General features: G+C 34.0%; 5 protein-coding genes and 1 pseudogene across 5 annotated transcripts; all 6 read left to right on the top strand.

The window, feature by feature from the left end:
- Positions 1-19828: 19828 nt before the first annotated feature.
- LOC100242961 (small ribosomal subunit protein uS15) lies at positions 19829-23439 on the top strand. Its single transcript, XM_002266073.4, has 5 exons — positions 19829-20085; positions 20190-20262; positions 20530-20668; positions 21209-21395; positions 23189-23439. The coding sequence occupies exons 1-5, from the start codon at positions 20063-20065 to the stop codon at positions 23220-23222; spliced, it is 456 nt and encodes a 151-aa protein (XP_002266109.1). The 5' UTR covers positions 19829-20062; the 3' UTR covers positions 23223-23439.
- Positions 23440-28004: 4565 nt separating this feature from the next.
- LOC100266985 (3-ketoacyl-CoA synthase 6) lies at positions 28005-29641 on the top strand. The gene has a single exon (XM_002267439.4). The coding sequence runs from the start codon at positions 28010-28012 to the stop codon at positions 29489-29491; it is 1482 nt and encodes a 493-aa protein (XP_002267475.1). The 5' UTR covers positions 28005-28009; the 3' UTR covers positions 29492-29641.
- A 278-nt stretch (positions 29642-29919) lies between these two features.
- Positions 29920-31603, top strand: LOC109124180 (photosystem II protein D1-like; annotated as a pseudogene).
- Positions 31604-39660: 8057 nt separating this feature from the next.
- Positions 39661-41440, top strand: LOC100244664 (3-ketoacyl-CoA synthase 5). Its single transcript, XM_002267388.5, has one exon. It carries the CDS (start codon positions 39742-39744, stop codon positions 41224-41226), a length of 1485 nt encoding a protein of 494 aa, XP_002267424.1. The 5' UTR covers positions 39661-39741; the 3' UTR covers positions 41227-41440.
- Positions 41441-43904: 2464 nt separating this feature from the next.
- LOC100248089 (chloride conductance regulatory protein ICln) lies at positions 43905-48853 on the top strand. Its single transcript, XM_002265883.5, has 7 exons — positions 43905-44222; positions 44749-44872; positions 45080-45194; positions 45288-45347; positions 45466-45525; positions 45649-45743; positions 48457-48853. Exons 1-7 carry the CDS (start codon positions 44056-44058, stop codon positions 48526-48528), a joined length of 693 nt encoding a protein of 230 aa, XP_002265919.1. The 5' UTR covers positions 43905-44055; the 3' UTR covers positions 48529-48853.
- A 20793-nt stretch (positions 48854-69646) lies between these two features.
- Positions 69647-71819, top strand: LOC100242954 (flavonoid 3'-monooxygenase CYP75B137). Its single transcript, XM_059743378.1, has 2 exons — positions 69647-70636; positions 71205-71819. Exons 1-2 carry the CDS (start codon positions 69647-69649, stop codon positions 71817-71819), a joined length of 1605 nt encoding a protein of 534 aa, XP_059599361.1.
- Positions 71820-72089: the final 270 nt, after the last annotated feature.

Raw genomic sequence — 72089 nt, 5'->3', positions numbered from 1 at the left:
TAATCGGTGCTGTATAAAAGCATCCCTTAATTGGATTTCAGCTTTAATTCCCTCTCACTGATGCAACTTGCAATGGTTCATGCCTCTCACGAACACTTACCATTCAAGATGATCTTTAACCTTGGACTTCCCTTCAAAAGCTTGCAAGAGATAACTAATGGATGTCTCCTTGGAGTCCAAAAGCTTACCAAGTGTTGGCAATTCTAGAAAATCCTATCTTCAAGTCACCTCCCAGAGGCTCGCAAAGGGTAAACTAGTGCATCTCCTTGGACGGAGATCACTTGCCTTACCAAGTGTTGGCCCAGGTGACTTCAAGGCGTTTTAAGTTAACTAAAAACATAAATAAATCACAAAAGGGTCACACTTACTCTTCATTCATGGCTGAAACCACAAAGCTACTAATTCATGCACTTGGAACCTTTCCCGACAACCTTAGCTCCAAGGAATTAAAGGTTTAGTTACTCATTCCCTGGGGAAACTTCCTCAGAGAGTGCATAACTAAGAAAATGAAAAATACAATCAAAGTGAGAAGGTAAGGCAAAGCAAAGCTCTGTATTTTACTTCCTCACCAACTTTTACAAAAAGGGTCGTCCCTTGTTACAGGCTCTCAAGAGCTATTTATATGAAAAATTACAATACTAATTATTACATGGATATTTAGTCTTTTTCCTAACTTAAAAGCTAAGGAAACTTATAATTGGTGGCTTACAAGGAGAATTTTGGGATTTAGACAACAAAAATTTGATGAAAAATATCTCCAAGTGTCGGTCATAAATATTGGGAAGCACTAGGGACCATTTCGCAGGTGCAAACGAGGTCTGCAAGATTTCGCAGATGCACAAAAAGGACTGCGAAATCACTTCGCAGCAAACGGCTGATTTCGCAACGTTGCGAAGTGATCTTTCAACTTGTGGTATTCGGCTTCCATCGTGACGGGAAACTTCAGGGGGGAATCCACAGCATTGTACAAAAAGGCTGCGAAATCATCTTGCAACAAAAGGGTGATTTCGCAGCGTTGTGCAAAATTCTTCCTTCAGCTTGGAGTGATCGGCTTACAATGGCTGTAACTCTTCATTTCAACTCCAAATTGCACACTGTTTGAAGCATTGGATTGTTGACTTCCTGAGCTTCGAAACGACATATAGCATGCATAAATTGGACTTCAGGAAGTACTCCAAAAGTGGCTGACATGACTGTCATCAAGAATGCTTCATGGCATATTTCTCTTTGCTTCTTCTCCTTGCATTCCAGATTTGCTTATGACAAAGGACTTCAAAGCTTTGGTTCTTCATGTTTCTGAACTTTCCATTGCTTTGCCATAGATTCCAAATAACTCTCCTCAATCTCGGATTGCTTTGGTGATCAATAAGCTATCAAAACACCAAAACTTAACACAATTTGATTAGAATTGATTGCAAGGGTCCTTAACATGTTAATTGGGTTAAAAGGCAATAACTACTACTCAAAAGTGTTTAAAAGAGTTAATTACAAGCTATGAAATAACACTTTTTGAGTAGTAATCACTAGGTAGAGGAAAATGAGCAGAGGAGAAGGATAGCTGCAAGAGAAGAGAAGTAGAAGGGAGCTTTCCAAATATGGATATTTTGAATTCCCTATTTATCTTTATTTATTATACTGTTTTTCACTTTTGTTTTATTGTCATTTTATTAGATGTTGCCTTATGATTTATGTATGGATATACAATTTCATCTATTATTTATATGATTTTTTGTGTGAATATGCATATATTTAGGCTCATCTATTTACTTTCTTGCCTTTGTTATAACCACATTCTTGTCTTCTCATTTGTGATTTGGACACTATTTGAGTGCTCTTCTCCACGAGCTAAAGAATTCTGGAGTAACTGTGGATGCTTTAAGAAAACAAGCCAATGAGTCCAAGGAGCAAGTTGCAAAGCAACAAGAAGCTATTATGAAACAATTCAATACGACCGGTAGCAAGGTTATGTTCATACTATTGTCTTCATGGGTTTCTCATGGATTAACTTCTATGATTCATGACAAAAGATCTTTTATCAGTAATGAGCTGCAAAAAGGGCTATGGAGGATTCAACACTGGTGACGTCTAGCCCAAGTGGGTTTTATAATGGGTTTTAGGGTTTTGCCACTATTGTTTCTCAAAGGCTAGAGTTGCAAAACTATTAACTCACTTAGAGACGATAGTATCTTCTATGACTCAACATGCACTTGTGTCTACAAGTTACAAAGGATATGTTGATATGGCTGATACTTCAATCAAAATCAAATATAGTGTTAGTTCACATGGAAAAACTATTTAACTGGACATTCCCTATACAAAAAACCTTGAGACACAGAAATGGGATCCTATCAAACTCCATTTCGGAACATGCTCTTCTGTGACCATCTTGGAACGAAGAAAGACAATGGCTACTAGAGAGTTGGTTAAAAATCGCAGTTAGGTTATGCATGGATGATTAGTGGAGATGTTACTAAGAAGGTTGACCATGCCTATTGCTCATTTGAGAAGCAATTACCAATTGATGGTTGCTATGTTAGAACTTGGACACAAGGCTTGAAATATGGACCGGAGATGCTTATGCTTACCTGCCTATTATTTTTGCACTAGAACACTATAGTCCAACAATCTTATGTGCAAAGGATCCTATTCACAAGGTAGGCTTGTAGGCTTTGACAAATCCCTTCATGAAACTTCATAAAGTCAAAATGTCTTAACTCGGATGTTTCTAAAGCTCTTCCTATAAAGTCCTTAGAGAATGAGAAAAAATTAGACTCCAAAGGTATTATATGATCAAGACAAACAATAATGAGGACTTAAAAAGTGTAATTTCTAATTCATTACAGAGTTGGGATGCAGTCCAAACTATAATAGAAAAGACAAAAGTGAATTATGAAGTTTTGGCTTATGAGGGGAAGTATATCTACTGCAAGTCAAATAATTGGGAAGCTGCATGATAAATTTGGCTATTTATTGGAGACTAAAGTTGTTTATATGACAAGTAAGCAAGAGAATAATGGTTAAGAGCAAGAAAGTACCATCTAGAAGCAAACATGTAAAATCCATGGCTTTGATGTCATAGCTAGTCAGAATCTAAAATTAATTGAGCAATTGGGTTGTTTTGTCTAAAACCTGAAGAAAACTAGTTCATCAACAACTCATGTTTATGTTGCCTGATTGCTGGAAAAAAGTTCTGCGTGCTTAGAAGTTTGTGAAGATTATGCATCTCCTTCACCTTCTGCTTTAAAGTCGTTGAAGAAATCCTTATTGTGAGCAACCATGAGACGATTACAATATTTCTTGCTTACTTGTAGGTCCTATTCGATGTGTAATTTATGTACATTGGTATACTACCTTAGAGACCCACTTTGATAATCAAGATAAATCATCCCACCTACAAGGGAGGTAACACATCACAATATTATTGAACTATTCAACTTCATAGACTATTGTGAACCGTAATATCGGTTTACAAGGAACCCACATTTGTGTCCTTTATGTATCCACTTACATTCAAATTGTATACAATGTGAATTGATTGAGCTAAGTATCCATTAAAGTAATAGAGAAAAAGAAACTATCAATGCATACGATACCAATGACCAAAAAAGAATCATATATCACATTAAAAATGTTGCAACATATCTCAATATACATAACTTAAAACCCAATGGTTATGACACTGCCAAAGGGCACATGTTATTGTTATTGTCATGATGTAGTGGCATGTAATCCTTACTTATTCAAGGAGGATGAATGTCCTGGTGGTTTTCATATAGTACACAATAAAAGCAAAAACCGAAGCTCCTTTCATACCAGTATAGACTTGCAAGCACAATAACTGAATGAAGGTTATCCCAAACTAGTATTGTAATTCAAGAGCTTCTTAGATCTTATTATCTCACCTTCCCAATTTGAACTTCATCTCAAATGTGCTTGTTTTGAAGCTCACGATGAAAATGGTCTTATCGCTATGTCAATTCAAGGGCCATTTTTCCAAGTTGTTAAGGTCTTTGGTTGGATACACTTTGTGTTTTTTGTTTTCAAAAAAAAGAAATTATAATAATTTTTATATAAAATATAAGAACTCTAAAATATTTATATTGAAAATGTAATGGTTTTAAAATTATTTTTAAAAAGTTCAAATAAAAAAAATTGTACTATCTCAAATTTTAAAATTTTTGAAAATGATTTTTAAAAATGTAAGATAAATATAATATATATACAAAAAGTTTCTAATTTGTAACAACTTGAGTTTTTAGTAAAAAAAAAAAAAAGGTAGCTTAGTATGATGCAAAAGTTACAGTTAAGAGATTCCAAATAGGGGTCTCTCCTACTACCATTTCCTCGATTATTTATCTATAATTTCTATTGATTTTTCTTTCTATATCTAAGCTTTTAGCAAAGTTGGTATTACAATAGTAATGAATCTCATATTTGTTTGTTGAACGATACTTAAGTAATGAAAACCCTTAATAATTTTCTACATGACATGAACTAATCATAGAGAATTTTTACACAAATGAGAAATCCCCATTTAAGAGAACCCAACTATTTCTATTAAAAAAAACTCCTCAGAGAAGAGGGAGAAGAAAATCTCAAAGCCTAAGGTCCTGAGCAGACAATGGAAAAACTGATAAGATACATGAATTCCACCAACACATAAACTGAGTCCAAATAGCAAACATTTTTAAGTGTGAGATTCATGTTTGTCTACAAATCCTAGGGTAAGGGCCTGTTTGTTTAGTGTTTTCAAGAACTGTTTTCTGTTCTTGAAAACAAAAAACACCAAAAACTTGTTTGGTTGAGAGAGTCATTTTTGTTTTTGTTGTTCCTCGTGTTATCAAAATGACACTGTTTAGAGAACAACAAAATATTGTTTTCCCCGTTCTTTTACTGTTTATAGAACAAAATTAAACAACAAAAAAACCATATGTTCTCCGTGTTTTTTTTTTCTTCCCGTTCTCATCTCTTCTCCAGCACAGTCGCGTCGCCTCTTCTCCAGCACAGTCGTGACATCTCCAGTAGCAAGAAACGAAGGTAATTTCCGCATATGTTGAAGTTATTTTTTATAGATCTAGTAAAATAGGCTTTTTTTGGCAATATTTGTTGAGGAAAATGTTAGATCTGGGTAAAGAGATATCAGTTATGTTATTCGAATGAGATTTGAGCCTTTTTTTTTTATCACCTGCTATTAGTTTCTTTTTTCCCGTTTATATTTTCCTGTTTGGATGCTGAGAAAAGTGGGGAACAAGAATGAAAATAGAATGAGATCTGAGTTTTTTTTTTTATCACCTGTTGTTAGTTTTTTTTTTTTTTCGTTTATATTTTCCTGTTTGGATGCTGAGAAAAGTGGGGAACGAGAATGAAAATAGAAAAAAAAATTCCTGATTTTTTCCTGTTTTGATTTTTCTTGAGTTGTTCTGTTAAAAAAAAAAACAAAAACCTTACTTAAAGACATGGAAATCAAACGGGAAAATCCAAGCTTGACAGGTAAAATACCTCAAGGAAAATGGAAAAAATGAAGAGAATCAGAAGAAGATGAGGTGTTGAATCACCAAGAACTCTTTCTCTCTCTAGATATGCTTTTCCTTTCTCTCATCCAGACTCCAAAGCCCGGTTAAATCCAGTTGATGACCATTGACCTCTACTATTTGCTTCTTCCCTTCTTCCCACCTTCCGATTTCATGAAAGCAAAAATAATTAAAAAATTATAATAAAGTACAAAATAAAAATAAAAAATAAAATCAAAATTATTAAATTATTTTCTATATACTACTTCAAACTTATTTTAATTTTTTCATATGATTATATAATTTAAAATATATAAATTTTAATTAATTTTAATGGTATATTTTTGTAATAAATCAAACATTAAAAAATTAATTTTTTAACATTATTGAAATCAAACGGTCAAAGGGGAATATCCATCAGCATATTCTGAGGGTTAAGTCAGTCTTGAACTCGGACTCTGCACTGATTAGCTCTTGGATGTTACTCATTTATTTTCTTGGGGTGGTGGAGAATAAGTGGAAAGAGATGTGACCATCTCCTTACTTGCATTTATTTTGATGTCTTATTTATTTTATTTAGATTAGTTATAAATATTAAATTAATTCTTTTTAAAAAAATTTATCTCATCTTAATAGAATATACTATAATTTTTAATAAAATTAAATATTAAATCAATAAAAATAATAATAAAAATGATTTTATCATGTTCGATTTATTTTAAAAAAATATAAAAAAAATATTTTAATTTTAAAATTAATCAAATATAAAATTAATCAAACTTACTTTTCTTTCATTTTTTCCCCAATTTTTGTTTCAAATTTTATAAAAACTAAAAAAAAAAAAAGTCTTTAAAATTTAATTAATATCAAATCTATTTTTATTTTTATTTATTTTTCTTTCATATTTTTATACACTACACTATACGTCAACAATCTTAATTCTCATTTAAACATAGCCTTAATTTCTATTGGTGGTTTTAAAAGTTGTCTCCTCATAGAGTTCTTATTTGTGATGGGATTGTACAGATGACAACTAAGATAACAGATGTTGAGGATGCAGGAACATGGAGAGGTAATATAGAGAAAATCTTTATTGACATCATGGTAAATGAAGTTAATAAAGGTAACATGGATAGTGGTACATTTAGTACCAACACATGGAGAAGGATCTTACTTGAGGTCAATAGTCAAGGGAAAAGAAATTTCAACTTGAAGCAGCTTAAACAAAAGTTTAATAGACTACGTGCAATGCACCGTGAGTTCTCTGATCTTTTAAAGCATACTGGATTTGGTTGGGATGCTGAAACTAACACAGTGCATGCTCTAGAGGAAACCTGACAAAATTACATTCGGGTAAAAATAACTTTTAAACTAATTACTTTTTAATTTAAATATTTGGTAAACACTAAGAGTGAATTTTTTTTTTCTTCTATTAGGCACACCCAAATGCAAAAAGATTCTGCTCAAAGGGATGCCCAAACTACAACTTGCTGGGATTGATCTTTAATCCATCAACAACAACCGATGCCCTCCACTACTCTTCCACCCAAGATCCACCAAACATTGATGATGAAGATGAGATGGATGACAATTTGGAACATGGTGGAGTGCATGTGGATGTAGATACTGAGATCCCTGATGATCCTCCACAACCAGAAATGGTAGGAGGAGTGACCACCCGTTCTGGAAAGCGTGTAACTGATTCTTTATTAGAGCATAGAGGTAAGAAAGAATCCAGATTAAGTCAAATGGGAGATGCTTTGAAAGCTTGGGTTGAGACATCAAAGGCTAGAACAGAAACATCTCGAGCTAGAATTGAGGCATTATTGGCTAGAGTGGACAGATATAAGAGTGGAACTAGTAGTGAAGCTACTAGTAGAGGTACCATTGATTTTAGCATAACAAGGTGCATGGCAGCCTTACAAACCATTGAATTGTTGGATAATGACAAATATTTAAAAGCTGTTGAGAAATTCACAATGCCGGAGTGGAGAGAGATATTTATGAATATGCCTGATGAGAGGAAAATGACATGGCTTGATAGACTTTAAATGTGAATGTTTGGATGCATAACTATTATGATGACATTGTAATATGTACTATTTATCTTTTGGTTAGAATCTTTTACCATGCTCTTTAGTTTGTCATTGTATGGATGTTATTTATGGTTATGAAACTTATATTATAACTACTTTAATATTCATTTCGTACTATTTTATATTGTGAGTTCATTTGTTTTATGTAGTAACCAATGGATGATAATAGCATAAGTAGTGGTTCACTATACGAGTCAACTTCATCTTCTGAAGAGGGTAATGATTTAGATGAAATTTTTATTGCTCACATTATGAATGAGTATGAGGAAATATTTTTATGCAAGACACCTCAAAGGACATCAATGTTAAGTGGTGCACAATTTGTAAGAGATATGATAGAAGGTCATCCTCAGACATGCTATGAACTATTTCGGATGGATAAAGAAACATTTATGAACCTTTGTGATCATCTTAAGAGACATGAAAACTTACAGGATACACGATTTGTCACAATTGAAGAGGCAGTGGCTATGTTCTTACTAATCGTTGGACATAATGTAAGAATGAGGGTTGTAGCAGACCGTTTTCAACACTCCATAGAGACTGTCGCTCGACACTTAAAGAAGTTAGACGTGCATTATGTCGACTTGGCAAAATTCTCATATGTCATAACAATATGACCAATGAGGTGTCTTCATATATTGCTAGTAATCCTAAATATTTTCCATGGTTTAAGGTAAGAGTTTATAAAAAAATATTTATAAATGTGAATTTCATGACGATTATTTAATTTATTTCCTTAATAATAATAAATGTTTGTTGTTGTAGGACTGTATTGGTGCAATTGATGGCACTCATATTAGTGCATGGGTCCCAGCTGATAGACAAACCAGTTTTAGAGGTAGAAAAACAGTTATAACACAAAATGTTATGTGTGCATGTAATCTTGACATGATGTTTACATTTGTTTATGCTGGTTGGGAAGGAACAACAAACGATGCACGTGTCTTTTTAGATGCATTGACTAGACTAGAAGTCAATTTTCCTTGGCCAAGTGAAGGAAAATATTATGTAGTTGATTCTGGTTATCCTTGTATATCTGGATTTTTACCACCATATCGAGGTGAGCGATATCATTTACAAGAATATCGGGGTAGATGTAATCAACCTATCAGGTATAAAGAGCTTTTTAATTATAGACATTCATCTCTTCGGAATATTATTGAAAGATGTTTTGGTGTTTTGAAGACCCGATTTCCAATATTAAGGATGATGCCTTGTTATAAGCCAAGTAGGCAACCATCAATTGTTGTTGCATATTGTACCCTTCATAATTGGATTCGTCTATCAACTCGGAATGATCAGTTGTTTAGAGAATATGAGGTAGAAGACCTTTCAATCGAAGGTGAAGAAGAGAGCACAAGTAGCAGAAACCATTCAATTGATTTATTAGATGAGAGTGCAGCAACTATGGCAGCTTGTAGAGATCAAATTGCTGAAGTGATGTGAGCAAATTATATTAATGTCAATCCATGACTTATCTTATTTTTAATTTTAAATATTTGTCAACACTTTAGTGTTTTGTTAGAATTTATATATATTTGTTAACTTAACTAGTTCTCATTAGTGTTATGTGATGTTTGTTTTAATTTCTAATGATTAAATATTGCTTATAAATTTAATTTATAATTGTAAAAGTAGGATGGACAAAAGACCCATGTGAAATACATACATCATATTTTATTTTATTTTTAATAATTTATCAACTTATATAAAAAATTTAAAATTAAATAATTTTTAAAATTTAAATGAAATGTGTATTTAAAAATATTTATAAATTTATAATATAAAGTTACTTGAAGAAAATATTTTATTAATTGGAAAAGAAAAAAAAAACATCTTTCAAACATGTTTTTTTTATTAACTAAGCCAAACATGTTTTTTTTTTGTTTTTGAGAACAAAAACTGTTTTTCAAAATTCAGTTCCCAAACACAATTTTTTTTCTAAAAACACTAAAAACTATTCTTAAAATCTATTCTCAAAAACTGTTATCCAGAACAGTTTTCAAAAATAGCAACCAAACAGGGCCTAAAAGGCTGAATTGAGTTAGAATACTGTAGCATGGCTAACTAGGCCTTATTTTATAATTTGACAAAGAGATTGTGGTTAAGGCTCGTCTTGTAAGAATGTAAATTTGGCCTGTTGGTCGAAAGCCCAACCCGTTCAAATTTCGGGCCAAAGCCTGGTCAGTCCGAGACCGCCCAAAACATTTGGGTTAAAGTTAGGTCGGGCCCGCATCGAAGCCCGGTCTGAGTCTTGGCAGGTCCTTCTACGGTTGGGCTTGGGTTAATGTTTTAAGCCTAAGCCAAGCCTGGCTACAGCATTAGAATAAATGTCTAAAAAGTACATTAATATTATGCATTGGATGAGAAAAAAAAAAAATCATAGTACATGGATGAGATTTCAGCCCTTATAGGTGGAAAATTAACATACCAAAGTCAATTTTTTTATTTAAAAAAATAAAAAATAGGGAACGAGACTTTAGAGTGTGTTTGATAATGATCCTACAAAGTATTTCTAACATTTTCCATGTTTGAAAGATAAAAATTTGTAAGTGTTAAAATGAGTAAAAATATTTCCTAAAATCATTGTAAAACGCATTTTTAAAGCTCATTTGATAGTGATTTTAGAAAACATTTTTAACCTAAAACATATTTTTGAAAAAATTAGGTGTGTGATAAATTTTAGGAAACACTTATAAGAATTTGAAAAATATCATGTAATGTTAAAAAGTCATTCATAGTGTTTTGTGAAAAAATACTTGATATGTAATTTTTTTTTAAACGCTTTAAGAGGAAACACTGTTATTAAAAACTCTTTAAATAAAAACACTATCAAACACATTATTACATTTTACTCTTTTTTATAAAATAAAAAAAATAAAAAAGAAAAAAGAAAAAAAGATGAGGATAATGTTTTGGTTGATCATGAGATTAAAAATCAGTTTCCTTTTTTTTTTTTAATAAAAAATTATTAAAAAAAAAATAGTTATGTTTTAATATTATTCTTTAAAGACGATTAATAGAAATAAAGTGATGTAATTACTATGTTTAGGTGTTCTCTAAACAATACCATTCACTATAAAAAATAAATAAAATTTGATACAATATATTTCTTCTTTTATTACCTTTCCACTACCCATTGCAAATAGATTTCAAATTTAGTAACATACAAGATTTACTAATTTTTAAAAATAATTTGAAATTGAAAAACCGATCTAACTAATATAAGGTGTCACAATCGAAAATTCATTCTAAATATTTTCCTAATTGCTTCTTTACATGTAATCATAATTTTACAAATTTTATCATTAGGCAAACAATCTCAAATAAAGCAATACTTAATGCATCGAATTTATTAAAGAATTTAGAAATTTTAAAAAATAAATTGAGACTTAAATAATGACTCAATTAGTACAAAAAAAAGGAAAATTATGGATAAAAATTGATTTAAAATGCTTATTATTCCTTTTCTACACTGAATCATATTGTGACAAATTTTCTTATTAGACAAATAAATTTCAAATAAAAAAATTAATACGTTATATTTGTTAATAGGTTTATTAATTTTTAAAAATAATTTAAAAGTAAAAAAATATGACACTATTAATGACTTTATTACTTCTTTTGTACATATTACTATATTTTTATAAAGTTTTTCAATACATGAATGAATTTCAACTCAGGTGAGACTTAGAGTATATTTGACAATGATTCTAAAAAGTTTTTTATTTTTATTTTTTGTCTTTTTAACACTTAAATTTTTTTATCTTTAAAGTATTAAAAGGATTAAAAACACTTTTAAAATCACCGCCAAACGTATTTTTTTTAAGTGTGTTTGACAATGATTTTAGGAAATATTTTTAACATTTTTTAACACTTGAATGATAAAAAATTTCATGTATTAGAAATGTTAGAAATGCTTTCTACCAAATGAATTCTTCGAGTCTATCTGATAATGTTTTTTTAAAAGCACTTCAAGTATAAAAAAACATTTTTGAAGAAGAAAAATGAAGTGTTTGGCAAAACTTAGGTGGTGATTTTTTTTTTCCTTAATTTTAAATATAACTTACAACTAAATAGTGTTAAGTATTAGATTATTTGTTTTTGAAATATTTAATTTTTATTAAGCACTAAAAGGTAAAGAAAAATCAATATGTTACTTTTTCTATTTATTTAAAAATTTATAATAAGCCATAAATATATAGAAAAACAAACAACCTAAAGTCTAAAAGTAAATTATTTTTAGAAAAAAGTTAAAAAAAAAAAAAAAAAAAAAAACGGACACCCTCTTAGAAAACATTTTAAAAAAACTGAAAAATCACTCATTGGACTTAATGGAGAAATATTCAATAGGCGATTCTAAAAAAAAATATTTTAATTAAAAACATTTCCAATAAAAACATTACCAATTAGATACTTGGACTCTGTTTGACAATGCTTTTTTAAAAATACTTTTAGTATAAGATGACATTTTAAAGAAAAATTAGATATTTAATAAAATTTAAAATATTAAAAAATTTACTTGTAGCAGTTTTTGGAGAAATACTTGTGATTTTATTAAAAAAATGTGTTGAATTCGTTAATAAGTATAATAATTTCTAAAATAATATGAAACTCAAAAATAGATCCGATTAGTATAAGAAAACTATAAGACCTCAGGCGTTACCAACTCTCCTAAAAGCAATTGCTGTTAGGAAAAATGCATACCCTAGCTTTATAGTGCATTCACCCAAGCGCCCATGACGAACATAAGGGGAGTTGATGGACACGGCCAACCCTCCGATCTGCCAATAATCTCCCCCCCAGCGACACCCCTGGGGTTCGAACCCGTGACCTCGGCTTTGATACCACTTGAGAAAACAAAGGCTATGCTTAGTTAAGAAAAACATCCAAAGGGTGGGGGGAGGGGTGAATTGGGTTTTAAAAATCTTTTCTATCACAACAAATTCAAACACAATATAAGCAAAGTAAAGAGATAGAGTTTAGAGAATTCAAACTCGGGTTTATAGTGGTTCGGCACTTCCTTACCTATGTCCACTCTCCTCAACCTCTTAACCGAGTGAGGGTTCCACTAACTTAAAGCTTCAACCAAACTTTCAATCTTCTTACACTTGGATTCTGACTCCAATGGACTCTTACACAATCTCTTCAAGATTAAAACCTCTTGAAGACTTTGACACTCATATTTTTACAAGAAATGATCCCTCAACCTAGCTTAAGGATAGCTCGAATACAAGACAAAACTAGGATGACACACAAAAGTGCACTAAAGGATATGCAAGTGGTGATTTAATGCACTATGAAAGAAATGAGAGCTTTTTGACCAAGAACAGGTAAGTAGGCTATTGAATGCAAGTGTTCTCTTATCAATAAATGAAGTGGAGCTCTCAATTTATAGGTTTCTAAGCTCAGGAGTCAAAAATAGCAAAAGGTAACCTCGTCCGGTCGAGCTAGGGGTCAACCGGTTCACTAGCCGTTAGAGCATTTAATGCATGACAAGTTACCGTTGCCTCAATCGGACCTCGACCGGTCCTCGACCGGGAAGAGAAGGCTACTGGGAGAGAAAGAAAATTTTTGGCCTCCCTTGACCAGTCCTCTACCGAACGAGCACAACCGGTCGACTGATTCCTCAACCGATTGAGCCGATTGGCCATAACCTCGATCGGTTGGGCCTTTTTTGCCCTGAAAACCTATTTTTTTAATTCTTTTCTTTTCTAACACTTAGGCAAGGTTTTTAGGTGAATTATTAAGCTAATTATAAAATATTTTGCCTAAGGTACATTAGTTAAAAACTCGGATTTTAATGAAATCAAAGTTTTAAAGAATAAACCGAGTTTTCTAAGTTGCATGAAACGTATAAAAATCCTAAGTGCACTCATGCATTCATCTTACATTAGTTTCCTATGATCACAAGTCTTCCAAGCGTCTCGATCTTGTATCCATTTGGTCATTTGATGAATTTTCGAGTTTACGCCTGAGATTCTTAACCATGGTTTGTTATCATCAAAACCCGATTAGGAGAACCCTTGGGCTAACAATATCCTCCATTTCTCTTTGTAAGGAAGGCAAACTTGAATTCATTCCCGGTCATGTGTCTTGAGCATCCATTATCTAAGAACCACTTATCCTTCTTTGATCCCTACAAAATAAAATTTAAGTTGATTTAGGTACCTATATCTTTTTGGGTCCTTAAGGGTTAGTGACCTTGGATTTCTCAACCCAAACCTTTTTAGCTTTAGCATTTGAATTCTTTTGAGAACCATTTCTTAAGCGACATGTACTACTAATGTGTCCTCCTCTTCCACAAAAGTTGCAAGTGGTGGAAGGACTTGCACTTGCGGATTCTTTTACAAAGTAGTTTTTAAAATACTTTTGATTTTTTGAAGATTTGAATCCTAGCCCTTGTTTGTCAAAGACACATTTTTGGCTAGCTAAGATCATTTCAAAATATTTTTGTCCACAAGAGAAAATTGAAAGAGAGGACGTTAACCATTCATTTTTCTTTTTCAAAATCTCATTTTCACTCCTCAAAATCTCATTTTCTTTTTCAAGATGAGTTTTAGATATTTCAATAATTGAAAATTTTTCTTTCACTTCTTCAAGTTCCATTTCAAGTTCTTTAATTTTCTTTTTAAGAGAATTATTTTTCAAACTAAGATTTTCAAAATCCTCATATAATTCTTCAAAAACATCATGCATATCTTCATCACTAAAGTTAGAGTTTACCTCATCAAGATCTTCTATTGCCATGAAGCACATGTTTGCCACTTCCTTCTCATTTTCTTCTTCGGAGGATTCTTCACTTTCACTCCAAGTGGCCATCATTGCCTTTTTCATTCTTCTCTTGGCTTCACTCTTGTAGAGAGGACAATCATATTTAATGTGTCTCGGTTTTTGCACTTGAAGCATATCAAATCTCTTTTCTCTTCCCATTTCTCTTTGTCACCATGGGATGAAGATTCCTTTTTAGAAGGATCCCTTCTAAAGGTGAATTTCCTTCCTATAAACCTTTCACCTCTCATGTATTTGTTGAGTTTTCTTGTGATGAGGGCTAAATCATCACCTTCATTACTTGGCTTTTCTTCTTCAACGTCTTCTTCTTCCTTGGTTGTAGCTTTGAGGGCTATGCTCTTTTTCTTTTTGTCTTCACCCTCTTGTAGCTTCTTTGTCAAATTGATCTCATATGTCATTAATGACCCTATGAGCTCTTCCATCAAGCTTGACATGGATGAGAAAGGTAAGTTCGTCAACTCAACTATGTATAGAGGCATGATAGGTTCTTTGCTATATTTGACCGCTAGTAGACCCGACATCATGTATAGCGTATGTTTGTGTGCTAGATTTCAATCTTGTCCTAAAGAATCTCATTTAAGTGTTGTAAAACAAATTCTTAGATATTTAAAAGAGACAATGGACATGGACCTATGGTATCCTAAGGGTGATAACTTTGAATTAATTGGATACTCAGATGCCAACTTTGTCGGTTGTAAAGTTGAGAGGAAAAACACTAGTGACACTTGTCATTTCCTAGGACATTCACTTGTTTCATGGCATAGTAAGAAGCAAATTCGGTAGCTTTGTCTACGGCGGAAGCCGAATACATAGCAGTCGATTTATGTTGTGCACAAATCTTTTGGATGAAACAAACACTTAGTGACTTCAATTTGATTTTTGAGCATGTTCCTATTAAATGTGATAACACTAGTGCCATAAACGTTTCAAAAAATCCAATGCAACACTCTAGGATTAAGTATATAGAGATAAGACACCATTTTCTTAGAGACCATGCATAAAAGAGTGACATTACACTTGAATTTGTAAGCACAAAAGATCAACTTGCCGATATTTTTACAAAACCCCTAAGTGAAGAGCAATTTGTTGATATTAGAAGACAACTAGGGATGATTTCTTTATGATCAAATGATTGCTTGATGAATTCTTGATTGAATATGCCTTATGATTGCGTTAAATTCATATCATATGCATCATATAGAAATAATCTTAGGAAAAAGGTCAAATTTTGACCAAAAATCAAAATTCCATTGGCATTGGACATAAAAAAATTAGGGATTTCAACTGAAAATGGCAGGGAGAGGATCACGAGACAAGAAAATGCAAAAATTGGACCGTTGACCAATGACCGTTGACCAAGTGGTCGACCGGTTGAGGAACCGATCGACCGGTTCGTCAGGGCTGGGAATTTAAAAAGCCTCTCTACGCTTCATTTCTCACCTGTTCTCCTCCATACCTTGAAGACCCTTCACTTCTTTGCTTCCAGAAGTCAGTTTTGGCAAGATTTCGGACCGATTGCAGGTTGTGGATTTGATTTTGGGATGCCTTGAGGTTAGGGTTTTGATTTGAAACCCAGGGTTTCAGTTTTTGGGAGTGTCTTCTCTCTGCACCGCGTGTCTCAGGGTTGGTTTAGCTTCATCTACTGCGCCTAAGGCTTTGGGTTGGTGTTTGCTCCTTCTTGTTTGAGTTCATTCTCCTTTTGGACTTCTCCTTCTCCCTTCAGTTCGTTGGATGACTTCTAGGCGAGAGATGGGCACCTCCAGGGCTCAGGGCAAGTGCCTTGCTGAGCCATCTCAGCTTGAGCAGACAAAGGCTCGTCGAAAGGCGAGGTATGACACAACCCTTTTTAGTTCCGTCGAAGACTATCAGCACTACAATCAAAAGTCCACCCAGAGGAAAGTCGTCCCAGGGAGAAGTGTCAATTTCTCCCAGCTTCAGCACTTTGGGTTTGAGAGACTCTTCGGTCGAATGGGATGGCTGCCAGTTGTGACGATTTCTGAGCCGATTTTCCCGACTCTAGTGCGGGCTTTTTATTCCCGGGTGAACTATGGGCTTGGAGGACCAGTCTTGTCTACAGTGAGAGGAGTTGAGATCAGATTGAGCCCAAAGAGTATCTGCCACATTCTCGACATCCCTTCAATTGGACTCCGAGTGTATGCGGCCAAGGCATAGCCCACTATGCTGGGATTCGAGCTTAGAGAGGCTGTTCAGAGGTTGTGCGGAGTCGCAAATGCCTAGGGGATGGGCAAACCATCGGCACATAGCCTGATCGTGCCCAACCAAGTCCTTCACCACATGATATGCTCCATCTTATTGCCACGAGGAGGACATTGAGACGAGGTCTCCTACCTTGAGGCATTTATTGTGGACTTGATCCTCACCGGGAGACGGATTCACGTGGGATATCTGATGATGATGCATATGATATCCTGCGGTTCACTCCTCCTGGTTTCGATTCGATAGTCTTCAATCTACCCCCTTTTCTTGTCAGCCCTCTTTGAATAGAAAGAAAAGGCGAAAAAGGGTAAGGTATATTCCCCAGTTCTGTACTCCCCTACGGCCTCTTCCTTACTCGAGTATTCAAGGATGTTGGGGTCGACTTGAGTAGAGAGACGAACTTTGAGGCCCTCACTAGCTATGACACGTAAGATGAGTAGTCTTTGGGGCGAATGAAGTTCGAGAAGGCACCCGATGACTCTTAGGTTAGGAGAGTTGAGCGATAGGCCTGAGGTTAGGGACAGATGCATCCCGGAGCAGAGGAGAAGGCCAAAATCAAAGAGATGGAGGATGGGTTAGATCCTCAGAGGGATTTTGAGCAGAGAGGGCCCGAGCTTGACATTCCGCCTTCACCTCAGTCAGAGGGCATTCATGTTGAGGCCACTTTCTCAAAGTCTATGATGACTGAGCCATCTTACACAGCAGGACCATCATCTCAACCATCATTTACCGAGCTACCATCTCAGGCACCTCACGCTGCTAATCATGTGCCTTGGATGGATGTCTCAGCTCAGATCAGCTCCCTTGGGACTCGTATGGAGGAGCTTGCTTTAGTCCATGACTCTAATTTCTACTCTATGGAAGAGCACATGGATTAGTATCAGACCGGAGTCACTTCTCGATTTGATCACTTCCAGCAAAGATTTGAGCGCATAGAGGAGCGTATAGATCAACAGTAGGCTACATTCGAGCATCTCCAGTAGAGCATTGATTGCATTAAGAGTCGTCAGGCGAGTCAGCATGAGGAGATGATGGCTTACCTCCGCTCTGTGTTTCCTCCTCCACCCCCTCAGCCTTGAGATTATCTAGAGTTCCCCATCCGTTTCTTTTTTATGTTGCCAAATGAGGAGAAATGTATAGGATCTAGGAGACCCTCATGCTTTTCATTGTCATCATTGTCATATCTATCTTTTTTGTACATGTGAAGTTTCCATATATATATGATATGATATTTTCATGATCCATTGCTTCCTATTCAAATTTTCGCGTTTTACTTTGTTTCCTATTAAAAATTGTTTGATTGATCCATGATTGGTTTGAGGGGCAGATTTTTTTCTCTCCTAGATAACCAAGGTTTGTCATCATAAAAAAGGGGGAAATTGTTAGCCTAAGGGTTCTCCTAATCGGGTTTTGATGATAACAAACCATGGTTTAGTGACTAATTTGTTTTATGGTTAAGTATCTTAGGCATAAACTCGAAAATTCATCAAATGACCAAATGGATACAAGATCGAGACGCTTGGAAGACTTGTGATCATAGGAAACTAATGTAAGATGAATGCATGAGTGCACTTAGGATTTTCATACGTTTCATGCAACTTAGAAAACTCGGTTTATTATTTAAAATTTCGATTTTATTAAAACCCGAGTTTTTAACTAATGTACCTTAGGCAAAATGTTTTATAATTAGCTTAATAATTCACTTAAAAACCTTGCCTAAGTGTTAGAAAAGAAAGGAATTTAAAAAAAATAGGTTTTCGGGGCAAAAAAGGCTCAACCGGTCGAGGTTATGGCTAACCGGCTCAACCGGTTCAAGAATTGGTTGACTGGTTGTGCTCGTTCGGTCAAGGACCGGTCAAGGGAGGCCAAAAAGTTTCTCTCTCTCCTAGTAGCCTTCTCTTCCCGGTCGAGGGGATTCTCTTCTCGGTCGAGGTCTGGTTGAGGCAACGGTAACCAGTCATGAATTAAATGCTTCAACGGCTAGTGAACCGGTCGACCCCTAACTTGATTGGACGAGGTTATATAAATTGAGAGCTTCACTTCATTTATTGATAAAAGAACACTTGCATTCAATAGGCTACCTATATGTTCTTGATAAAAAAACTCTCATTTCTTTCATAGTGCATTAAATTACCACTTGCATATCCTTTAGTGCACTCTTGTGTGTCATTGTAGCTTTGTCTTGTATTTGAGCTATCCTTAAGCTAGGTTGAGGGATCATTTCTTGTAAAAATCTTAGTGTCAAAGCCTTCAAGAGGTTTGAATCTTGAAGAGATTGTGTAATAGTCCATCGGAGCCGGAATCCAAGTGTAAGAAGATTGGAAGCTTGGATGAAGCTTCAAGTTAGTGGAACCCTCACTCGGTTAGGAGGTTGAGGAGAGTGGATGTAGGCAAGGAAGTGTCGAACCACTATAAACCTGAGTTTGAATTCTCTAAACTCTATCTCTTTACTTTGCTTATATTGTGTTTGAATTTGTTGTGATTGAAAAGATTTTAAAAACCTAATTCCCCACCCCCTTATTGTTTCTCCAATACAAACCATTATACTTTCTAAATTTTCTAGGTAGATAAATAATTTTAAATCAAATGAGAACAAATCAAATGGCATTTAATACTTTAAATTCTTTATCAGGTTTTCTAATTTATAATATATATATATATATATATATATATATATTAAAATAGTGTCATTTAAAAAAAAATATGATTGATGATTTTATTATAATATGGATATTTATATTTTTTAAAAAGCTATTTATTTTTAATTTATTTATAATTTTTTTTTTTATGTTTAATAGGAGTCGAATTAAATTTAACTAGTATTCTATAAATAAAACTTATGATATTTTGCAAAATCAAAATAGAAAAATGATTTTTTTTAAAAAAATTTATTCAAACAATTTTTTTTTTGTTTTCTTAAAGTGTTTCTAAAAATATCTTGTGAAATCTTTTTTAATTTAAAAAATATTAGAAAATAATTTTTTATTTTTTAATTTAAAAATGATTTTTTAAAAAACTAGGATAGAAAATATGATCAAACAACGAGTTAATAAATTTTTAAAAATAATATTTTTATTTTTAAAGATAAAAAATCATTTTAAAATTATATGCTCAAACACTCTAAAGTCAACCCACCGAAACCCCACCCAAATTTAAGTCGGAATCCCTGTTTTGTTGTGAATTTTAATCCATTTTACAAAATGAGTTGGATAAGCCCGAAAGGAATGGGTTCGGATTCGGGTATTATGGGTTGCACCGGCCCAAGTTGCAACCCTGTAGGGCAATATCCAGGGAGAGTAGGTTAATGGCGGCCCCTCTCGGTGAGTATAAAACCCTAGAAACAGCAGCAACCTAATTGAAAGGAGTTAGGGTTTCAGGCAGCAGAGAAAGAGCCACAGCCACAGCCACAGCCGCAACTCCCTCTCCTTCTCCGTCGACGTCACCATGGGTCGTATGCACAGTCGAGGGTTACTCTCTTTATCACTCATTTTCTCTGTCTTTTTCTTTATCTCTTCCTGTCTCCTTCTAAATATCTGATCCATTTTTTCTATGTCTGATTCCTTGATTTCAGTAAGGGTATTTCTTCGTCTGCTCTTCCTTACAAGAGAACTCCGCCTACTTGGCTCAAGATCTCCTCCCAAGATGTTAGTCTTAAATCTTCAATCCGTTTCTCTGTTTGGTTCCATAGATAATAGGACAATAGAAGAAATCAAATCTTATAATTTTTTTTCTTTCCTTTTTATGATAGCGGAAAATGTGTTTCGACAAGTGCATTATAATGGGCTCTCGGGGATTTAGTTTTTCATAGTTTGAAATTTATTTTCCTGCATTTTCTTAACAATCAAACGAGTTTGGAATTTTAGATCATTTGGGTGTTGTGTTTCGTTGATTGTTTCGGTGTGGGGTTTCAGGTTGAGGATAACATTTGCAAGTTTGCAAAGAAAGGGCTGACACCATCGCAGATTGGTGTTATTCTTCGTGATTCTCACGGCATTGCTCAGGTCAAAAGCGTTACTGGAAGCAAGATCTTGCGCGTTCTCAAGGGTCATGGTAAAGCATAAGCCTTTTAGTGAATTTTTTTGTTCTCTCTGGTTTCTCATGGGAGCATAGGAGACTAGGAGAAATTAAAGGTTTATGCATTATAGTTTTCATCATTTGTGTTTGTTTATACCAACAATGAGAAGTGTTTTATGCTTCCACAAATGGAGAAAATGAAATTGCGGTAGAAAATGTTATTATTTCCTGAAGACGGGTAGTGCCATTTGTTAGGGTTTGGAAAATGCTGATTCTTAAACTTAAATTGGCTTAAAAATCGGCAAGTTTCATATCTTGCCCTACTATGAATCTTTTTAAGAAAGGTGTTTTCATTTCCCTGCCAAGCAGGCTTGCTGGAAGAACATAAAAAGAAGAGTTTCAAATGTTTGTATCTTGTTTCTTAAGAAGTGCTGAAAAATACTTAATTAAGCCAAATGGTCTTATTAGGATGGGTTTGGTTGGAGATTTTATGTTCTATCCACTTTTTTCTCAGCAACCAATTCGAGGATTTCCGTTTTTTTTAGTTGGTTATGGTGTTGATTTTGTTGTGTTTAGGTCTTGCTCCTGAAATTCCTGAGGATTTGTACCATCTTATTAAGAAGGCTGTTGCCATTCGGAAGCATCTGGAGAGGAATAGGAAGGACAAAGACTCAAAGTTCCGATTGATTCTTGTGGAGAGCAGGATTCACCGACTTGGCCGCTACTACAAGAGAACAAAGAAGCTTCCTCCAGTCTGGAAATAGTAAGCTTGATCATCATATTTCCCATATTGTGCTAATTGGTTGCATTTAATGTTTTAGCTTTTCTTTGATGGGTTTGCCGTTCTACTTCTGTGGACAAGCAGTTTCTTTTTTTTTTTTGAAAATGTAGGTGACTTAGATGATGTAAAATAAAATTACTTCTTATTCTTTGAAGATTTTTATTTGAATATGATGCCATGTAGTAATAACTAATGGTTTGTTTTGTTTAAGGTGTAATAATAGTGTCTCAAAATCTTTTGCATTATGGTGGCTCTGTATCATTATTAGCTGCTAAATAATTTTATTAGGATATGAAAGTTGAGTGTTTGTTCTTTTTGTGTAATTTTAAGATTGTGCCCTCTTTGGGGTGCCACATTATTTCATTTATCCTTTTAAACCCTGATTACAACGCCAGAATTCTTACTCTCTCAAGAATCTACAACACTTGGAACTGAAGCTTTGCAAATAAACATGTCTTTGGCACTTGTAATGCAGTACTGCTTGATATTTATCATTTTTGTTCGTAAATTTTATACCACATTATGTCATTCTTTCTGGATTCTTGATACTGTATGGTTTTTAATTCCTACACAGCTTGTGAACACTTGGAAAACTGCTTGTAAAATTCTTTTGACAGCTTGGTGTTTTTATCTAACCTCTTGGCATTGCTTCCCTTTTTTGTCTTCTATTATTGTCCCGGTGCTCTATCTTGTGTTGTATATTTTCTTCTGTTTTCATGCATTCTGTACATGCACTTGTTCTTTTAGCAATCAGTAGACACGTATTTGCAACTTAGTGACTTGACTGAAAAGTGAATGGGAAAGGGTGTCAGATGAAGAAGTGGGATCTGCAGCCCCAAAGAAACATGGAAAACCTTTTAGCTGAGGAGGCTATTTAGGAATTAAATAGGAAAACTGGTTAGAAAGTTTAGAGAAACAAATAGGTTAAACCTCAAAAGGTCACAGAGGTTGGAAGCATGGACACTTTTGGGGCAATTGCAAGATATATAAGAAATTTTTATGGGTCGGTTTTTGAAACATGTTTTTCTGTTGTTCCAAAAGCGTTTCTGAGATTTTTTGCCACAATTTGCTGAAGTATAATCTCTGCTTTCCAGACATTTTAGAAGGTGTTTCACTTTCCCTATGATTTTTAATTTACTTTGTAAAGTTCCATCCCCTTCTGGGAAGCTTGTTCCCTTGTAGGCAGATTCCATTCTTGGATGGCTCTTACCTTGTTCTCATCCACCATTAGATTACCATCCCTTATATGAGGCCCAAGATCCAGGAGCTGAGGGAAGGCTTGTGGGATAAAACCCTTTAAGGTTTCCTCGATGAGAACCCATTCTATTCAATCACATGCTGATCTAGAATTGGGCATGACTCCAGTATAATTTTTACAGTCTCACTACAGTTTGAATGGGGATTAGAGTTTGATGGGACAAGTTTCCAGCAAAAGAAGATTGCCCTTTGGATAAAGGCTTTTCTATCAGAGTAGATTATTTTTTCACTGGAACCTATAATGTGCTGGTTTTGAACATCCATTTTCCTTAGAGCTCAATGAAGGCATGGGTGGACTGTGAGATAGGAACAGGCCGTGTCCTTCAATTCATTGCAGTTCCTGAGGTTGTAATGAGGTGTTGTTTCTAGTAGTTTCATGGATAATCTTGTCACATGTTCATCAAGCTATCAGTTCTTGTTATCTATAGTTTTGTTTTTATAACAACTACCTTCTGCAACTTTTTTTTTGATAACCTTTCTATGATTATATTTACTAACTCAAATTCTAATTATTGCAGCGAGTCTACCACTGCCAGCACTCTCGTGGCTTAGGCTAGGTATTGTGCTAAAAAAGTTTTGGTACAATCTGAGGAAGTTACGGTTACAATGTTAATCATTGAATGAGCTAAGATTGTCTGCTCTTGTTTTAGAAAGATTTGTCTGAACTAAGAGACCTTGTAATATTTTCTTGACTAGCAAAATATTTTTTGTTCTATGTTACTGCCAAGATGGGGAAGATAAAGAAGAGAACATGCTCATTTGTTTTTCATGGTTTCCTATTTATTTATGCTTGGGAGTTAGTGATCATCTGATTTGAGCTATAACATGTTGCTACTTGCCTTGGAGATACACTTATGTTTGGCAATTAATTAACTGAAATTTTATTGTACGAAGGCCCTTTTATTGAATTGATCCTTGCACTAGTACTTGAAAGTGTGTTGGTCAAACTATCTATGGTTTGTTTTAGGAGCTATCATTTGGATCCTTACCTCATCTATGGTCTTGTAACTCATGATTGTTGCCAATTTTTGGATTGAATTTAGATGATCTCATCTAAAAACTAAATGGTATTTGGTGGGGGTGAGTTGAATCTTTTACGAGATTTGACATCAAGTTCTGTAAGCTTGGTAGAATTATAATTTGGATGATTCATTCCTTGAGTTTAAGAGCTATTAAAAACATTTCTTTAGTATATATCTAAGCACTAATTGATTAATGCTATTGAGAAAAGTGCAATAGCATAAAGCAAGCCTTCTTTGTACAATCTCACACTAATATTTGTAGTTGCTTTGTTGAATTATTTTCTTAGATGTATTATATTGACTTTTGTTATCATAGTTGTTTCCATTTGTTCACATTCCAAGTGAGAATGGAATAATCTATCTAGCATTTAAAAATGGTGGTATAACCAAAATTTTATTATTTTCTTTACTATTAGGCTATTATTATTGTTTAAAAGGGGTTGTCTTAGGATCTCAATCCTATTTTTAGAGGATGGAAGGGACGACAAAAGGAGGGAAGAGCTAGTTTATGAGGGATTTGAAGTCTTTTGAAGTTGATGTTAAGGTGGGTCAAGGGATGTTTGTGCGGTAGAATTGTGGAAAAGGGAAGGGTTATTTCTAATTGGATTAGATTCGACGAGGTGGGTTTGTCTTGCTTGTTAGAAGGATTGGAATCTTGTTGTAGGAAAGTGGTTGGAATGAATGAGGGGGATCTTTCAAGTTAGAATGCTAGTCTAATAGTGTAGGGTAGTTCATTCAATGTGTTGTTAAACCCCTAGAGACTTGGAATGATATATCTTTACCTTATAGATAGAACCTTCTTATATTAAGAATAAATTTTTATTAGGAAAGTTTAAAATTACAATCCTAAAGATGAGGTATTTACAATTAAGATATAAAAGCAAATTCCTAAAATCATGAAATTAGTCAATCAAAGAATCTAGTATAGTAAAATTGCTAATGCCATGCTAAACAACTTGTTAGGAGGTTGGCTTTGACACCCTCACTCAAAATAATGCTAGTGAATTGACAAACATTAATTTGTCAACTAAGAATTGATTTCATATCTTGGTGAAGGACTTCATAAAGATATCAACAATTTGAAACTTTGTGGGCACATGAGGTGGTGTGATGATATGATCAACTAATGCATCTCAGATGTAGTGACAATCCACCTTTGTGTTTGGTTCGATAATGAAGAATAGAATTTGCATTAATTTGAATGGCGCTCGAGTTATCAACATATAAAGGTGTAGGATTTGGTTGAGGGAGATACAATTCGATCATGAAGAATAGGATTTGCATTAATTTGAATGGCGCTCAAGTTATCAACATATAGAGATGTAGGATTTGGTCGAGGAGGGAAATACAATTCGAAAGTTAGTTGATAAAGCTAAACAATTTCAAAACAAGTAGATGACAACACTCTAGATTGTGCTTCTATAGAAGATTTGGAAACCTTCTCTTGTTTCATTTGCATTTCCATGAAACAAGAGCATCACCAACATACATATACCAACTTGTTGTGGATCATCGAGAGTCAAGGCACCTTGCCCAATTAGCATCGTAGTAAGCTTGAGAGTAAAAGGTAATTTGACCATGTAAAATATACCATTTAAAAGTTCAAAGTAAATAGAGAATCATATTTAATTGCTATAAGATGTAAATGATGAGATTGATGCATAAATTGACTCATTAAATTTACAACATAAGAGATACTCGATTTGGTAAAACATAAAAATATACACAAATTAATTATCATATATTTTATATTTTAATTATCATATATTTTATTATGTTTTAGACTTAGTTAGACTCAAAAATTAAGTTTTGGTCCATATAAATTCACTATTTAAGTCCAAAACCTAGAGGAAGTGTGAAAATTGAGAAGAATGGTATGAATTTTTTATTTTTCCAAAAATGACTTTTATTGATTATAAAAAAAAAAAGAGTAGAAAAACATTAATTTAAATTTTATTCCTTTTGCAAACCTCAATAAAATTTAACATAATTTAGTGATTTGAAAAATAATACACCATTTTCCAAAAAAATAAAAATAAATTATTATTATTTAAAAATCAAACATCTTAGAAAAAATATATTTTTAAAATTGTGTATATAAAAAATAACTGAAAATATGTCAAATTTATTTTTTTTAAATGATATATTTTTATAATATATATATATATATTTTAAATTATCTAAAAATAATAAATTTTCAAAATAATTATAAAAAAAATTTAAGATAAAAAAGTTTCTCAAACATTATGATAGAAAATAGTTTTGAAGGGCATATTGGTATTTTCATATTTTATATCATTCCCATCAATTATGCAATTTTTATAGATCAAATCTTAATTTTTGGACTCAACGGTCCCGATAGATTATTATTTTAATATTAAAACTGTTTTCATTTTTATATTATTATTAAATAGAATAAATTACATTATTCACATATTATTTTTTTTCAACAAAATAACCTGAATATATGTATTATTATTTATTGAAAATTTTCTCAATTTCTTCGATATTTTCTATTAATTTTTTTTTTATTTTCTTAATATGTTCATAAAATATAATCTCCGATATTGTTAAAATCGAGATCACACATTTTTCTAATTACATTTTTATAGTTGGTTACCACTTGGCAGTCAGCCACCTTCATCCAACTTGCCTATACTTGACAAGGATCCCTCGCTCACCCACCCTCCACTTGCAAGCCACACTGTAGTTTTACGGAAACCCACGCACGCCTCCATTAATTTCTCTCCTGATATGGAGCTATTCATGAATGGAGAATTACCCTTTTAAGGGTAGGTTGGAAAAAAAAATTATCAGGCTAGATTTGATAATTCTTATTTTGTGATAATTATAAAGTATAAGTATAATACAAATACAATATAGTTACAATGAAAAATATTAACATTGAGATATATTATAATATACCAAAATGACAAAATATTGAATTTGTTTTTTATCGAACTTGCATTTCTAGGCTATCATGTTGTATTCCTATCATAAAACATTATTGCAAGCCAAAATTATAAAAAGACAATAAAAATATACTATTATAATTTCAATACATAAAGTTGTTGATGTATAAAAAAATCTATAAAATTAATTTTTTATATAAAAATATAAATGTACAATAAAAATACACTATAATTACAATATAAATACAATAATATTATGATACATTACGATAAGGTAAAATTTTGAAAATTTCAAATTTCTTATGAAACTGGATAGTTGTGAATTTTTTGGCATATACATGTCTAATAGACAACAAATATTGTTCTTTATTGTATAAAATATATCTCAATTGATTATAATTTTCAGTTTTCAATGAAAATCCAAATATGTTTATAAATACTCAAACAAAGTGGTTCCAAACAAGCATTAAACAACTAAGAAAATTTTTTCTTCTGCCATATTAAACAAGTCTCAACAACAAAACTAAAGTGCAAACCTTTTTAATGGAAATCAATAATAATCATATCAAACAACCCACTCGGAAAATAAATTAAAAATAAAAACACATCTTCAATATGACCAAAATAATATAAAAAATTCAAAAAAATAAAATAAATAAATAACATTTTACACAAAAAATGTAATTTCTTTCTCAAAACCTCCTTCGATATTTCAGATCTAATATTTTAGATCTACATTGTTAAAATTATTAACAGTTAGTTCCTTCAATCCAAATTTTAAATTATTTATTTATTTGCATAAATCGACATTTTTTTATTTTTATTTTTAAAAATCTTACCTGTAATGGATTTCTTGTTACATTCACACAAAAATACAAGCTTTGTGAAGACGATTTTATATCATAACCTAAAGTGCTGGAGTTTTGTTTTTCCTCTTTCCTTTTTTTCTTCTTCAATACCGACCAGCGGGAGTTGAGTTAAAGAAGATTTTTTTTTTCCTGTTGCTTTTCATTTATTAAGGGTATTTTTGGCATTTAAACAAAATAAGGTATTAGAAAGAATTATCATAATTTGACCCTATCCTTAACCTTGAGAAGAATTATTAAATATACCACCGATCATATGTTTCCCAGCCTACCCTAATGGTAATTCTCCCCAAATTTATTGGGTGGTCTCCCACGAAACTATTTGAGATCTAGATGCACATGCTGGTCTACCATATAAGTCGTCTCTGAAGTTACTGCTTGGTAATGTGTCACACACCTGCCATCTGCTAAATCTGGACACCCTGCAGAGCCTCATTTACACCCTACGCATTGATTCTCTCAATATATTGGGACTCATGCAGTATAAAGTTTTCATCATCTAAGCGACATCGAAAACCACCACCACCTCTCTCTCTCCAATGGGACCTCTTACAAGATCCATCCATGACCCTCTTCCCAAAGTTATCATCGCCATCACCTTGCTTTCCACTCTCCTCTCGAAGCATCTCCACTCTACGCTTTTGGAGCTAGCAAGAGTTTCTGCTCTTCTGCTTGTGATCTCGATTGAAGTTCTTTCCGTTATACAGAAATGGGATCCCATCTTCCAGCTCTTCTCACTCGCTTGTTTCTTTCTGTTCTTCATTGTCAAGCCTCTCCTCTCAAAGCCTCATATCTACATTGTAGACTTCTCATGTTTCAAACCACCAAACTGTTGCAGAGTTCCCTTTTCATTATTCCTTGAACATGCCTCCATGATTGAATCATTTGACAGCAAAAGCATAGGTTTCATGGCCAAACTCCTCAAATCTTCGGGACAAGGTGAACAGACTCATCTCTCTCCAGCTTTATATTACATTCCACCCATTACCCATCTCCAAGAATCTATCAAAGAAGTCCACATGATACTGTTCCCTGTAATGGAAGATCTTCTGTCCAAGACTAAACTCTCCCCTCAAGATATCGATATACTTATCGTTAACTGTACTAGTCTTTGCTCGTCTCCTTCCCTCTCCTCCATTATCATCAACAAATACTCCATGAGAGATGATATTAAGAGCTTTAATCTCTCTGGCATGGGGTGCAGTGCTGGAATTCTTGGCGTCCATTTGGCTCAAAATCTATTGAAAGTTCACAAGAATTCTTACGCCATTGTTCTTAGCACGGAGATCACATCGGCTGGGTGGTACGCTGGAAACGATAAGTCTAAGTTGCTCAGCAATTGTATCTTTCGTATGGGAGGTGCAGCAATCTTGCTTACAAATAGGGAAGAAATGAAAAAAACATCCAAGTATCGGCTGCTTCACACGGTGAGAATACAGAGAGCATTTGACGACAAGGCTTATCTTTCAACAGTTCGCGAAGAGGACTCAAATGGAGCCCTTGGGGTTACATTCAGCCACGACATAGTGCAAGTAGTTTCAGAAACTGTTCGTTCAAATATCACTGTCCTCGGCTCAGCTATCTTGCCGTTATTGGAGAAATTCAGGTATAGAGCATCCAGATTCCGGAAGAGATATATCCAAAAATCTGCAGAGGTTTACGTGCCGGATTTTAGGAGAGTGATACAGCATTTTGTTCTGCCAGCTTCAGGGAGGTCATTGATTATAGATATAGGAAAAGGGTTGAATCTTGGTGAAAGAGAGACGGAGGCTTCTCTGATGACCTTGCGAAGGTTTGGGAACCAATCTTCATCTTCTTCCTGGTATGTATTAGCTTATATGGAGGCCAAGGAGAGAGTGAAGAAAGGCGACAAAGTGTGGCAACTTGGGATGGGAAGTGGGCCTAAGTGCGTCAGTTTTGTCTGGGAGTGCATGAGGCCCATGGTTGAGGAGTCCAAGAAGGGCCCATGGGCCGATTGCATAGGTGAGTATCCAATCCTTTCTGAGAATGAAGACAATTGACAACGGCCATGATCATGATCCCCCATTTGGAGGTGGTGGGGGTTATATATTTTTACTGAGAAGTGGAAAGATATGATCTTACTCACTAGGTAGGAAACATGATCTTTCAATATTATTTATGAGAGATTTGGGGAACTAAGTCTTCAAGTACTCATGCCTTGTGTGTTGTAACTTAGTATCACTTCCTGAATTTTAAGGGACCACTGAAAATTTAAATGGAGAATAATGAACTTTCTTTTTTAAGAACATAAAATATAATCTAACCTTTAATTATTTTTTAATTCCTATTTTACATCAAACACTTTTTGGATAAAAATATCAAAATGACATCATATGTGCAATATTTTTAAATTCATCCCTTCTAATGAAATATTTAATTTTCCATTCGATTTTGATAAGCAGGATTGAGGTTGTACTCTACCATACCAATGGAACACACTTATTCTGAAGCAACTGGCAATGGAATTTGCAAACTTCTTTCTTACTTGACTTGTGAGGCTCTATGCTTGAAGCAAAATCAGACTACTTGCACAAAGAAAGTGACCAAAGATTTATCCAAAACTTAGAAAAAGGAACCACCCTTTATTGCCTGCTTCGATGTATGCTCTATTGGATTCGCACACTTTTTTGTCTCTTACCTTGGCTTCAACCTACCCTTAAATATATTTGACCGAAATAAAAAAGGCTTATCCCTTGTAAAATAGCCATAAACCTTTGATCTAAATCTTTGAAACCCCTAAATAAATAATTGGACAACTCAATGAAAGTTGGTTTGTAAGCTCGATCCCTTATGAATATTGACTTTTGTTGAAATCCTACTTATTAATAAAGCACTTTTTGGAAATGAGTGAAAGTTTTATATCTAATTCTTGACCTATCTTACTTTTTTATTTAACCCTTTCTTATTTTATAGATATCTCTCCAACTTTTCTATAGAAACCTCCTTAAAAGGGTATGACTATCTATGTGCTAGAATGCAGACTTGAACTTTCTTCAATCTCAAATGCTTTGATAAGAGGGAGCTCTACTTAGGGAGTTTTGGCATTGGTGAAGCATGTAGAAGAAAGAGATAAACTCTAATTATGTAAGGAGTAGATGTTGATATTGGTTGACATAGGTATATAAGTCATGTTATATTATTTAATAACAAGACTTCAATTATCTATTCCTATTTTTAGATAATTAGTGTCCTTGGAAGTCCCCAATGATTAAACAAACCAAGATTTTACCATGATTGTAGTATTAGAAAGATGCAAAGTAAAAACAAAAGCCCACGGATCAGTTTTGTAATTAAATAACCATAATTGAAAATCGTCTCTACATTGGATGGCTTGGTGTTTTGATAATCTCAACCTTATTGACAACAACTTTTGTATTTATTATTGCCTACATACTTCTCCAGTAGATATTTATGGTGTTCTTAAACTTGTTTCTAGATCTCTAATTTATGGAAACAATATTAACTCGGGTGCCATTATTTGTACTTCTATAGCTATAGGTTTTCACTTTTACCTCATATGGTTATACAATGGTGGTCTTTATGAGCTAATTTTCTACAATTTTTACTTGGTATAGCTTGTTACATGGGTTGTGAGTGGAAGCTTAGTTTCCGTCTAGGTATGCGCCCTTAGAACGTTGTTACATATTCATTTCTTGTTACATCTACTACTGTTATTTTCTTAATCTGCCCAATTGGTTAAAGAAATTTTTTTAATGGTTTGCCTCTAGAAATCAGTGACACTTTTAACTTCATGATCGTATTCTAAGCAAAATGCAACATCCTTATGCACTCATTCCACATGTTCGTTGTACTTGGTATATTCGGAGGTTCCCCATTTAATGTTATGCATGGTTCCTTGGTAACCTTTAGTTTGATAGGGTAACCACAAAAAATGAACATCCTAATGAAGGTTAAATATTTGGTCAAGAGGAAGAAACTTATACTATTGTGGTTGATTATGGTTATTCTGGCCGATTGGTTTCCAATATGCTAGTTTCAATAATTCACATTTTTACATTTCTTCCTAGCTAGCTACTTGGACTTTAGTAGGTATCTAGTTCACTACTTTAGGTATCAGCACTATGGCTTTCAACCGAAATGGTTTCAATTAGCATGTAGTAGTTATTTGGTTGATTGCTTTAGGTATCAGTATTATGACTTTCAACCTCAATAGTTTTAATTGGGTTGTAGTAGGTATCTAGTTTGCTTTAGGTACAACACAAGGTGGTGTTTTTTTTTTTTTATTAAATAAAAAAGTAAAAATATTTTGTTTTTTCTATTTAGCTGAAAATAACCTATTAATATCAACCAATATAAGTAAAATAAACTTGTTATTAATAAGTTCAATTTAGTTATGTTAGTTGATATCAACAAGTTACTTTGAATTGAACAGAAAAAATCAAATATTTTTATTTTTTTATTCATCCATAAAACAAACACTACCTAAGACTTTCAACCTAAATGGTTTTAATTGGCTTGTAGTATGTATTTGGGTGTGTAGTAGGTATTTAGTGCTTTCAACCTAAATGGTTTCAATTAGCCTGTAGTAGGTATCTAGGCCTTTGCTTGACGTATCAACACTATGAATTTCACAACATAAACAATGGTTTTAATTAGCAAACATTAGGTATTTAGGCCTCAACTTTAAGTATTGGCACTATAACTTTCAAGTACCTAAATGATTTCACTTTCAATCAATTTACCTAAATGTTTTCAATTTCAATCAATCTATTGTTGATAGGTAAGGCCTTGGTATGGAAGTTATGCATGAAGCTCTATCTACAAATGGATAAGATTTCGATTTTAGTGTATATGGGTTCTTGAATATAGTCAACATTATTGCTAAACTTATTGGTCAACTTTAAAATTTAAAATTTCAGTTTTATTATGTAAGTGTTTTTTAATGTAATCAACATTATTGACAAACTTATCAGTTGGCTTTAAAATTTTAAGTGAAGAGAAAGTAAAGCAAAGTAGGGCACAAAAGTGAAGGGAAAGCAACGGTGAGGCTTGAACCAGGTTCTCCCACTTGCAAAGGAGACCATGCACCACAAGACCAAGTTACCCTTAAATTTCAAATATGCCAGATGCTATATATGTACTAATTTTGTCTCCTAAAGCTTTTCTTTTTCTTTAATAAAAATAAAATTTAATTAATTAATTAATTTTAATGTGTTGTAAAATGAGAATAAATGTGATTCAAATAAAAATAGAGATGATTATGTATTACTTTAATAATATATATATATATATATATATATATATATATAGGGGAGAAAGAAATCAAAGAAAAGAAATGTTGAGAGAATGAAAAACAGAGAGAATAAGGGAGAGAGAGAATGAGAAGAAGAGAATTTTTTTCTTTTTCTCGGAATGTATATTATAGGAGATGAGAAACCTTTTTATAGGCTTTCCAAATGGCTTCCATTAATATCCCCATTAATGAATATTAATGAAACTCATAAATAACATTAATGGTTTCCATTAATGAGTATTAATGGAAGTCATAAATAATACTTAATTAACATTAATGTGGTGACATTTATTACTTTAGTTATAACATAATGATCTTATTTGCAAATAAAATTAATTATCTTATTTTTAGATTCTATCTAATTGATTATTGATAACATAAAAAGAACATGATAACCTTGTTAATGAGCGTTTTTTTTTTTTATTTTATTTTATTTTATTTTTTATACCTTTTGTATTGTAAATTAGTAATTAAATATAAATTTATAAATAAGTCATAAATATTTTTTAACAAAAAGAATAATGATATACATCATCATTTTCTTATTTAATATATTGAAAATAAATAAATCATCATTTTAACTGTAAATATATTTATGATTTCTATCTATTAAACATTGTAAATTTTATCTTCCATATATAATTTTTTTCGATCTTCAATATGCATATTATTACTTATTTGATCATTTCTTAAAATTTTTCCAATATTATTATGAGTTTTGATTAATTTCCATCTTATCCATACTTTTTTTAAAATTTCCTTCAATATTTTCAATTTTTTTTTTATATTTCTATAAAATCTAATTATTGATATTTTTATGATTTTCAATATATATCTTAATCTTTGTTCCCATATCCTCTTATTATCGGTGTTGGATGCTCACCATTAGACTAAGAAGGATGAGCAATTAAACTGAGTCTTGCAATCGATCTCCTATGCAGGAAAATGGTGAGGAAATGAGACCTTTTACTTTCAAAATCCTTTAATTTTAGTCTTTTGAAAAGGATTTATGAAGACTTCATACTAATGCTTACATCTTTCAAACCCAAATGCTAATCTTGATTATGACAAACTTCGAACCCCTCTCTCTTCATTAGACTTATACCACAAACTACTGCATAGACTAGATCCACTAGTGCACCCTAATGCTTTGATCACTTCAGAGTAGTCAAACAACTCAAAAGACCACAATCCAATATTGGGGAGCGAATGAGCAACACATTTTCGTAATGGAACTACTCCAAATACACCCACAATCCATTCATTCCTTTTTTTTTTCCCCTGAATTTTCTCAACATCCAAACAGAAGAAAAATCCAGTGTTATGGGCTGAACAAGTGGCAAATTTTCATGAGAATTCTTCAATCCATTTGGTTGTAGTGGAGACTCAGAAGACCGAAAGAAAGCGAAAAGAAAAACAAGAACCCTGTAGTCTCACTCAGATTTTTCTCAACATCCATGCCAGAAAATGAACAAGCAATAGTGGAGAGTCAATCTGGGTTATGTTTTCATAATTCTTTCAAATTTATTTAGAAATGAAAAAAGTCAAGAAAAATAATTAACCATCAATTGCACCCAAAAACCACAAACCTTTATTTCCAATTCACCCAAGTTTCCCACCATGCAAACAACTACAAAGAAAAAAGCAATATTATGGAGTGAATGTTGGGGCTCATCGTCATAAATATTGATTTAGGCTTCACATTAATAATACTTCTAGTTTTTAGAGAAGCCACTGCATTAAAGATAATATACTCAAGGGTGTTGAAATAGTATGATGAACATTTTAATTGTAACAACCCGTATCTAATCTTATAGATATTATCTGTTTTGGATCCAAAACGTCATCATGATTTTAAAACACATCTATAGGATTAAGATAACCCCATATTTATATAGTACCAGAAACTTTTTTCCTTATCCAATGTGAAACATTACAATTACCTTTTCATGCAAACACAATGTTCTTGTTGTGTCATATGGGAGGAAGGTCAAATAAACTCCCACACTAAGGTCGTCAAGGATTAGTTTTGATACTATTTATAATGACTTACACCAAATCATGTAGATATTATTCGTTCTAAGTCCTTACGATTTTAAAACAGGCTTACAAAGTTAAGATGAACTCAAACTTATACAGCATTAATGATATTCTTCCCTATCCAATATAGGACATCACATTAATACTCCTTGAATTATTTCTCTTTTAGTTGCTTTTTACTCAAGACTCATATCACGCAATATGCATGTAAATATATCGTTATTGTCTCTTGATTGAGAATTGTTTCATTTAGGTAAAAAAAGCTTTCCCAAAGTGACATGAGAGAGATAAACCTAAAAAGAGGCCAATGAGACCACACTTTTAAGTAAAAGGGAGATGAAAGAAAAAAATTAGAAGAAAAGAAGTAGCATGTCTAATTTAAGGAAAATTCTAAGGTACCTCTTCGGTACCTTCCGAAAAGTTTTTCTAAGCCATTGGATGTTCAAGATTACATCTTGGCCATCCATTTTAAATTTGAAATAAAAATTTCACTTAACCGGTTAAGGGAAGAACTAGTGACCTTCTTTCTTCCTCCTCCCTTCTCAACAATTTTGGGTTTAAATAAAATAAATATGAGATAAAAATAGAATTGAATAAAAATAAAAATAAAAATATTAATAATAATTTGATAACAAAATTTTATAACAAACTCATAAAAAATTCTAAAATCGTTATTTAACATCACATTTCTTCCTACAACAATTATACTTGGATAAAAAAATATATCAAATATTACCTTTGACACTTGTAATCACTTGAAATCCTTCATCTTCTTCATATAATACAAATTTTAAATTTTCTCTCTCAAAAAGTTTTAAACTTGATCTTGAAATTTGATTCATCAAAATACATCTTACATATTTTGTAATTTGGTAGTTGAAATTATTTAATTTTCATATTAAATTATTATCCCTTTTTTTATATATAAATAATGAGAGTATAAGAGTAGTTGGTAGGATTTTCTTTTTTAGATAGAGTTAGGTAATGCATTAAATAATAAATTATATTTGATATTTAATAATAAATTATAAAAAGTTGTAATATTTAGATATATATGAAATGCATGTGATTATTTCTCATCAACAAGTCATTTACCGATTTGATAAGTTTTTATAAATTTTTTAATGATATGTACTTTACACATGTCATTTTATTATTGGGGTCAAACGTGGATAGGTACCCCAAAATGAAGAGTGGGTACCAAAGAACAACCCCTAATTTAAAGCTTGAGGAAATGTCCTAAAGAAAATAACCTAGTGTCTTCATGCCTCAATGCCTAAGGCCATCTATTTAGGAGCCACCCTCATTTTCTTCACCATTTAAGGAAGAAATTTTCTAGGAGTTACCTGTTGACCCTTTTTGAACTGCCTAGAAGAAGATTTACTTAATAAAAAAATATCAAAGAATTAAAAAAGTGAAAATTAAGGAAGGATTTTTTCCTAATTTAAGCTGAGATCGGGATGTTTTTCCCACTCTTTAACAATTTCCCATCCTCCAAACACAATGCATACTTTCATGAAATAGGGAGGTTCCAATGGCCAAATCTAATGAGCGCACCAGCAATTCTCATGTTGGCCGGGATGATCACCACCATCCCGATCCTATCCCGTTTACACAAAGTAATTCACATATTTGTTTTAATAAAAAAAATTAAATATTTCGCATTTATTTATTTATAAATATTTAAAAACTTTTAAAAAAATTAATTTCAAAGAAATTTTAATTACATTAAAAATAAATATGTTTTATAAATAAACAAAATATTATAATTTTTGCAACTTATTTATTGAAAATTAATTTCTAATTATTTTATGTGTGTTAAAAATAGGAAAATAAAAAATTTAAATTAAATTAATTATATATATATAATCGTGCGGAGTTTGCTGAAAAAGTGAGGTCGACATCTTAAGACTTCTTGAATGGTTCCTTTTGAGTTGCTTTCAACCTAAAGACTCGTACCACTTTCCGTGCCTATGTATGTCTCTGTTAAGTCTTCATCTACTTAGAAAAGTTATTTTGAAGTGAGGGATGCAAATCTAAATATCTAATTATCTAATTTAAAGATTGAGCAAATTTTGATAGGGAAAAATAACTGAAACTATGTTTGGTTTGGAAAAATTTAAGAGAAAATGGGAAGGAAATAAATTAAAGAAAAAAAATGTAAGAAAATAGATTTAAATTTAATAAATTATTTTTAAATATTTCTTCAAATTCATTTCACTTATTTTCTTCTATTATATAAATGTTATATAATTTTAAAATGCATAAATTTGTAACTATTTTAAATTATATTTGATTTTCTTTTATATATTTTTTTATAATGAAATCAAATATAAGAAAACTATTTTCCTTAATAATTTTTTCTTCTTTTAATACTTTTCGAGAACCATACATATCCTTAGTGTCTTTGTAACCTGGTGCCCAAGACCATTTATTTAGGAGCTACCAACATTTTATTCACTACATGATTATATGAGAATTTTTTAAGAAATAAGACATTGTTCAAATTATTTAATCTTTATATCAAAGAGTTAAAATAAGTGAAATAAATTTGAAGTAATATATAAAAATATTTTATTAACTTTAAAGTAACGTTTCTTTTTTGGTTGAATATAAAAAAAAATATTTAACTTTTTTTTTTAAGTAACTAAAAGTAACTCGTTAATATCAATAATATAATTGAAATAAATTTATTATTAATAGATTCAGTTTAACTTATTGATATTAATAAATTACTTTTAATTAAATAAAAAAATAAAATATTTTGATTTTTTCTATTCAGTCCAAAAATAAATACATCGTAAATCTTTTATTTATTTTTTTTTTTTTAGCTTTTTCTTTTTCAAATTTTCCATCAACCAAACATTTATAAGAGAGGGTGATTCCAAAGGTCAACTTTGATTCCAAAGCCAGCGATGCTCATGGTGCTCTCTACCCCACAACTTGTTCATGTAAATGATCAGTCACCCACCTTCCATTAACTTGTGTCTGTGTGGTTGCTAGCTAGTAGACAATGATCATCACCCACCCTTCCAGTTGGCAGTTTTCCGTACACCCACGCAGAAGCTCATTTACACCCTCCATTAATGTCTTTCCTAATGCGGGAGCGATTCATGCATTACCTAAAGGAGTCATGTGCTCGCATCCGTTACAATAGATAGAGATAAGATTCTTCTATAAATGGGGTGGTTGGAATTTGGAATGGTCAAATTCATTGGGCGGCGAGATCCGAAACTATAGGTAATGTTTGGTTTTGGAAAATTTTTAAGAAAAGTATGTTTGGTTTAGATTGTATTATGAAAAATATTAATTAAAGAAAAAAAATTATAATTTGTAAGAAATTTTTATATTTTTAAATTTTGTTATTTTTATATAAAAAATTAAAATAAATAAAATAAGTTCGAAATAGCATATAAGTCACCTATATTCTCTCTATTTTGTAATTTCTCTTTATTTTTTTTTTCTTGTATTTTCTCTTGTATTTTCTAGTATTGCTATTCTATCACATAAGTCGTCTCTGTTTTCACAACTTGGCAATGTCTCACTCACTTGCCAATTGTAAAATCCAACATTGTGCAAAGCCTTATTTACTCTTTGAGTTTTGAGCAAAAATAAATCATTTATATTAAAATATTTATAGAGTAAATCTCCCATCAAAATAATTCTTAAATTGGTACTTCTTAGTCAATTGTGCATCCACGTGACATTAGATTAAAATTTTGAATTTTTTTACGTAACAAAACCATAATTAGTAACTAAAGTTTTGAATTTCTTTTAAACTTACAACCATAATTTTAAAAACTATGTTCAATAACTATTGTTTAAAACTTAAAAATTTATGACTATAGTTAATGACCGCAACTTTGACTATTTAAAAAAAAAAAAATTCAAACTTGTAGTTAGCAACTGTAGTTTTGTCTGAGAGCCTATTTAGTAATGCTTCTAGTTGAAGTGTTTTTACCGGAAATGTCTTCATTTATAATGTTTATGTGTAAAACAGTTTTTTGAGAAATTAAAAAAGTGATTCTAATAATGTTTTGTAAGTATAAAAACGTTTTTAATATTAATAAATTATAAAAAAAAAGATATAAAATTTAATTAAAAAAAAAATAATAAATCAATAACTTTTCTTCATAAAAGAATATATAAACACCTATATTAAAAGGAATATATAAACATTTATTTATATTGCTAAAAAATTAAAAACAATCATTTTTACGATTACAAGAAAATTTTAAAAAATATTTTTTTAAAAATAGATTAATATATAAACATCAATCGTTATATAAAAAAAATTTCAAAATAAAAATAATAATTTTTTTTATCACATAATGATGGGTGACAGGCTGACAGCTACCCAAGATTCAAAAGTCTTCTCAAATTGTATATATCTAAAATATGTGGGGTGGGAATGACTGTAGGCGTTGATTTCTATTATATACATTTTATGCATCTGACACATCTTCACAGTTTCTTGTGGGTAGGAATGACTGTAGGCATTGATTTCCAATATATATATATATATTTTATGAATCTTACACATATACAAAGCTTGCCCATGTAGAACGAAAAGTGCATTGAAGCAGTCAATGATGTTAAATGAGAGTGCCATGGAGTTGAACTGTAGAGCCTATGGCCAGGGAAGGAAGAAGAAGAGACTGAAGGAGGAATAGAAGAGCACTTCAGAGTATTTCAAGGATATTTGAAAATTTTTAAAGTGTTTTTATTTTATTTTATTTTATTTTTTTATGGAACCGTACGTGTTTCTCTATATTTTAAATTATTTTAATTTGTTCAAAACTCTTTGGCCCGATCCATTAATTTCTTTCAAAATATCTAGCAATTCATGCACAGTATAAACTCATCATCTCGGATAAGTCTGACACCACTACCTCTCCATTCCCACCCCACTCCCCGGCCTCTCTCTCTCTCTCTCTCCCGGGCTAGCACACTCACATGGAACCTGTTTCAAGGCTCAGCCATGATCCTCTTCCGAAAGTAATCACCACCAACACCTTGCCTTCCGGTACTCTCCTCTCAAAGCATCTCCACTCAACCCTTTTGGAGCTAGCAAGGGTTTCTGCTCTTCTACTTGTGATTTCCATTGAAGTTCTTTCCTTTCTACGAGAATGGAACCCCATCTTCCATCTCTTCTCACTCTCTTGTTTCTTTCTGTTTTTCATTGTCAAGCCTCTCCTCTCAAAGCCTCATATCTACATTGTAGACTTCTCATGTTTCAAACCGCCAAACTTTTGCAGAGTTCCCACTTCATCCTTCCTTGAACATTCCTCCATGATTGAGCCCTTTGACAGAAAAGGCATAGATTTCATGGCCAAACTCCTCAAATCTTCGGGACTAGGTGAACAGACCCATCTCTCTCCAGCTTTATTCTACATTCCACCCATTGCCCATCTCCAAGAATCAATCAAAGAAGTCCACATGGTACTGTTCCCTGTAATGGAAGATCTGCTGTCCAAGACTAAACTCTCTCCCCGAGATATCGATATACTAATCATAAACTGTAGTAGTCTTTGCTCGTCTCCTTCCCTCTCCTCCATTATCATCAACAAATACTCCATGAGAGATGATATTAAGAGCTTTAATCTCTCAGGCATGGGGTGCAGTGCTGGAATTCTTAGCACCCATTTGGCTCAAAATCTATTGAAAGTTCACAAGAATTCTTACGCCATTGTTCTTAGCACGGAGATCACATCGGCTGGTTGGTACGCTGGTAACGATAGGTCTAAGTTGCTAGTCAATTGTATCTTTCGAATGGGAGGTGCAGCAATATTGCTTACAAATAAGGAAGAAATGAGAAAAACATCCAAGTATAGGCTACTTCAGACGGTGAGAATACAGAGAGCATTTGACGACAGAGCTTATCTTGCAACAGTTCGCGAAGAGGACTCAAATGGAGCCCTTGGGGTGTCAGTCAGCCACGACTTAGTGCAAGTAGTTGCAGAAACTGTTCGATCGAATATCGCTATCCTCGGCTCATGCATCTTGCCATTCTTGGAGAAATTCAAGTGTGGAGTATCCATGTTCCGGAAGAGATATATTAGCAAATCTGCAGAAGTTTACGTGCCGGATTTTAAGAAAGTGATACAACATTTCGTTCTGCCAGCTTCAGGGAGGTCTTGGATTAGAGAGATAGGAAAAGGGTTGAAGCTTGGCAAGAGAGACACGGAGGCTTCTCTGATGACATTGCGAAGGTTCGGGAACCAGTCTTCATCTTCATCCTGGTATGTATTAGCTTATCTGGAGGCCAAGGAGAGGATGAAGAAGGGTGACAAGGTGTGGCAGCTTGGAATTGGAAGTGGGCCTAAGTGCATTAGTTTTGTCTGGGAGTGTAATAGGCCCATCGTTGGGGAGTCCATGAAGGGCCCATGGGCTGATTGTATCGATGAATATCCAGTCCTTTTTGAGGATGAAAACAATTGATAATGGTCAGGATCATGAGCCTGTCAAACGCAAGTTCTTTTGAGGTTCTGCAAGTGGTGGGGTTTATATTTTTACTGAAAAGTGGAAAACAGCCACCAGGTAGAAAGTATCTTTTAATATTCATAAGAGCCTTGGGGACCTAGTCTTCAAGTACTCATGCATTGTGTGTTGACCTTGGTATTGCTTATTTGAATTTTCATGGGTTATTTGATTAGACGGGTGAAAATACAAATTGAGAAGAATGAAATAATGACTCCCCTTCTAAAATATGAAATATATCGTCTTTTAATTTATCTTTTACATCACAATACTTTTTTGGTTCAAACATTCAAGATTAAATATCAAAATGAGAATGTTAGGATATTAGGTTTTGTTTTCGTTGTTGGCAATTTTATTCATTTTTATTCTGACATATGATATTTTTAAACAATGATTTACTCTTCATTAAAAATTCAAATTTGTCATTTAATTAATTGAATTGTTATAGATAATAAGTTTGAAAATGTTTGATTGATTGTTAATTTTTTAATCAATTAACTTTGGGTTGTTGAAAAGACTTGCATCCACTTTTAATCAAATTCACTAGAGCACTCGAAGTGTTATGTTGTGGACGTGAATCATGATATAGTTGTTCGAGAGTAAGTCCTCGGTAACTTTTGCCAAGTAAAACTATGTACTATGATTTCATATAGTGGATTTTAAATCTAAGGTATTAGATTCCATGATTTTTTATCCACATTATATAGGGGGTTTCCACGTAAAAAAAACCCTCGTCTCTTGTGTGTTGGATTGTCTTTCATCATTTCTAATTTCTTATAAGGCTTGGTTAAGTTAAAAAAGATTATATAATTCTCAAAGATTTAATTAGTTTAAAATTCCCAACTCTTATATTAAAATCTTTGAAATACATCCATTACCCTCTTTGGATGTTACCTTTGTAATGACCTGCACTCAATCATATAGATATTGTTTGCTCCGATCTCAAAGGGGTTCTCATGACTTTAAAACGTGTCTATAGAGTTAAGAAGAGTTTATACTTATATAACATCATAAACTTTCTCACATATCTAATGTGGGACATCACAAACACCCCTCATACAGATATAACGTACCCGTTATGTCTTATGGGAGTGCGGCGCCAAATGGACAAACACCCCATCACAGGGTCAAACAAACCCTTACACCGGGGTCAGGGATCGATTTTGAAATCATTTGTAATAACTCGCACCTAACGGTGTAGATATCATTCGCTTTGAACCCAAAAAGGTACTTCTCACGACTTTAAAACGTGTTTACAAGGTTAAAAGAAACTCATACATATATAACATTAGAAACTTTTTCCCATATCCGATATGAGATATTACAAACTCCCCTTATGCAAACAAGCACCCCTTATATGGCCAAATAAACCCCCACATTATGGTTAGGGATTGGTTCTGATACTATCTGCAACAACTTGCACCCAATCATATATATATATTGTCCACTTTAGGACCCACTCCCAACTGGGTAGATATTGTCTGCTTTAGGCCAAAAGGGTCATTTACTGCTATAAAATGCGTTTATATGGTTAAGAGAGACTCATATAATGTCGTGAACTTTCACCCTTATTCTATGTGGGATATCACAAACACCCCCTCATGCAAACATAATGTCCTTGTTGTGTCCCATGGGATTGAGAAGCTAAACAGACAAACACCCTTTATGAGACCAAACAAACCCCCATACTGGGATCGAGGATCGAGCTCTGATACAATTCTATCACGTCCTAAAACCCACTTTAAGGGCATGATGGTCATTTCACAGCACAAGTTCAAAGGCTCAAAGTGAAAACGACTGAAATATTCATCTTTGGGCTTAGAATGTATAATATCTACATAGTTGAATGCAAGTAATTACAAATGGTATCAGAGTTGATTCCTAACCTTAGTGCGAGAGTTTGTTTGGGTCCATGAGGGGGTGTTTGTTTATTTAACATCACAATCCCTTAAGATACAACAAGGATACTGTGTATACATGGGGGAAGAGAGGGTGAGTGTTTGTGATATCTCACATTGGATATGAGAGAAAATTTCTAACGCTATATATGTATACGCTTCTCTCAACCAATATCCACATTATTGAAAATGGGTTGTTATAACCCTACTAGAACAAAGGTTTATTCAATTGGTATTAAAGCGACTTTTTTAATAAAAATAAGATTTTTTTTTTCTTGATCCTACAAATCCAATATGAGACTATCAAAGTGGGATCTTTTGTTGAAACCCTTGTTTTTAGAAACGGATAGTTATATGCATTGGAAGGTTCAAATGAAATTTAGCCTAAAAATGTAAGGAGAAAGGGTATGATAAAAAGTTACAAAATTCTAAATTTTAAAATTTTATTTATCACAATTTGCGTTATGTTCCTTTTAACTAAATAAATTTTGTAATTTTTTTAATTGTATTTATATATATTCCTATTAAGATATGTTGGTGGTCATGCCAAATATTGAGCTTTTATTAATAACACACTTTCAATTAATAAAACACAACATCTATTTAACATATTATAATTATTTTAAAATTTAATAACATATAAAATATATATTTCTAATTTCTTTGGACCGTTGTTGAATCTTCAATTGAGCCGTGACCCAAACCCAATATCTTTTCCGGTTCAATGGCCCGGTCCAAATCATTGGAAAGCATACCTGGCTGCGCCTTAACTCATTTGAACCGTTTCGCCTTTTGGCTGAAATCTAAAACCCTAAAGAAGCCCTCCAAGCTGAAGAATCCCAGCTTGGCTACTGAAATATCGACCAGAGACTTCAAAATTGGTGTTTAAGGAATGGTGGTTGGTCTCAGAAACTTCACCGAGAGGGTCGGCGATGGCGCCGGACAACCAGTGCTCAACGCCGACAACGGCGAGGAGCTCATGCACGTCGAGTCTGGTGTAGCCATTGTTCTCGGAAACCATCCTCCTGAGTCCCCCGGGACTCTCTTCATTTCCACCAAGTACTCCCTTTTCTGATTCCTAATTTAGTTTTTGTTTTCTTTGAATTTTTCCAGAATTTTCAGAGAGTCGAATTGTGGGTTTTCGGAGCTTTATCTCTCTCTCTCTCTCTCTCTCTCTCTCTCTCTCTCTCTCTCTCTCTCTCTTTTATTTTTTATTTTTTATTTTTTATTTTTATTTTCTGAATTTTATTTTTAGAAAATGGAAATGAGAATCTATCTGAGTTCTAGTTTCCTTTATAAATTTGTAGCTTTTCTTTGCCTCTAGTTTTTGTTGCTTTTGTCATTGGTTTTATGCCTGTACGTAAGAATTCACATTGTAGCATCATTTAGGGCTCCATCACGTTCAAATCCCTAAGTTAATTTTGTTATCATTATTATTATTTGGGAATTGTTTGAAGAAAAAAATAACACTCTCTGAGCTCCAATCTCTTATCTAATTTTTCTGATTTTTGGAGATTTTTCTTATATTGTTTTTTTTCATGTCTGGAAGATTGTTATGAATATGACAATTTTGGTTTTGTTGCAGGCAAGTGATATGGTTGAGTGACGTAGACAGGGCCAAAGGGTATGCGGTTGATTTCTTGTCAGTGTCACTGCATGCGGTTTCAAGGGACCCGGAGGCTTACTCTTCCCCTTGTATATATACTCAGGTAGAGAATTTGATATAATTATTGTTTTCAGGTCTTTCCTGGTTGTGGTTGGATGGTTTTTAGGAGTTCTCTTGGTTTAAATCTTGGGTTGTTTACTGATGCTTTATGATATGGAATTGTGTTGTCCATTGTCTTTGTTTATTAGTTTAATATGCATGTATTCTTTTTTGGGATATGGAGTTTATGGTTTATGTTTCTTGTTTGAAGATTGAGACTGAAGAGAATGATGCTGATTCCGAGGGCTCAGATTCAGAATGTGATGGAACTCTAGACTTATCAAAGATTACAGAGATGAGGCTTGTCCCATCTGACCCTAGCCAATGTATGTTTCAGCTGTGTCCACACAGATTTATGTTTAGTATTTGCCTCTTGTGGAATTCAATGTTAATTGTCTTCTTGACTTCTTGTGTGATAGTGGAAACTCTGTTTGAGATGTTTTGTGGATGTGCTGAGCTAAATCCGGAACCTAATGACGGTGAGTACCAATCTTCTTAATTCAGACTCATTGGAAATTTCTGTTCTAGATGTTGTATTTACTTTGTTTCCCCTATTAAATGACGAGCAATGTTTCATTTTGTTTGTTTTTTCTTTAGAGGAAGAAGAAGAGCACAACTGGATTTTTAGTGCTGATCAGATGGAAGATGATGCCACTGGTATGGCTTAAGCCAACTTAGGGTGATGCCTTGTGAAAATTGTTACTGTTTCAAGTATTATTATTTCAAAATATTATCACGAAAAAGCAAACCATTTATTCCAAAACCCATGGACATTTTCAGGGGAAGACAATTCTGAATGGCATTTTGCTCACAACCCTTCTCACTCAATTGGTCAATCAAATGGGCATCATGATCTAGCTCAACCCATGCTTGAGGTATGACTATGAATGTTGGTTTCAGGTTGGGATTCATTTATTTAGATATGCCTTATGTTACTGAAAAGGGTATTGATCTAGCATTACATGTCTTGGGATTCTTCAGCATCATATCAAAGGACTGAATCGATAAATTTAAGTAGGTGAAAGATGAAAACAGGATTGTTGAAAAACTGGAAAATTGAAGGAATCTGAGAAAATATACAAATACAACTTCAAAAGTTGAAGAAAACGAAGTAGTTAAAAAGATAGGACCCGCGTAACATCATGGAAGGTAATTTAATTAGTACCACAGCTTCATATAATGGTGTTGGCATGGCCAGGTGGGGATTATTTTCATAAGGGGATTTTCTTTCTTAATCCCTTTTGTGCTCGATTTTTTGTTTTGTAGTTGTACGGATTCTAGGAACACTCAACTTGAGATGGACCCTTAAGCTAAGAGGGGAGACTTGCCTCTTCAACTAGCCTCTTCACTTTTTTATTTGTTTGGTTTTTCTTCTGTTCTTTCCCTTTTTTTTTTCCTTAGACTATTTTTGGTTCTAGGAAATTAATAAGAAAAGGAAAAAATACTAAAAAAAATGATTTTCTCACGTTTAATTTCAGTTTTATTATGGAACATACAGAGAAAATCAAATATGATTAAGATTAGTTAGAAACTTATACATTTTCAAATTGTTTAATATTTATATGGAAGAGTTAAATTAAGTGAAATAAGATTGAAGTAACATATAAAAATAATTATTGATTTTAATTTTTTTTTTCCTTTACTTTTTCTTTTCTTCTATTTTTTTGTCAAATTTTTTGAGAACCAAATATAACTTTAAAGAAGGTTATCATATTTCTTTATGTTTTGAGGATATCCCTCCTTTGTACACTCTTCTGTCAATTAAAAAGGTAAATATTAAAAATAATATGGTATATTTTAAAAAATGGGTGACTTTAATATTCTTGAATCTAGAGGGGAAAGGTAGTATTTCTTTATGCTTTGAGGATATTAAATACTAATATTTCTTATGTTTGAAATATCAAATAGAGCATGATATTGAAAGGTAATATTTCTTTATGTTTTGAGGATATCCCTCCCCTGCTTTTCCTACATATTTCTTATTAAAAAGATAATATTTAATGTTCTTATGTCTAAAGTGGGAACGTAGTTTCAACTTGATCATGGAAAAACTTGTCTATGTGTAATCATTTTAAGGATTTGTTTTGCCCAAACATAAATTATATATGAAAGAAAACCTAACAAAAGGGGCACATTCCCTGTAGATCATACAGAGAGCACAGGTGCGCAAAAAAACAGAAAAACCAAAAAGAAAGAAACTCCATACAACCTATACATTATCTGGAAGAGAATAGCTGGATTTGTAATTTTCTCTGAAACATCTTGTCCTGATATTGTTATTGTTTGTTCTTTGGTTGTTTATTTACTCACTTGCCTTTGAGTTACTAGTGGATTAAGCTCTGTTATGATACTACCATATATGGATATGTGAACTAAATCACTGGAGAGGAGTCCATAAAGAAAAAAATTGTGTGTGCGGTTTGAGAGAGGAACTAGAAATAGGCATATCAATGGGGCACCCTTACCTGACTTTGCCCAATATGGAAATATCCCTCTCTCTGGCACATTCCCAAGTCAGGCTGGGGCAAGAAGAAAGATCCAAACTGCATGGAGCTTGGTTAGATGCAGTATGGTAAATAAGAAAGGAATTTTGAACTTTAGTTTGTTTTGACGAATGCATATTTTACATGAATAGATACTCAACCCAAGCATGCAGAGGTTCACCTCTGGGAAGGGGGTTCGCCTTTGTAGAGGCTTGGCACTCTCTACTTCATGAGAAATCACCACTGGATATGTTATGCCGAAGATGATATTTGGATAATAAACTGAGTCTTTTTACTAAACAGAAGCAAAAGAGCATCTTTTCCTCCCTTTTTTCATTTTCCTGTTTTCTGTTTCTTAAGAATCCTAGAAGACCTGTGGTCATTCAGAATTTCTTTAATGAAGATTCTGAGAATAAATTTCTGTTTGTTCACTTTACCTTTTTACTTAGAAATGTACTAACAAATCAAGCATATAATGCCTTTTTCATCATTTCCTCTCCTTCTTTGAGAAAACAAGCTTAACCATAATAAATTATATATTATAGGTGGTTAATTCATGAACAGATCTATGTATTTCCTGTGGCCTTTTACAGGGGAATCCTTGTGTTTGGCCCTTATGTTTGTTTAGGCAGAGTGCTCAACTAAACAAATAGAAAAAGTGGTGGTTATCTGGAGAAAATGGATTGGATTAGATGACCTTTTTATTTGAATGTCAATTAGGAGAGAAGAATCAGTAGAGGGAGTCTTGGTCATTTGTAGAGGTAGCAAAACCCCTAAACTGTGAGAAGACCTTGCAAGACAATAAACCCTCAATTTTTTATTTTTGAAAAATGGATGTTGTAAATACTCTGCTAACAATACTCCGATAAATTTGTTGACAGCAGAGGTTGAAAGTTATATTCACAGTCGCTGCCAAAAATAGTCAACTTATATGAACAACTGTTTTGAACAATATCATGCACTGTATAATAAAGTCAAAATGTGTACACACGACATTGTATGTTCTTTGCATCTTGTGCCATCTTGTCTGTGTTTGTGTTGTGTGAAAGCTCTTCTGTGCCATCTTTTGCACTAAACATTGGTCTTGGTTTCCTGCTCAATTCAGCTTCAAATAAGCGATGAACGGTTTGAGGATGCAGAAGAGATGGAACGCAACAGTGGCAGTGGCCATACCTGAAGACCCATCCTATTGATCTCTAACAGTTAATTTTTTTTCCTTTATCTATAGATCTCTATAGACCCATCCAAGATCTTGCTGTATATGCAAAGGAGTACTTCCTCTCTATAGATCTCTATAAAGACCCAACTGCTGAGAACTTTTTGAATGAGTTTAATGTCTAAACTTTTTGTTGTTTCTTTGTTAGATCTGTAATTCTAATGTTACTGAACGTTCAGTTGAATTGAAGCTTTTATGCTTGTTTTAACTCTATACAACGCATCTTGTAATGAATTGAAGCTTGGATAGTATCATTTGTTGCAATGAAACTGGTTTATTTGAAGGATATTGTTGGTGCTGGGGTATGTGTTTACTCTTTAGCGGCTCTTAACAGCATGGAAAATGGTATGTTGATTGTATGTGGGGTCATGTTTTTTTGGCTTTGCATCATGGTGAAGATGGTTTGAAGTTCTCGGTTAATTTTTAGGAACCCCGTCTTACCATTCCTTGTTATTTTATTTTATTAATCAATAAATAGATCATCTCAGGGAATCTCATCAGGTGGTGTAGTGCCCAGCATAAAATACTGAATTTTTAAATCCTTATCATGTGATCAAACTGGGCATTTGAGTTCTATGATGATAGTATATAGTGATTCCACACACAAGTACACAAGCTGTTCGTGTTTATAAAATCTGTCCTTGTAGACCATCACCTTACAAGAATCGCAAAAAGGAATAATCCAAGCTCGATGAGGGCACTGTTTTTGGTGCTTCCTCTTCTCGTTTAATATACATCCTTTTATCTATCAAATAATAATAATAATGATCCAAGCTCGATGATGTATAGTGCCTATGCTTTACTTCTTCCTAAGCTCAATTCTCTAGTAAGCATGATTGCAGTTCTTGCCAGGAAGCTTGTAAGCTTAGTCTCTGAAGGCTGGTCATGGTGGTGGGACAAACTCACAGAAAACACCATTTTTGGAGCAGTGACCACCCTTTCGGCCGCAGCACTTGCCTTCTCTTGCTACCTCTGGGCAATCAAGAAATCCAGGAGAGGTCTTCCACCCTTGCCACTCGGCCCACTAGGCTACCCCTTGCTTGGAAACCTTCCCTTTGGAGAGAGAGAGTTGGAGAGAAAAGTGGGTTCCCCTTTTTTATTCTATTTTCTGTTGCCTCTCCGCTACTGAACAGATATTTTATACACCCATGGTCACTTCCAGTGTGAGTGCTTCTTGCATCCAAAAGGAAATAAAAAAAGAAAAAGGGAAAGGGACACCTCAGCACCCTTGTTACACAGCCTTTATACTTCCCCTCAAGCTGAGTGTGGTGGTGAAACAACACCAAACTTGCTATTTAATCTTCCGCAGTAAGTTGTTGATAAGGGCTTCGCTAGAATGTCTGCAATTTGATCCAAAGAGGGAACATGTTGAACCAATAGCTTCTTAGCCATCACTTTCTCTAACAAAATACAAGTCTAGTTCCATATGCTTAGTTCATGAATGCAACACTGGATTAGCCAACAACAAAACTGTGCTCAAATCCTTAAGAGCAAAAGCCTTATGGAGCTGCAAAACCAATTGATCAATCGGTGCGACATCACTCCCAGTAATGAGGATATCATCAATATAAACTTGCACATAAAGACGACAATGAGATCCAAATTTAACAAACAAGGAGCAATCTGCTTTAGAGGAGGAAAAACAGCAGCAGTAAGACGATATTTAAGCTTGTTAAACCAAGCCTGGGGGGTTTCTTTTAAACCATAAAGAGCCTTGTGAAGGTGGCACACCAAGTGAAAACTTTGTTCACGTGGTTGCATCATATACACATCTTCAATGTTTAGGATCCCATTGAGGAAAGCATTATTGACATCCAACTCTCATGTTGGCCACTAATGTAGGAGAGCCATAGTAAGAACTACATGAATGGTAACTGGTTTAACCACGAGACTAAATGTCTCAGTGAGGTCAAAACCAACAAGTTGATCGTAGCCTTTTGCCATGAGTCTAGTCTTATATCAAGCCACAAAACCATCAACATTTCTTTTGACTCTAAAAATCCATTTGCAACCTATACGTTTTCTATCCGAAGGAGGAGAAATCAGGGTCCAGTGTTTGTTCTTGATGAGAGCATCGAACTCTTTTTCCATTGCCTGTTTTCATAACAATGGTTGGTTCCAAGTCCTCACCCACAGAAGCAGTGAGAACTTTAGGTTTAAAAATGCCTACCTTAGCCTGAGTAACCATGGGATGAGTAGGGCCAGTAGAGGCCTAATCAGTTGGTGTAAGGGTTGAAGAGGGTAAGGAATCAAGTATAGGAATAAAAGATAGAAAGTTGGACTATCAAGGGAAGAATCATTGGAAGGGATAGATGGGGATGAAATTGAAGGGGGCATAGGAGAAACAGAAGGTAGAATAAAGACAGTTGGTAGTGGATTAGTAGATAGAAAAGGAGATGAAAATGGTATTCTTTGAAAAGGAAAAACAATTTCATTGAATGTGACATGCCTAGAGATATACACTCGGCCATTAAAGGCAAGACATTTGTAGCCTTTATGGGATGAACTATAACCAAGGAAAGTACAGAGAAGAGATCCGTACTCAAGTTTGTGACTAGTGTAAGGTCAAATGTAAAGGAAACATTGACAACCAAAGACCTTGAACTCAAGAGTTATTGGGTTGAGCTCTAAAGAGGACTTCTAATGGACTTTTGTTAGCAAGAATAGAAGTGGGAAGTTGATTAATGATGTGAATAACAATAGTGAAAGTTGCATCCTAATATTGAATAGGAAGGTTAGCTTGAGCAAGGAGAGTGAGACCATTTTCAACACTATCTCTGTTTTTGCTTAGCAACCCCATTTTGTTATGGGGTATGAAGGCATGAGAGTTGATGAAAAACTCCAAAAATGTGAAGTGGTGAAGTAATAGAACGAAATTCTCTACCCCAATATGTTTTAAGAGTTTTTAATTTGCAATTCAGATGAAGTTTAGGTTGTGTTTTGAAATTATGGAAAGCTGAATACATTTCATATTTAGCTTTAAAGTCACGTGAACTTGGAATAGGTATTTGTAAAACCCACATACTATCAAAAACCATTGGAGGAAAGGGTGGGAGCAGGTCTCCAAACATCTAAGTGAACAATTTGTAATGGAGTGCAATATGCAGAATTTGAAATTGGAAAAGGTAACTTGTGACTTTTTCCCAATTGACAAGCTGGGCAAAATGAAAAATGCTTATTTCTTGAAAATTTTTCTTTGTATTGATTCAAGACAAGTTTGACAATCTTATTAGCTGGATGGCCAAGTCTTTGATGCCAAAGATCAAGGCTAGACATGGAGCTTTGATTACAATGAACTAAATTAGAATTTGAACTAGAATATAAGTTAGCTGTGTAAACTCAAGAGACTAAAAGTTGGAGAATCGATTGGTGCAGCAGATGAAGTGGAAGTGTGACGATGACTAGTTGGACTGGTGAAAGACTGGTTTGAACGAGATGAGAACCTTGGAAGATGAAATTGATGAAGTTCATCATTAAGAGTCCCTTTGAGTACAGTGGCTCCAATGACCACATTCAAACAAAACAAGAAAAAGAGTGAAATTCAAAGTAAACTCCATTATCTTTGGCAAATTGTGAAACATTGATGAAATTTTTATTCTTAAAATGAAGGACTTGGAAGAATGAGGACTTGAAAAAATATAATGTCCAAGGAGGAGTCATTAGGTGGAAGACTATTGTGTTTATGAGACCTCTTATAAATTTGAAGCTTTCTACACCAACAAGAATCGATATGAGAATATCCAGATTGTAGGCACATCATTAATATCTAGATTTATGGTATTTTTATTGGTTTTGAATGTCATATTTCCGCTACACTTAAATCTAGAGAGCCTGAGATAGGATTGCATGCACCCTACTGATCCATAACCTGGGATCAAAGTTATCAAGAATTCTCTACATATCTAGGCTAGGTGTACACTTTTGTACATGTTTACTCTTGGGATCATTATACTTTTGGACATGTTAATCTTTTTTGATACTTTGGACATGCATGTTTTTGCTTAAACTTGTTTTTGGATCTTGTTGTGGCTTATTTTAGAAACGTTGATATCTTTTTGGATATTTGCATTTGTTCAGGTTTATATACTTTTCTATCTTTTAGATCATCTTAGATATATTTTAATGCTTGCACATAATTCACTTTATGATATTCATATTAGCTTTGGATCTTAGTTTAATGGTTATTTGATGGATGATATTTCGTTTTCATATACTTTCCATTATCCATCTATTTGAGCATCACTGACTATGCTTTATGAGTTCTAATGACTTGATTTTTTATGCACTTCTTGAGAGGGAATTCTTCCCTAGATAGCTTAGTTTTGTCATCATAAAAAGAAGGGATTATTAATCCAAGGGTTCTCCTAATCAAGTTTTAGTGTTGGAAAAGGAGGTTAAACCTACTAATGGTTCAAATTAGTTAATTGTTTAAGGTTTTCTTGAAAATTTAAAGAACGTTCAAGCAACTAGAATAAAAGATCATGACCTTGAAGACTTGAGCTTTTGTAAGATTTAAGAAGACCTAGGACATAATGTAAGGGTGTTCTTGTTGGTGCACTTGAGTCATAAATTTTTTTTTCATGCTCTTAAAGTTTTAAATAAATCATCCCTTTGGAACTTAAATAAACTGCATTTTCTTAAAATTGGATAATTTTATGTTTTTTTATGAAACCTGACCTTAATTCTTCCTAAACTTTAAAGGGTTATATGAGGTTGAACATGTGTTATTGGAGTTTACCAACCTCAATCTAGAACTATTTCTATACTTTATAGTGCAACCAATTAAGGTAGAGGAGAATCAATAGAGACAATTGAGCACGGCCAATCAAGGTGCACTTTGTGCACTCTTTTTCTTCTAGTAGCTTGTTCAAACTGGTTGAGGTAGCAACCTTAGTTGATAGAGGATTGGTTAAACGAGTTACTCAACTTGTAAACCAATCAAGTCGCTTGCTTAACCGGTTGAGCCCTTTTTAAGGGTTTTGGGGATTTCAAGTTGAAAATATATAAGCTAAACTGTTTAAGAGCATTTATGTATATAAGACTCATTGAATTCAATTGCTAACCCATTTCTTTCTCTCATTTGAAACTCTTTCAAGTACATTTATTTTTCAACTTGCAATTATTTCTACTACACCTTCCAGTCCATCCTAACTTCCATTATGTTGTGAACTTAACTTGCTATACTAGGATTGAAGTGTTCATTTTACCTTTTATTCATCTAGTGACAATTGTTTTTCAAGTGATATATATAGATCACTTGAGATATATGTTAAGGTCCATTGGAATCTTGGAATTCAAGTGTATGTTTTGAAGGCTTGAGGTTCAAATCTTGGAGTTGTAGTAGAATCCTCAATTTGTTAGGAGTTTGAGGAGAGTGAACATAGGTAAAATGCTGAACCATAAAGAGTTTGCATTTTCTTCTCTTAATTCTCTTTATTTTTGCCCTTTATTTCCTATTCTCTTCTTCTCTACTTGTTCTTAATTAAATTTTTCAAAAAAAGATCAACACCCAATTCACATGTCCCCTTCTTTGCCCTTAGATGTATAACTAGGTTGAATTAGCTTGTTTTCACACTTTTTTTTGTTCTCGTATTTAAAAAAATATGTAGTAAGAAAGGAATCATTCAATTAGTATAATAGATGAAGTTTTATTTTATTTTTGTTATTTTATTTTATTTATTTAATTTTTTTTTTAAAAAAAACAAAAAATCAATTTTAGGTGATGCATCATTAATTTTAGTGGTCAAACATTTTAAAATGGATACTACAAACACTTTTTAGTTGTTAGTGATGAATAATTTTTAAAGGATATCTTAGTATTTATAAATAGTTTACAACAAACTAGTAAGTTTGGATCTTTTCTTTTTTCCGAAGGGAAAGATAACCAAACACCCATATAAGAAATGTTATTCTCCTAAATAATATCCTCAAACTATTTAATCAATACATTGTATTTTATAAGAACAAGTTTAGAATGTTGGAATAAAAAAATAAAAACATAAATTCATTATATTTCTTTATTTACATTACTTATTACAAATGGAAATGAAAATCAAGCATCTATCATCATTAAAGCAGGGCTCTCTCTTGTTAGCAATCTTTTATCACGCAATGCAGTATGAACATAAGTGTAATTTTATGCAACATCATTCTAACTAAACCCTAATATTTCACCATAGCTGTCTGCTCATAAAGGGTTGTTTATGTTAGTATAGATTTTTTATTTGCAATCCCTACAGGGAAATCAAATATGAAATAACAGGACGGATGAGCCAGATCCAAATTATATCAGGGGAGGCCAATTGTACAAGAAAACCGATAGAGGATCATGCAAGATGAGAAAACCAGCTGCTTATTAAAAGCTATGAAAGCCCATTCTTTGTACCTGCATTCAAGCTAAATTTTGTGATTGACCTGCCCCGAAGTGAAGAAAAGATAACCAAGCAGACTGATGTGAAAAGTTTAGAGCCCCCAAGTGAAGAGAAGATAAACAAGCAGACTGATGGGAAAAGTTTAGAGAAGCCTGTGCCTACTTCCACTGCCATTGATTGAAGTAGTATGACTTAAATCGAAGTAGTATGAATGAAAAGTGCGGTGCAGCTGAAACAAAGGATGATACCGTATCTACCTTAAAAATCGGTTTGCTCATCATCAATCTAAAGCAAGCGAATCGAAACCAACGATGGTTGCTGCTCCTCCCACTCCTGCTGGTACAAGAGTGGGCACTGAATCAGTTGATGTTGTCAGTGGTTTCAATGCCGATCAAAGTTAATGGTTTTGTAGAGTCTCTTGTTTGTTCACCTCTGGGACCATTCCACTTGATCTTAGAACATTGCAGCTTGAAAATGGAGTTCTTCTTAGTAAAAATGGGCCCCCACATTAATGAATAAGAGATTTTGCCTTTAATTTGATACTCATCTGGGAGCGGTTTTGTGTCAAAGCCACATATCAAGCCCTACTTTCAATCTAAGGGTATCATATACTCAATCCTTTTTTACAGCCAGCAATTTAAAAGTCTTAAGGTGGCTGTTCTTTTTTTTTTTTTTTCTTCATCTTTTTCCTTTTTCTCCAATAAGATCATGTAGTTACAGTTGAAACACATTTGAAATATCAGTAGAGTTTTAATGGGATGTTGAAACATATTTGAAATATCAATAGAGCTTTAATGGGATATGTGAATGTTTTATTATTGTAAAGTGGGATAGTAATTTCATCTCATAAAATTTCTCAATTTCATGCATTATTTTAAAAATATTAAAAGAAAACTTGTGGTGGCGGTCAAAATTTAGCCACCACTAAATGTTCTCCATATAACACTTTTTGTCCCGGCCAAGGTCAATGAACAACTAGAGCAACCTTATAGCTGCAGGAAGAAGAAACATGTTGTTATATACAATTTTTAGAGTAAATTTGACAGTGATTATTGGAAGTGTTTTAGGGCTTTATAATACTTGAACGATGAAAATTTTCAAGTATTATAAATCTGATAAATATTTTTTAGAATCACTGCCAAACGTACTCTTAGTAGGGGAAGGTACACAACCACAACTATATGTGAAATTTTTTATAACACGTTACTCATGGCTGCCTTATCTTTGCACCTTTGGTGGAGGAAATGCTATTGGCCACATGGTTCAAAGTCGCAGTATCAATCATTGGCTTGGGAGGTCTTGAGGCACATCAGTCTTGGTATCTTGGATCGGTATTGGGTGATACGCAAAAAATTCTAATTTGAGGGCTCAAAACAATTTTTAAAAATTATGAAAATTATTATAAAAATAAGTAGAGTAAAAACTTAATAAAATAAACTTCTATTATATTAAAATTATTCAAATTGTAATAAAGGCATATTTTGGAATGATTTATAATAATATTAAAAATCTCTAAAAATATTTTAATTTAATCACTTGACAGTAAATGTTTCTTATTGAAGATGAAAATAATAAAAGGTAAATTTATTTTTTATTAAAAAAATTAAATATTTTGATTTTTTTTAAATATTTTCAATTATTAAAAAAATAAAACCATGATTCATCTTTAAAAAAATAAATATAATTTTTCTTATCAAATATATTCATTAATTTTAATTTTATATAAATATCATTTCCTATTTATTTGATATAAACCCAATACTCTATTTCTCTGCACAATACCACAACTCCTTTTTTCTCTACATAGTACCCATTTTTGAAAAGTGTTTAGACCAAAGACAAAATATCTTTATGAAGATATAAAAGGATGAAGATGCAAATAGGGATGAAGATGCAAGGGTCTAAACTCTATATTTTTCATTTTCGTGGGTTTTGATCCTCTCCTCTTCTCCACCATTTCTACTCCAATATTACTTTTATTTTTTTTCCATTACCAATTACCTAAATAGCTTAGTCTCAACATGATCTTGGAGTTGTCTCAAAATTTCCATGGGATTCACTCCAAGACTGCACATTTATCTTCAATTCAATTGAGTTTGTTCACTAGTCGACAAAATATCCAACTTCGGTATCGGTTCGGTGCTGGCCATGGCCAAGGCGATATGACTCAGCTGAGTCGTATCGGTCTTGATTGAGATTTTGAACCCTTGGTCGTGACTATGGCCTTTGGTTACACCACCTATAATCACACCTTGTCATAGCTAGCTTTTTCCACAACACTAGGATATAGTTGCAAGATTTTTGTCTATAGTAGCGGCTTTTGGCCCCAACTATAGTATGCTTTCCTTGTAGTGAAGATTCGCCATGAATTAGGGTTTTGGAAAAGAGAGAGAGAGATTTTAGGGAGTGAGAGTGAGAAAGAGTGGGTTGAAGGTGGAGGTGGCCACAACCATGGTCCATGAAAGAGTGAGAGAGGTGTTGAGAAAGAACAAGGGAAGAGTCGGTTGAGAAGATGACTTGCATGCTGTGAAGTAGGCTAGCTATTAGATGAGTTGGTATAATTTCAGCAACCCAAAAGAGAGTATGGTTATGGTAGGAATAGACAACAAGTGGAAGTGATTGAGATAGGTTTTGGGCAGCCTAAAAAATAAACTATTGCAAGGAATGGGCGGCTTGGTAAGGATTGTACTGAGGTGCCTTGGGTAGCCAAAAAAAAAAAAAAAAAAAATAGTAGGTGTTGGAGCTGAAAATTTCTTGAGCAATGGTTTTTTTAATCACCGCGTGTTCTATTTTACCTGCCACACAAGGTTCACCCGGTGTTACCCTGGGATAACCTTCTTTGATGGTTAAGTTAGTTGGGGTTTTTCTAAAAGAAATAGTAATTTGTTGGTACTGTTGTCTCTTATCATCTGTAGCCTAGCCAGTTGCATTCATATATCCTTCACCTACTGATAAGCGTGGAGATTCTGGGGGCACTTTCTTTGTCATTTTAAGCAGTTACAACCCTAAGTGCTAACCGTCTCCACTACTCGTGAATAGCTCTTCCATATTCTACTTTGCCACTTTTCTTGTTAGGTCATTCAAGCTAGTCGGACTTTAATCCTGGTCCGAGCTGGCCTAACTCAGAGGATGGTCTTAGATAGGCCCATTACCTTTATTTATGGGGGTACCCACAATTGTCCCCAATTTTTCGTTGACCTTAGCATGAGGTCAAACGGAAAATTTACTTTCACTTTAGGGAAGAACACATTTTTCCTTATTTTTTGGACTTTCCAATTTTTTGCATTGGACACATATATCAATGCACCCATTAGCCGCCTTTGGGGGTTTCTCTTACCCCCTTGTGGTGACACGCGTATTATGTTTTTTCAAATTCCAAAAGTTAAGATATACTTCCCTGTGGTGTCTCAACAACATCGTTACCATATTTATGTGCTAGGGGGTCGCTGGTATTAGAGATTTGAAGCATCGACTTCAATCTGCCAATAAAAAGTTGGAGGCTACCAATAAGCTTAGGCAGTACGTTGTTGAATCTGGGGCCAAGCAGGGAAACCTTGAGGTGGAGCTGGCTTCAACTAAGTTGCACATGGCTGAACTTGAGAATTCCAATAAAGTCTTTTAGGCTTCAATACAAACTCTTTAGATTGAGTGTGGGGACTTGAAGGAGGATTGAAAAAGGAAGGTGGAGAAGATAGAACGAATCCATTTTCAAATTAACCAATCTGTGCTAAAAACTTATCATGCAAAGTTAACTGTCGAGTATACCGAGCAGGTGGAAAAAATGTATTGGTACGCATACAAGTGCTGCAAAACAAAAGCATTATATCATTGAAGACTTCGATACCAACAAATACTTTGTCACTAAAGACGAAAGTACTGTTCCTGAAACTTCATCTCTAGGCACTAGTAGGGCCGACAAGAGAGTGAGAACGACTGATACAGATAGGGACGAAGTTGATCTTGCTCGTGTGTCAGCTTCCCTGAATGTTTCTTTGTGAGAAGAAATTGACCCATGTTCAGATGAGGCTTCTCCTTTATGTCATGCCAGCAATGTGCCTTCTCTTGTTGTAGTGACAGGCGATCAGGACAATCCAGAGAATACCCTAGGAAGAAATGAAGAACTAGAGCTTTGTCGGCCAGCTTGGACCCCATTACACATATTAACGATCTAGGAGAATGATTGAAGTCATGGTTTCTTTCTATTTTTTGTAAAAAGAAAATTAACAGTTACATTGGTTCCTAACCTTGGCGGGTTTTATTGTCTTCTTTTTTTTTGTATTTGTTTAAGTGTTTGTAGGACCTTTCCCTGACAATAGGCCTTTGAACCCTATTTTTTTCACCCCTACTTTGTTCGGGAATTTCTTTGGAACTCTTTGCTTTCAACAATTACTTTTGCCTCTACTTTGTTCGGAGTTTTTATGATATTGAATTTATCATTTAATGCATTTTGCTAGTGCGTTTACATCATTTACTTAATCAAAGGATTTTTATTCATGGAAAATACCTTTTTAGGTTTGAAATATTCCAAGGATGAGGTAAATGTTCCCTGGTCAGTTTTTTTAGGTAGTAGGCTCTCCCATGACCCACTTTTATTATACGGTAGGGTCCTTTCCAGTTGGCTTGTAATTTTTCAGGTTCAGGATTTGCCATATTTTCAAACATTTTCCTTAAGATTAAGGGTTTTTTTTTTTTTTTTTTTTTTTTTTTTTTAACTTTTCCAGCAATTTTAAAAAATAATTATTAAAAATGGTAGTTGGGAAAATATTGATAGATCTACGGCAGTTTTGGCCACGTAGAAGGTGTCTTTTGAAGAGACACCTTCCACAATTTTCAAAATCATGAAAGAATTGAATTTAAGCTAAATGTGTCTTTTGAAGAGATACCTTCCACAATTTTCAAAATCATGAAAGAATTAAATTAAAGCTAAAGGTGTCTCTTGAAGAGACACCTTATACAATTCCAGAAAATTGGATTTATATTAAAGGTGTCTCTTGAAAAGACATTTTTCTGCGTGACAAAAATTCCAATATGAAGAGACACCTTCCACAATTTGACAAATTTGAATGTCTCATGATTTTAAAGTTAAAGATGTCTCTTGAAAAGACACTTTCTACAATTCCTAAAAATTTTAATTTATACAAAAGGTGTCACTTGAAGAGACGCTTTCCACAATTTCACAAATTCCAATATATACTAAAGGTGTCTCTTCAATAGACACCTTTTACAATTCCAAAAAAATGGATTTATGCTAAAGATGTCTCTTGAAAAGACACTTTCCACAATTCCACAAAATCCAATATGTATTAAAAATTGTGGCAATGATTTTAAAGCTAAAGATGTATCTCTTCAATATAAATTCGAAATTTTCTACTGTGTATGAAAATTGTGGAAAGTGTCTCTTGAAGAGACATTTTTAGTATAAACCCAATTTTTTTAAAATTATGGAAGGTGTCTCTTCAAGAGACACCTTCAGTATAATTCCCTTTTTTGGGAATTGTGAAAGGTGTCTCTTGACACCTTCCACAATTTTTTTAAAAATGGGTTTATACTGAAAGTGCCTCTTCAAGAGACACTTTCCACAATTTTCATACATAGTGGAAAATTTTGAATTTATGTTGAAGAGAGACATCTTTAGCTTTAAAATCATTTCCACAATTTTTAATACATATTAGATTTTGTGGAATTGTGGAAAGTGTCTTTTCAAGAGACACCTTTAGTATATATTGGAATTTGTGGAGTTGTGGGAAGTGTCTCTTCAAGTGACACCTTTTGTATAAATTAAAATTTTTAGGAATTGTAGAAGGTGTCTCTTCAAGAGACATCTTTAGCTTTAAAATCATGAGACATTCAAATTTTTCAAATTGTGGAAGGTGTCTCTTCATATTGGATTTTTTTGCCACGTGGAAAAGTGTCTTTTCAAGAGACACCTTTAGCTTGAATTCAATTCTTTCATGATTTTGAATATTGTGGAAGGTGTTTCTTCAAAAGACACCTTCCACATGGCCAAAACTGTTGTAGATCTATCAATATTTTCCTAACTACCATTTTTTAATAATTATTTTTTTAAATTGCTGCAAAAGTTAAAAAAGCCCTAAAACCAAGCCCCGATTTGCAGTTGTCACAGTTTTAATCACTTATTATAATATGCCATAACTTGATGGTGATAAGCTTCCATTTGAATAAGAGTTGCTTCCTTTGACTCATCTGCCTAATCCAGATTAGCTTCGATCTCTTGCTTGCCTGCTGGTTCCTAGGTTGTTTGGAATGTTGGCATTTCTACTTCAGTGGAAATGACAACCTTCATGCCGTAAGCTAGGAAGAAATGAGTCTCCTCTGTTGGACGCCGTGGCATGGTTTGATACGCCCACACTACTCCGGGTAACTCTTCCACCCAATGTCCCCTGGCTCCTTGAAGTCTTTTCCTTAACCCATCAAGTCGGGACTTATTTGTTACTTCTGCTTGCTCGTTAGCCTGTGGTAACGAGGTAATGAGTACAAATTCCTAATTCCCAAATTAGCACAAAATTTTATGTAATTTGAGCTATCAAATTGTGACTCATTATTAGAGATTATTATTCGTGGTATCCCAAAATGACAAATGATGCTATTCCATAAGAATCTTGTTACGTCTTTATCTTTTATTATCGCAAAAGCCTCTGCCTCGACCTATTTTGTAAAATAATCAGTTGCCACCAACAAGAATTTCTTTTGGGCAAGGGCTATTGGAAAAATCCCCATTATATCTATTCCCCAAAGGGCCAAGGGCTGACCAAGGAGTAAGAGACTCTGAAAGTAGCCGATTAATGTGTGCATAGCGTTAACAATTGTCACACGTTCACACTAACTCTTAGGCGTCCTTATGCATGGTGGGCCAGTAGTACCCTTGTGTGTGGGCTCGAGGAGCAAGTGTTCGATCGTCCGGGTGGTTCCCACACACTCCTTCATGCAATTCTGAGAGGACATATTTTGCTTCCTCTGGGTCTAAACACTTTAAATATGGCCTACTGTAAGATCTTCTGTAAAATTGATCTCCAATCATGCTACACCTTGCAGACTTAATCCTGATCCGATTCGCTTGAAGCTCATCATTTGGGAGTTCCCTTGTTTCCAGGTACTTAATGATCTGTTCCATCTAACTTCCATGGGCATCATGCACTTGACTCACTTGTTCCTTTTCTAGAATGGATTGGTTGTCTTGATAATACATAGGCAAAGTTATTGTTTACGTAACTTCTAAGGAAGCTGCTACCCCGGCTAATGCATCTACTCAAACATTCTTCTCCCTAATGATCTAAGTCATCTTCCACTCACTTAATTTTTGAAGATGATTTTTTACTTTCTAGAGGTACCTTACCATTCTTACATCCCTTGCTTTATACTCACCTTGCACTTGGTTTACCACTAGTTGTGAGTCACTCTGTATATCAAGGTGGCTAGCCTGGATTGACAATTCCAGACTTATACCAACAAATATAGCATCATACTCGGCCTCATTATTTGAAGTGTGGAAGCCCAGCCAGACTGTCTGCTCCAAGTGTTCTCCTGTGGGGGATTGCAGGACAAGTCTTATTCCCATTTCTACACCATGTGATGCTCCATCAACATAGAGAATCCACCATTCCATTGTCTTTTGGTCTGAGCGATCTTCAGAATCAAGCCACTCAATAATAAAATCTTCTAGGACTTGCACTTTGAGTGATAGGTAAGGTAAATTCCATAGATCAAATTCACTCAACTCCACGACCCATTTTACTAGTCCCCCGGATAATTAAGGCCTGTGTAATGTAGCCCTAAGAGGAACATTGGTTAAAACATTGACTTGATGTGCCTAAAAGTAAGGGCGTAGCTTCTTTGAGGCCACTCATAGTGCCAACGCTACCTTTTTTGGTAGAGTGTAGCTTTGTTCGGTTAGCAACATTACTTTATTGACATAAGAGACTGGTAATTGACTTCCATCAGAACCCAACTTAAACAAAACTACACTAACTACTAACTTTGATGCTACTGGGTACATATATAGAAGATCTCCTAGTTGAGGACTTTTTAAGATTGAGAGTGAAATCAGATAGCTTTTTATAGCTAAGAACGCTTCTTCACACTCAGTTATCCACTCAAAGGTCTTGGCTTTCTTTATCATATTAAATAAAGGCTTCAGGCGATCAGTGTATCAGGAAATAAAATGGGTTATGACAACCATTTTTCCTATCAAACGTTGTACTTCCTTTTTATTATGAGGAGAAAGTAACTCTTGCACTACCTTTATTTGAGATGGATCTATTTCAATTCCTCATTCTGTGACTAAGAAACCCAAAAACTTACCAGTAGATATGCCAAAGGCACACTTAACAGGATTTAATTTCTTCCCAAAGTGCTGCAGCAGGTCAAAAGCTTGCTGTAAATTTGCACAGTGATCCTCTCATCTTTTGCTTTCTACAAGTATATCATCTATATAAACTTCCGCCGTTTTGTCTAGCATTGGATAGAATATTTTTGTCATGAGTCGCTGATAAGTGGCTCTTGCATTTTAAGGCTAAAAGACATAACATTATAATAAAAAGTCCCAAAATGAGTTATGAATGCTGTTTTTTTTTAATCAGGAGGGTACATAAGAATCTGATTATAACCAGAAAAAAATCCATAAATGACAACATTTCATGCCACGAAGTGACATCAACAATTTGATCAATGTGTGGTAAGAGGAAATTATCTTTTGGGCACGCCTCATTCAAGTCAGTAAAGTCAATACAAATCCTCTATTTGCCCCCATTTTTTGGCACAATTACCACATTAGCTAGCCAGTCCGGGTAGTAAACCTCTCAAATGAATCCCACATCGAGCAATCGGGATATTTCAAGTTAAACTATCTGCTGTCTCTTTGAATTGAGTCTCCTTACTTTTTGTTAGATAGGCTCCGATCCTGGGCGGATCCTGAGTTTATGACTAATCATTTCAGGGGATATTCCTGGCATGTTAGAAAGCTCCCAGGAAAAGATTCCGGTTTTCATATCAAACTAGTTTACTAATAGCTGTCTTTCCTGCTCTGTCAGCATAGAGCTGACATAGGTAACCTTCTTTGGTCATTATTTTTGTATTTCTACACAAACGAGTGGGTTAATGACAGGGGACTCTCGCTCACCCCCCTCCTTCAGTAATTACTATTTCTATTAGGACTCGCTATCAGTGTAAATATTTTCAATTTCCTCTTTCGCCGACTTGACATTTACTTGATAACACTGCCTGATAGCTAGTTGGCTCCCAAACAAGTCAACTTGTCCTACTTTAGTAAGGAAGCTAACTTTTTTGGTGATAAGTTGATGGGGTAGCTTTCATTTTGTGAATCCATGCTCGTCCTTATATGGTATTATAAGGTGAAGGATATGACGCGACTGAGAAATGGACGTTCAGGGCTGTAAGGCTAGCTTTTACTGGTAAAACTATTTCTCTCAAAGATTAGGTTGTCGAGTCGCTTGTTAGTACTCAGCTCGGGCTCCCCTAAGTAGAAATTGGGATACTCATATGCTTATAAGTCGAGATATGGAGCAAAACAACTGAACTGCCCAGGTCAACTAATACTCGGCAGATTTGGAACCCGATAATTTTGAGTGACAAAATAAGGGCATTTTCATGTGGAATTGTTATCCGAGCAAGATCCTAAGGCTTAAATAAGATAACTCCATTTATAGGCTCCATTGTCCTTGAAACAAAGGAGTATTGCTTTTTGCCAATCTTCTCTACATCCCTTATTTCTTGAATTATTGTTCGCCGATGGTGCTTTAACTCCCAGCATTGAGCAATAGGTCCTCCTAGAATGACGTGAATGACTAGCGAGGCTCCTTCTGGCTAAATCATGCCGGCCATAGCCTGCTCCCTACTCCCAGTAGCCAACCATTCACTTTTCTTGATATACTAGGAGAGCAAGCTGACTCTTACCATGTTTTCCACTAGATAATGAAGGTGTCAACACTCAGCAGTAGTATGTCAATGTTCTTTGTGATATTCGCAATGCCGAGTTTGATCTCGCTATGTTGGGTTTTTCCTGAGAATGAAATATCATCTGAAACTTGGAAAATCGCTCATAATTGGAAGTAACTTTCCATAAGTTAAACTGAGCAGGGTCCACTATTGGGATGGTATTTGGCTCTCTTCATTCCCACACGACTTCTTGCCTTGTGAGGGGTTCCCTAGGCCCTAATATTTATTCCTTACATCTTTTCTTGCTTATGTTGCCGATGTTGATACCAAGACAAGGCTGGCTACAACCTGCAAATCTTTTTCCAACATAGCATACTTATTGACCCTCCTAAACAAATTATTAATTGTCTCCGGTGGTTTTTTGGAGAGAGATTCAAAGAAAGGGGTCCTCGACTCAATGCTATGTTTAAAGGGTTGTAGCAGAGCGTCCATACTGCATATTTCCACTTGGAGCATTGTTTGGGCGAACTTGTGCATAAACTAGTGCAAAGTCTCACTCTCTGTCTTTTTCAGATTTTGAAGGCTTCTTATATTGAACTTCTACTTTGTTGAGCACAAATAGTGAGCTACGAAGACTTCTGACATCTCCCTAAAGGAATGAATACAATTAGGGGGAAGTCGATGGAACCAAGCTAGGGCTGTACCTTGGAGACTTGCTAGGAAGACCTTACAAAGGAGCTCTTCATTACCGATATCAAGCATTATCATTTGCCAATAATGCATTAGATGATCGAATGGATCATACGAACCATCATACATGACGAACTCAGGAATGGTGTACCCTCTTGGGGGTTCATACATAAAAACATGCTGGGCAAATGGTGTTGTCATCATGTCGTTCAAACGATGAGTTGTAGCTCCCAGGGCCAACTCATTCAAACGCTCATGAGGAAGCCAAACTACCGAGGACAAGGGCCGAGCCATCCCTCATGTGACCTCAATATAGGGTAACCTCATATGTTGTCTGCTACCAGGGTTCGAATATACTAGGGATTGGGGTTCCAGTCGACAGGTGCAGTCTGCCTCGTTCATACCTTTAGTGATCAGCATTCTCGGGAACCTGGGGTCAAATGGGTGGCGTCCCCCGTGGGAGTTTAAAATGGTGTGGGGAGTTGACCAAGAGGAATTCCATGATCTAAAGGCTCCACCATGTTGTCATTGCCTTGTTGGCCTAAATGATGCAACATTTGAATGCGAGCACGCTGATCTTTGAGTTGTGTCCACAACAAGGCATTTTCTTGCCTTAGCAACTTAGTCTGAGCAAGGATGGATTATATTCTTCTTTCCTGCTCCACCTATCGCCTTTCAAAATCCTCACTAAGAGTTTTTGAGGCGGTAGCCTTCTAGGGAGCTGTTGTACTAATTGAATACCACGACTGACTATCTCCTATTGCGAAGCTTCCAACTCCAGACAAAAAGGGGGTCTACGTTTAGTTCAAAGTGAAAGTGATACTTTGATGTAGAACTCTTCCCACAGACAATGCCACTTGTTGGAGCTGAAAATTTCTTGAGTAGTAGTCTTCTTCTCATGGCACGTTCTCTTTTACCTGTCACACAAGGTTCACCCAGTGTTACCCTGAGATAACCTTCTCCGATGGTTAAGTCAGTTGGGGTTTTTCTAAAAGAAAGAGTAATTTTTTTGGTATTGTTGTCTCTTACCTCCAGTGACCTAGCCAATTGCATTCATATATCCTTCACCTACCGATAGGCGTGGAGATTCTAGGGACACTTTATTTGTCATTTCAAGCAGTTACAACCCCAAGCACTAATCGTCTCCACTATTCTTCGTGGATAGCTCTTCCACGTTCTACTTTTCCACTTTTCTTGTTGGGCCATTCAAGCTAGTCGGGCTTTAATCTTGGCCTAAGCTGGCCCAACTTAGATGATAGTCTTAGATAGGCCCATTACCTCTATTTATGGGGGTACCCACAGTACGGGGATGGTATGGCCAGTTGCAACTAGGTCGCTAGGATTATGGGTTTGATTGATGTGAGAAACTTGCTGATACATGGCTGGTATGGGCATGAGACTGTTGGGTGAGGCCCAACTACGAGGGATTGGACAACTAACGAAGGCTGAGTTGAGATGTCTTGGGCAACTAAAACTGAGCTATAGCAAGGGGAATGGGACAAATTGATGGGTTAGAGGAATGGGTGCAATTGGTTGATGGCTTATGGGAGATAATGATAAACGATTGGTGCATGGAATATTTGAGATGTATTTGGCAAGTCTTAAATTATGTCAAGGTTATGTAAAAATATTTACAAAAACATATCACTTATATTTTTTTGTTATTGATTAGAAATATTAATTTCATGTTTTAAAATACGAATTTTTATGTAATGCCATAAATTTTTTTTTTGTTTATGACACCATGTGATATTAATAGAAATATTAGTTTAGCATTCTTTTTATATTCTAAAGTATGAAATTAATAACTACGGTAAACTCGAATTTTTATTTAAATTTATGGATCATGTAATGTTAAAAAAAATATATATATTTTAGCATGATTTAAAATCTTGAAATGTATATTTAATAGTCATAATGCATAAATCTTCAATGTACTCATTTAATAAAATTGGTTAATATCTCGATTTCTATAATTTATAAAGCGAAAATTAACAAAAAAAATGATTAAATCATGTTAAACCATAGTTATAGAAGATCTTGTCTTATTTATTACTAAACCCTTATTATGTTTTATATTTTAAAGAAATAAAACCAATTATTAATTAATTTAAAATCATGAATTCGTCTTCTAAAAACAAAATTTCCTTTTTACAATTCTAATTACACTTAAAAGAAAAAATAAGTTCAAGCAACAAAGAATTCTAAACTAAAAATCATAAATTTATGTAATCACATCAAAATTTCATAATCTTGCTCCTAAAAGTTCCCAAGGAAGAATCACAGACTATAAGTCAATGAATTATGATAATTTACTTGAATAGTAACTTGTATGGGTCAATGGCAAAATGAGGGGTGTGCACTTATTTTTTTTCCTGGTATTTAAAAACAAATTTTTTTTTTATATTTCTTATTTACATTACTCATTACAAATGGAAGTAAAAATCAAGCATTAGTTATTATCATTAAATCAAGACTCTCTTGTTAGCAATTGTTGTGCCAGCGGAAGTTTTAATGCAAACAATGTTAATTTAAGAACACCAAGATAAAATAATCAACACATGAGGTTTTAATGTGGTTCGAGCAACCATGCCTATATTCACGGATGAGAGAGAATCATATTACTGAAGATTGAATTAGATGCAACTATTAGGTTCCCGAAACATCTCATATTTCCTTACTCCTATCTGTATCCTACTATAAGCTCCCTCGCTCCATCGGGTATCTTCCGTTCTCTCACATTTTTCTGAAGATTGACTTTTTCCCCTCATAACCTAGAACATTTATAAAGAAATTCCTACTAACTTTTCTTATTTAATAAGGAAATCTAATATTACTATATCGAAATATTCTATACTATATTCTTTACAAAAAATGAATATACACTAATTAGGAATTTGGGATACTATCCAACAACAATTTTTTATCACGCAATGCATTATGGACATAAGTATAATTTTATGCGATATCACCTTTGTTTTATAAGCAATTCTCGTTTAGGTGAACAATGTCATTTATTAGTATATTACCATTTGGCTGGCACGGTTTCACAATAAACCGGGGAGAGAATAAATGTGATAAAACACATGGACAGATAGACAGACAAGCATTACCTAAACCCAACTATTCGGGATAGACAGATAAGCATTACCTAAACCCAAATATTCGGGAGATTAAATAAATAAGATCTTGATTTTCATCGAGATTCCACAAAAGCTGTCTGCTCATAAAGGATTGTTTATTGGCGTCAACAAGCCCAATCAAGCTAAGCTCTTATTAATTAATCCTAATACTTGTGAGAACAAACTAGTTGAGTATACTTAATTTCAGTCCACCCACAGCATGCTCCACGCTTCTATATTCAATTATTCATCACCGTCCAAGCAATTAATCACAGAGAAGAATAATCCGACTTCCATATTATATGGTGCCTCTATTTCACATCTCTTGTTAAATCTTTAGTTTCAAGTCATTCGCTCATAAGCTTAGCAGGTGTTTGTAGACTAACTTAATAAATTAAAGTAATTTAATAACTTAATTCAAGTTATTAAATAAATAAAGTATATTTAGTGAAATAACTTAATAATCTAATTTAAAGTCCAAAACAACTTTAAGTAATAAATAAAAATAATTAACTTATTCTTAAATCTATATTTTAGTTTTACATTTTTATCCTTATTTACCTTAATTACCTTAACGATCTCTTTTACTATTGCACGACTTTCATTGTTAATTGATCTCTTTTATCCTAAGTTTAATTTATATAGATAAATATGTCAATTTGATGATTTAAAATAAATTTTATCAAACAACTTTAATATTTAAAAGTAAAAATTAAATAATAAATTTTAAATTAATAACTTAAACATAATTCAACTTTAAATCAATATTTTAAATTATTAAATAATAAGTATTAAGTTTAAAGAAATAACCTCCTTTTTTATTTATTTGTATCGATTCTCGTAAGTACGCGAGTTGCTTGTGTTTATATAATAATTGTCCTTGTTAGGCCATCAACTTACAAGAATCGCAAAAGGAATAATCCAAGCTCGATGATATATAGAGCCTCTATTTTACTTCTTCCCAAGCTCTATTCTTCAGCAAACATGATTGCAGTTCTTCTCAGGAACCTTGTGAACTTAGTCTCTGAAGGCTGGTCGTGGTGGTGGGATGGACTCACTGAAAACACCATTTTTCGAGTAGTGGCCGCCCTTTCGACTGCAGCAATTGCCATTTCTTGGTATGCCTGGCTCATCAAGAAAGCAAGTAGAGGCCTCCCACCCTTGCCACCCGGCCCAAGAGGCTTGCCGTTGCTGGGAAACCTTCTCTTCATTGAGCCTGATCTTCATCGGTACTTCTCCAAGTTGTCCCAACTCTATGGTCCCATTTTCAAGCTTCAGCTAGGCAGCAAGACTTGCATTGTGATAAGCTCGTCTTCCGTGGCCAAAGAAATTCTCAAAGATCACGATGTGATTTTTGCTAACCGTGATGTACCTATTTCTGCATTAGCCCTCACATATGGGGGGCAAGACATAGCCTGGAGTCATTATAGCCCCGAATGGCGTAAACTACGCAAAGTTTTTGTCCAAGAAATGATGAGCAGCGCAAGCCTTGATGCTTGTTCTGCACTTAGGAGAAGAGAGGTGCAAGAAATGGTGAGGGACGTGTATGGAAAGGTGGGGACACCAATTAATATGGGGGATCAAATGTTTCTAACTGTATTAAATGTTGTAACAAGCATGTTATGGGGTGGAACACTTCATGGTGAGGATAGGAGTCGAATTGGAATGGAGTTTAGACGAGTCATTGTGGAGATGGTTGGATTGATGGGAAAACCTAATATTTCTGATCTTTTTCCTGCTCTTGCATGGTTTGATCTCCAAGGAATTGAATCAAGGGTGAAAAAGCTTGTTTTGTGGTTTGATAGGATTTTCGAATCCCTGATTGCTCAGAGGACACAATTGGATGGAGCTGATGGAGGAGGCAAGAACAAGAGCAAGGAAAGCAAGGACTTCCTGCAGTTTATGTTGGAGCTGATGCATCAAGGAGATGATAAAACCTCGGTCTCCATCACCCAGCTGAAGGCTTTGTTCATGGTATATTACTATTCCTTAAAAACTCAACATATGGGAAAAGGGTTCGTTATGAGTCAAGAAAATGTTTCTAAGAAAAATAATTTTCAGTTTTGCTGCCACAAAAAAAAGAATCATTCAACCATCTGCTGATGAAAACCATGAACTGGCTCATATCTTTCAAACGCCATGGTTTAGGTTATTCGATCTGGCAAATGATTTTTTATTCTATACAAAATTGGCCACGCTCCCAAATGTTCATTGATTAAGCCTTTCTTAAAGTATAAGTCACTGCATTGACAAAATTATATCAATTAATTAATTTTTTTTTTATTTTGCTCTCGGTTTCCCAAATGATCACTTCTTAAAGTATTAATACTAGTGAAGGTGTTTTCTGTTAAAGAATGAGTTCTTCTGAACCTAGCTAGAATTATTCTTTTAATGGGGATGAATTCATGAACTTGGCACTCAATATAATTGACCATCTGCCATGTACTTAGCATTGGACATCATTTTTGCACATTATCACTTCTTGGGCAAATGCCCAATGTCATATGGTGCTTAGTATTTTAACTTAATTTTGTGTTATTAGGACATAGTCGTTGGTGCAACAGACACATCGTCCATCACAGTGGAGTGGGCAATGGCAGAACTGCTTCAACACCCACAGACAATGCAAAAAGCCCAAGAAGAATTGGAAAAAGTAGTAGGAAATGAGAACATTGTAGAAGAGTCTCATCTCTTCCAACTGCCCTACTTGGATGCAGTCATAAAGGAAACCCTCCGTTTGCATCCCCCGCTGCCGCTCCTAGTCCCACACTCTCCTAGTACGTCTTGCATCATTTCCGGGTACACTATCCCAAAGGGCTCGCGGATACTCTTCAATGCATGGGCAATGCAAAGAAACCCCGAGGTCTGGGAGCATCCATTGGAGTTTATACCAGAGAGGTTCTTGGAAGATGCTGCTAGTGCCGACTACAAAGGCAACAATTTCAACTTTATGCCATTTGGGTCAGGGAGGAGGATTTGTGCTGGCTTACCTCTAGCTGAAAAGATGCTGCTATATGTTTTGGCTTCTCTTTTACATTCCTTTGATTGGAAATTACCTGATGGGAGGACAAGCGTTGATTTGGAGGAGAGGTTTGGAATCGTTTTGAAGAAAAGTGAGCCACTTCTCGCCATTCCAACTGCAAGATTGTCCAATTAAGGCCATTATGATCCAAGTGAAAGAATATTTTAACAATGTTAGGGCATATGTAATGCACTTCGGAATTTCTCTAATAAAAGTTTGTTTCTACTCTCATAACTAGAGAGAGAGAGAGAGAGAGAGAGAGAGCAATATCCAAAGCAGAATCCAATCCGGGTTTTAACAAATTTTTCCAAACCTGTCTCTAGCTCGTATAAGCTTCTCTGAAACCTCACCCTACTGGCTAGGATGAACGGATATCCCAAACAAGCTATTACCATCCCTATTTCT

Source organism: Vitis vinifera, chromosome 16 (genome assembly GCF_030704535.1).
Source record: "Vitis vinifera cultivar Pinot Noir 40024 chromosome 16, ASM3070453v1".
Taxonomy (NCBI): Eukaryota; Viridiplantae; Streptophyta; class Magnoliopsida; order Vitales; family Vitaceae; genus Vitis; species Vitis vinifera.
The sequence above is the reverse complement of the archived record's forward strand: the minus strand, read 5'-3'. Positions and strand labels throughout refer to the sequence as shown.

What these genes read in the sequence shown, in the direction of transcription:
- LOC100242961 (XM_002266073.4), top strand. Translation starts at nt 20,063, where the DNA reads ATGGGTCGTATGCACAGTCGAGG. An exon ending in GGTCGTATGCACAGTCGAGG is followed by an intron (nt 20,086 to 20,189) that starts GTTACTCTCTTT and finishes CCTTGATTTCAG; the next exon opens with TAAGGGTATTTCTTCGTCTG. An exon ending in GCGCGTTCTCAAGGGTCATG is followed by an intron (nt 20,669 to 21,208) that starts GTAAAGCATAAG and finishes TGTTGTGTTTAG; the next exon opens with GTCTTGCTCCTGAAATTCCT.
- LOC100266985 (XM_002267439.4), top strand. Translation starts at nt 28,010, where the DNA reads ATGGGACCTCTTACAAGATCCATCCATGACCCTCTTCCCAAAGTTATC.
- LOC100244664 (XM_002267388.5), top strand. Translation starts at nt 39,742, where the DNA reads ATGGAACCTGTTTCAAGGCTCAGCCATGATCCTCTTCCGAAAGTAATC.
- LOC100248089 (XM_002265883.5), top strand. Translation starts at nt 44,056, where the DNA reads ATGGTGGTTGGTCTCAGAAACTTCACCGAGAGGGTCGGCGATGGCGCC. An exon ending in GATGGAAGATGATGCCACTG is followed by an intron (nt 45,526 to 45,648) that starts GTATGGCTTAAG and finishes GGACATTTTCAG; the next exon opens with GGGAAGACAATTCTGAATGG. An exon ending in TAGCTCAACCCATGCTTGAG is followed by an intron (nt 45,744 to 48,456) that starts GTATGACTATGA and finishes TGCTCAATTCAG; the next exon opens with CTTCAAATAAGCGATGAACG.
- LOC100242954 (XM_059743378.1), top strand. Translation starts at nt 69,647, where the DNA reads ATGATTGCAGTTCTTCTCAGGAACCTTGTGAACTTAGTCTCTGAAGGC. An exon ending in AGCTGAAGGCTTTGTTCATG is followed by an intron (nt 70,637 to 71,204) that starts GTATATTACTAT and finishes TTGTGTTATTAG; the next exon opens with GACATAGTCGTTGGTGCAAC.